The sequence below is a fragment of the Pelophylax lessonae genome (genome assembly GCF_965119305.1).
Source record: "Pelophylax lessonae genome assembly, chromosome: 5".
Lineage (NCBI taxonomy): Eukaryota > Metazoa > Chordata > Amphibia > Anura > Ranidae > Pelophylax > Pelophylax lessonae.
Window position 1 is genome coordinate 534,404,505 of NC_138772.1, and position 72,089 is coordinate 534,476,593.

Consider the following 72,089-nt stretch of genomic DNA (forward strand, 5'->3'; position numbering starts at 1 on the left):
TGTCGATGGCCAGATCACCCAAAGCAGTGTTAGGAAGAAGTTCCTGCATAATAGATGTAAGGAATGCTGCCAGGTCTGGTGGTTTAACTGTCTCAGGGATGCCTCTGATCTTGACATTATTCCTTCGGGAATGGTCCTCAAGATCAGCCACCTTTGATTTGAGCCAGACCAGATCATCATCATGTTCATTGTGAGCGTCCACCATATTATTAAAAGTGTCTGCAAATTCCCCCATCTTGTTTTCTATGGTGGAGACCCTGTCAGTTACTGCTGTGACTGCTGAGCTGCATTGTGACACTAGTTGCAGCATATCCGAATGGATAGCTGACCTCAAAGACAGCATTACATCTTTAAACATTGATGCCATCACAGGATGATCCCCAGCAGGGATGGTTGCTAGTGTGTCCTGAAACTCCAGGGTGTCATCCACAGAGATACTGCGGTGAGGGGGAGACAGTTCATGGAAGGTCTTTTGTTTAGACTTCACAGGACTGTTGGACTGTGATTCTGCAGCCGAATGCTGTGAAAGGTTCACGGGGTCAGCCAGGGAGCTCGGGGAGGATCCCCTCTGTGCCGAGCCAGAAGGCTTCTGTGACTGAGTGCTGGGTGCTCGTGGCGGGCCGGCGCCATCTTGGCCGAGCGGTCTGGTATGAGGTGAGAAGAAGTTTATCATCTTACCGGGTTTGCAGCGGTCCTTGCGCTTCGGTGGCATGTCCAGGTGATGCCCGGGAATGTCCGGTGTATAGCTGAATGGTTTTGAGTTGACCCTCCGTGTTATAATTGCTCCGGTGTGTCTGTTTAGCGAGGAGCTTCTGGCTCACGCTTCCATCAGCCTCGCTAGCCGGCTCCGCCCTATAAAATATGTTTTAAATGATTGTCTAATAAATTACATTTTATGAAAAATTACTACTGATATGTGTGTCATGTTGTGACCTTAACCACTTACCGCAAAGTGACGTAGATCTACATCGGCAGACTTTGCGGTAGTATACCGGGATGATGCCTCTAGCTAGAGGCACCATCCCGGTACCGTGGTTTACAGCCAACGGTCGGCTTTCCGTCCGAAATGACCGATGCGGCTCGGGAGCCGCTCGATCGTTACCCGGATGAGCGGGAGGGGACGTTCCCCCCCCCCTCCCGCCGCCTTCCGTGACTTTGCTCGGGGCTCCCGTCCCACCAGGAACCCCCCGAGCACGTCCGCCGGCTGTATGGAGTCCCGATCAATGCCGGAAATGGCTTTGATCGGGTCTCCGATGACGTAAACCGGAGGCGCCGTCCATGACGTCACTTCCGGGGTTACTGTGCTGCAAAAAGCGTCAAATTTAAAAAACGGCTGTATGCAAAAACGCAGTTTTCTGCATTTTGCATACAGGGAAGTGTTGTGGAGGGGTCTAGGGTCTTTTAGACCCTCGATCCCTCCATAAAGAGTACCTGTCATTACATATTGGTGTCACAAGGGATGTTTACATTGCTTGTGACAGCAATAAAAGTGATCAGATTTTTTTTTTTTAAAAAACCTGTAATAAAGTTAAAAAAATAAAATAAATAGGGGAAAAAAAAATGTAGCCGCCCCCGTCACCGTTAGCTGGCGCACAAAAAAAAACATATACGGAAGTCGATGCGAATTAAATCGCTGTTCAAACCACACATGTGAGGTATCGCCACGATCGCCAGAGCGTGGGCAATAATTTAAAAAAAAGAGCTACACTCTACCTCTAAACTGGTAACCGTTAAATAAATTTAAAACGTCGCCAATTGAGATCTCTATTGACCGTAGTTTGTCGCCATCCCACGGGGGGGGCGCAATTTTAAACCGTAACATGTTGGGTATCTATTTACTCGGTGTGACATCATCTTTCACAATATACAAAAAAAATGGGCTGACTTTACTGTTTAGTATTTTTTAAATGCAGTGAAATGTGATTTTTCAAAATTTTTCCCAAAAAAATGGCGTTTTAAAGACCGCTGCTCAAATACCGCGTGACAAAAAATATTGCAATGACCGAAATTTTATTCTCCAGAGTCTTTGCTAAAAAAATATGTATAATGTTTGGGGGTTCTAAGTAGTTTTCTAGGAAAAAATACTGGTTTTAACTTGTAAACAAAAAGTGTCCGAAATAGGGCTGGGGGTAAAGTGGTTAAAGTCCACACAGATACAGGGGTTTCATGTGAACACCTGTCCGTTGTTTTTTCTTGACTAAATAGCATGTTGACACACTCAGGAAAGCTTCTATTCTTATAATTTTAAATTAAAAAATGACAATAGCTCAGAGCAATGGTAGACTTTCCAAGGGCATGGACCCAAAGAAACATTGTCAAGCAATTCATTAATGTATAACCAGCAAAAGATGCATAAAGAAAATTTCAGTAAATGCTACTGCTTACAAAAGATATTGAAAAAAAACAAAATACAAATAATTCACATGGCAGGTTTCCAGTGAGGACCAACTTTGAAACGGGAGGTAGGAATTAATTAAAAATATTGAACCGCTGATAAAGGTTTAATTTTTTTTTTTTTTTCATTAAAAAAGTGAAAAGAAGGAAAAGACCAAAGAAAATGAGATAAACTAAGTGTAGAACACCTTTCATTCATCATGTGTGCAGCCATGTGGAGAGTACAATCAAGGATCTTCCCTATCCAGGTTGCTCATCCCTAGTTAATGTAAATCCATCACAAACCTGAGGAGTTCAAATTGATATATATATGATGAAAAATGAATAAGCAGATGTTACATTAAAGATTAAATAGGAACTTCATAAATTCCCCTGAAATTAACCAAACTGCAATCTATCTTTGATGATTTTTTATCCAGGAAAAACATACTCACAGGCCCAGCAAGTCCAGCACTGTCCTGTTCTTTCCTGGCCCTTTTCGGTTTCAGCATCTTTGCTTACTTTGTCAACAAAAGCAAATGGTTTCTTCCAGGTTTCGGTAACTGGACTCCAATGAAGCTGTGCCCGATACTGTAAATAATTATTTATCTGATGCTGTGGGGAGGACTCCTGAAACCTCCTGGGATTTGTGACTTTGGTGTCTTCGAAGCATGCAGGAGAAGGCTTTACATCATTCTCACCTAGGCAAAAATGGTGATTGAGAGTGGTTTGACCATTAATAAAAAACATTTTTTTCCTTAACCGCTTGCCGACCACCGCAAGTACATATACTGCGACGGTCAGCCCCGTGCAGGCAAAGTGACGTACCGGTACGTCACTCGCCTGTGAGCCAATAGGGGGCGCGCGCACGCCGCCGGAGGTGCGCTCCCGCCCCCACTCGCTCAATGGGATCCCCGCGCGTGTGACCGGCAGACCCGATGTCCGTCGGTCATTCGCGTTCGTGAGTTACAGAGGGAGAAAGGCAGGCGGCTAATGTAAACAAAGCCGCCTGTCATTCTCCCTTGTGCAACAGCAGAGATCATACGGTCCTGCTATGTAGGATCATAGATCTCTGCTGTTACATGAAAAGCCACATCCCTGCACAGTAAGAAACCCTAGGGACACACTTAACCCCTCCTTTTCCAATAAAGTTAACCCCTTCCCTGCCAGTGTCATTTTTACAGTAACAGTGCATATGTATAGCACTGATTACTGTAGTAATTATGTCACTGGTACCCCCAAAAGTGTCAAAAATGTCAGTCAAGGGTTCGATCTGCCCGCCGCAATGTTGCACTCCCGCCAAAAAAATCGCAGATCACCGCCATTACTCGTTAAAAAAAAAAACAATAAAAATGACAAAAATCTTTCCCTTAGTTAGTAAACGCAATAACTTTTGCGCAAACCAATCGCGCTCAAACGCTTATTGGGATTTTTTTTACCAAACATATGTAGCAGAAAACAAATTGTCCTAAAGTGTTAAAAAATTTTGATTTTTACATTTTTTGGGGGGAATTTTATATAAAAAATGTGAAAAATATTGTTATTTTTGCAAAACTGTCGCGTGTGACCGGCAGACCCGATGTCCGTCGGTCATTCGCGTTCGTGAGTTACAGAGGGAGAAAGGCAGGCGGCTAATGTAAACAAAGCCGCCTGTCATTCTCCCTTGTGCAACAGCAGAGATCATACGGTCCTGCTATGTAGGATCATAGATCTCTGCTGTTACATGAAAAGCCACATCCCTGCACAGTAAGAAACCCTAGGGACACACTTAACCCCTCCTTTTCCAATAAAGTTAACCCCTTCCCTGCCAGTGTCATTTTTACAGTAACAGTGCATATGTATAGCACTGATTACTGTAGTAATTATGTCACTGGTACCCCCAAAAGTGTCAAAAATGTCAGTCAAGGGTTCGATCTGCCCGCCGCAATGTTGCACTCCCGCCAAAAAAATCGCAGATCACCGCCATTACTCGTTAAAAAAAAAAACAATAAAAATGACAAAAATCTTTCCCTTAGTTAGTAAACGCAATAACTTTTGCGCAAACCAATCGCGCTCAAACGCTTATTGGGATTTTTTTTACCAAACATATGTAGCAGAAAACAAATTGTCCTAAAGTGTTAAAAAATTTTGATTTTTACATTTTTTGGGGGGAATTTTATATAAAAAATGTGAAAAATATTGTTATTTTTGCAAAACTGTCGCTCTTTTTTTGTTTATAGCGCATGATCAAAAAATCTCACAGGTGATCAAATACCACCAAAAGAAAGTTCTGTTTGTGGGAAAAAAAGGACATCAATTTCATTTGGGTACAGCATCGCACGACCGCGCAATTGTCCGTTAAAGTCACGCAGTGCTGAATCGCAAAATACCCCCTGGTCAGGAAGGGGGTAAAATCTTCCGGGGCTTAAGTGGTTAAACAGTGGGCTTTTTTGTGTTGTGAGGAGTGGGGATGGTATTGAGATGGTGGTAAATTAAATTATAGCGTAGTATTTATAAAAAAAAAATTAAAATAGACAAACCCTTGAAATCATTTTTATGTCTTAGGGAACCCCTGATACTTTTTTTTTTATATCTACAGCTCACAGTAGATTATTGTGGTGGTTACTAAGAAGAATGCTCCTTACGATTGTGGTCATTGAGAATAATTCTCCCTTACAGAAAGCTAAAAAGGTCATGGTTGTCAGCGATTACTTGTATGAGAGGCAGAACCTGTTCATTGCCTGAGGAATGCTTAGCAACCTCTGGAGGGTTCCACTGAACTCTGGTTGAGAATGGTTGTTCTACAGTGAAGGTTCACTTTAAAGCCTAACTTCAGCCGTTTCTTCTTTTATATTTTATAAAGTGTGGGGAAGAGTTATAATTTCCATCTGGTGACCTGACTAGTAAGATTTATTTTCACTTCCAATCTCAATGATGCACGTACAAGAAATGGTAGGCACAGCCATCACCAAAACAGGGAGATTTCCTTTCACTTCCAGTCTCCGTGACGCACGTACAAGAAATGGAAGACACAGCTGTCCCCAAAACAGAAAGACAAAGACAGCAATATGAGTAAAAGGTTTCCCACTGCTCTCAACTACTATATAGTGAAACTCTTCCTTTGCTGTCTGGTTGCAAATGCCAATAAGGCACCCCAAAGTGTCACACCATCCAGAGAAAAACAGTTGGCACCACATTGTAAATGTAACACAAGAAAGATGTTTGTATAGGGCGCTACCTGTTGGAGCAGTTGTTTCCAAAAAAGAGAAAAGGGTGCAAAACCCCTACAAAAGCTATATGTGCACAAGAGTTTCAGTGATGGGTGAAGTGCTGAGAAAGCTCGTGTAAGGAGTGGGTTGGCAACCACCCCTTTAAGAATAAAGTGCTCTGTGCGAAAAAATAAATGACTGCTCATATACTTAAAAACATGAAATAAAAAGGTGCACACAAAGTGTCATAAATAATCTAATGCCTGATGGCAGTGCCAGTGAAACACAAGTAATATACGAAAAAACAAGTTAACAATAGTGTTAATTAAAAATGTCACTAACAGGTAGATAAAATATATATAAAAAAACACCTAGTACGTGGTGTATACAACCGTAATTGGGTGATATTAAACCGTGAAATAAAATGATTGTAACAAAAGTGCCACTTGTATGTAACACTCTCACCCTGTTACCCTCTTTTGGGCCAAATATACAGACAAAGCTGCAGAGAGGGGGGTTCCTTTGCAGATGGTTCCGGGGTTCCTTCAGGCTAGAGTAAGCCGCTATGGGAGCTGCCTCCCTCCAAAAAGCGGATCTGTGGTGCTCAAGCAAAGAATAGGAGACCCCAATGGTGTAGTATATAGTAGTGATATAATAGCAAGCATAGGCAGACTCACATTTCGGACTGATCACTTCAGCTATCAAATGAATGGATGCCGGGACGCTTCCGCTTCCGCGTTCCACGGCTCCGAACCACTAAACCGGAAGTGACGTGTTGCGTACGTAGCTCCGCCCTACGTGTTTTGTCATCAGACGTCTACTGGAGCGGCCATTGTAAAGTCCAATGCTTACAAAAATGTTAATACTCCATGAAAAGCTACACAAAGCCCTGCCAGGGCCTCTTCCTCTGGGACCACTAGGCTTCATAGTAGAGATGAGGCAAGATAGGAAAAGTAAAAGATTTATAGATCTACAAATTAAACATGTGAAAGCAATGCTAACACTACATATACCCAAATGTGGTGCACCTCATAATATCTCCATAAGTACATATTTTTTTATACAATGATTATTACTACTTCTAAATGGGAAAAGTAAAGCCAAAAAGAGGCAGACAAGACAGCCTGCTAAAAAAATCCTATTTACGGACAATCCTAAAACCAATTATAAAAATATAGATAAGGTTTATATAAATCATAAACACTAAACAAAGAGAAACATATTGGGAGATGCAAGGAATGGGAAATATGAAGAAAAAGGGGAATGGAGGGAAGGTAATGAAGGAGCTGGGGGGAGAGAAAAAAGGGTAGGGGGTGTGTGTGTGTACGTGGGGGGGGGGGGGTGGTGAGCTTGTCCTGAAACAAAAAAGGCTAGATTCACACCACTGCTTGACAGTAAAACACACAAATTTGTGTGCTTTCCTGATATGCACAGAACCACACTGCCCTTTAGCAGATGTGCAGTAGTGCCATGAATTGTTAATAGCACCTCCAATCATCTGCTATATTTGGAAAAGGGTCAGGGACTTATTTTCCGTGTAACATACACCTATGGAAGATCATTGAAACAAATGGGCTGCTCTACATTTGATGCACCAAGAGGCATGGGAAACGCATAGAGACGCATGCTCATTATAATAACCTGCATGGTGTAAGCCTAGCCTTCAAGTTTTACAAGTGTTGGACCTTATGGTGCTGCCGGCTGTTTTTCTTTTTCAACAGAAACACTGTCAGATGTTCTAAACTTTCCAAAATGTATTATAAATGTGATTTTGTTTTTGTCTTTTTCCACATTAAAATACTTTCCCTTGTTTCCTGTAGAACAGAAAGTGAAGGGAAATCTTTCCAATAGGCAGGCTCCAACCCTTTCTTCTCTACAAGAGTTGGACTTGAAGCCAAACACATCTATTCACTTTTCAATTAAAAGCCAATCCAGGGGACGAAACATATTCGGGGGTGGAGGGATTACTGGGTAACATCAAGCTCCCAAGGTGCATCGGCAAGATTTTTGGCACATTCTGTTGCATTTTTTACTCTATTGTGGGGCACACATGGGTCTACATTTAGATTTTAGGTCCACTTAAACCAAGGGTATGTCCAAGCAATTTTTTTTTTGCTCAGCTTTGGATGGAATGAGGGAAGGGTTGGAAGCTCTGATGGCTATACAGGGCTTTGAGAGAGAGATTTACATGAATTTCAAGTTTGCATTAGAAGTGATGTCATCAGTGATTAAATCATTAGTCTAAAATAAGGCATGTTATAAAAACTAAAACGGTTTTATTTAAAACAAAAAAAATAATTACCTTGTTGATGTGCGGGGAAGGAAGAGCTAGGAAAGTCAAACTATAAGCAGAAGGAACTTCAGTTTAAACATATGTTGTATGTGTTCCTAATCCCTTCTGGTAGAGAGCTCTGACAGTGAATATATAACTTGTAGTGTAGCTGAATTGCATTCTAAATAAAACCTACAGACACAAGCACGTACACACACAAAAATCACTTTGCACAGCATCTGAGATTGTAGTGCCAGTCTCCTTGTATGATTCCTCATTTATCACTTTTTAAATATAAGCTATTGCTTCTTACTTAGAACTCAAGCTGTTTTGCATTTTGCAATTAGTATGAGTAAAATAAAACAAAATAACATTTTCAATGCAGTCTGTCAATAGCAATAACACATAAAAGCTGTGCTGCTGATCTGTTTAATTTATATCTTTGATCCCTGGAAAAATACTCCAATAGACCAATTGCTTATTTTGGGCTGAGGTATGACTTCTCTCAGTTTCCAACATTAATTCTGTTAGACAAAATGAGATTCTGTCCATGAAATCTTAAAATTTTTATACACTCTTATGAAAAACTTAGTTTTATTTTATTTTTAGGATTGCATTAGGAATACTCTTTTTCTCTAAAATTTACTCCTATAAAACAGATAGAATTTGGTGCAGCATATCAATAGAATTATAATATAGTGTGTCCGGCAGACATATCGTTTGGTTTTGAGGCTAAATTATTACATTTTAGTCTCATCTGACCATATCACCTTTTCAGAATCTTCAAGGTGCATTTAAGGTGGTGAGATGTTACTAAAATTTAATTATTTGGCCTCAACACCCAATGATATGTCTGGCAGAAATCCAATACAGAAAAGTGGGAAAGAAGGAAGTGGGAAATAGAGTCAGTCTCTAGAACACTGTTCAATGGAGAACAGATTGCTTCAAGTGTGCTCCAAGCCTGATGGACTAGCTAGTTCAAAGGGTAGATGAAAGTTACGTTTCCACAGTGGTAGCTTATTTTAAATAGGCAGGCTGAACCGGCATAAGTTGCTGTAGTATATTGCTGTAATATGATCAAAAATTTTTCAGAATTCCTATTACCATCAATGAAGATTAGAAAAATGAAATAGTAGTTGGAGAGAATTCCTCTATCATAACTGATACTGCCCAAAAGTCCACTATGTTCATAATCACCACCAATCGGCTGTACTGCCATACATGTACAGTAAATAAACGAGTAGCAGATCAGCTTAAAGCACTAGATAGTAGACAACCACTATGTCCATACAGACCATGAACCCTCTGGCACCGCATGACTGTCCGGATATCAGGGAAATAGATCGTCACCACTTTGTGCACTTCAGTCTATAGGTGGGTTGATTCTCCACACCTACTGGCTGTAATAGTTCCACCAGAAGCAACCTCTTAGTAATGCCCGGATGTTCCCAGATCTCCAAACCACTTCACCCTGGCTTGCATTGGCTCCCTCCTGGGACATGTTGGGCAAGGCGTCACATGATGCTGGTGGCGTCAACATGTTTCTCTTTGAGATCATGTAGCTTTGTCTGGACGTTGGGGTGGCTCACCCACTGCACCTTAAAATGGCGTCTCCGCCACGGCTAGTATCCACCCCCAATTTAAATCTTTTTAAGAAACATTCTGTTTTTGATTCTTCATTTAAACACAGAACTCTTCGTTTGCATACATAAACTCAAATAGTTTTCTGCATATACTGGGGAGTGATTATAAATAAAAAAAGAAAATATACAGCTCACCATCCAAATAACACCTTTCCTACAGTAAAGAATGGTGGTAATGTCCTGTTATTGGGGTGTTTCCCTGCAGCAGGGACTGGAGCATTTGTCAGGATAGAAGGAAAATAGATGGGGCAAAATACCATCAAATTCTTGAGGAAAATCTGCTGCCCTCTGCCAGAAAGTTGTCAATGGGAAGAAGTTTTACCTTCCAACATGATAATGACCCACAAAGCATACAGCAAAAATGACCACATAGTGGTTGAAGGATAAAAAGGTGAATGTCCTTGCATGGCCTAGTCAGAACCCAGACCTAAATACCATTGGAAATCTGTGGAATGACTTGAAGACTGCAGTCCACAAATGGATACCTTAAAAATGAACCAAACTTGAGAAGTTCTGCAAAGAAGAGTGGGTAAATATTGCAAAGTCTAGATGTGTAAAGTTAGGAGAGACATATACCAACAGACTAAAGGCTGTAGTTAAAGCAAAAGGCGGTTCAACAAAATACTGACACAAGCGGTAGATCCTTTTTCCAACTTAGCGATTCTCTTTTTGATTTTTTTGATTTTCTATTCCCACTGTATATATACATATGTTTATATATTTGATTCTGTGCATCACATTTGTGCAACTATTATAAAAGGTTTGAGTAAAAAATTATTATAAATGAATATATCTTCTTGACATATGCCTACTCTCTGCCCCACAAATAGCCTCCTATTTAAATGAATGTGATGCTGTGCTGCTAATCTGTACAATTTATGACTTGTATACCCAGAAAAATAGTCCAATCAAATATTTTGGGCTGAGATATGACCTCTTTTGGCTTCCAGCATTTAATCCCTTTAGAAAATATGAGATTCTGTGCATTAATTACTTAACATTTTTATACAGTCTCCTGAAAAAAATACAGTTTTTTTTAGGGCTGTATTAGTAATATGCTCTTGTTCCAAAAGTGACTTCTATAAAATAATATTTGTTTTTAGTACAGCACATTAGTACCATCATAATATGGTGCGTGAGAATACGTTTCATTGACTGTTTCTGGATAAAATACAACTTCTGCCCCACAAATTGCCTCCTATTTAAATGTATGTGAAGCTGTGCTGCTAACCTTTACAATTTATAACTTTTATACCCAGAAAAAACACTAATAGTCCAATCAAATATTTTGGGCTGAGATACGATCTCTTATGGCCTCTAGCATTTAATCCTATTAGAAAAGATGAGATTCTGTGCATGAAATATTTAACATTTTTATACAGTCTAGAGAAAAAAAAAATAAAGTTTCATTTTTTTTTCTTTAGGGCTTTATTAGTAATATGCTCTTGTTTCCAAAGTGACTTCTATAAAAAAAGATTCATTTTTAGTGCAGCACATTAGTACCATCGTAATATGGTGTGTGAGAATAAGTTTAATTGACTTTTTCTGGATAAAATACGACTTCTCCCTGCTTCTGAAATCTCCTTCTATTAAAAAAAATATGATTCTGTTCATTACAGTTGTGCATTTATTATAAAAGATTTAGGTAAAAGAAAAAAAAATGTAATTTAATATTTCTTTTGGACATATTCCTATTCCCTGCCCCACAAATTGCTTCCTATTTAAAAGGATGTGACTCCATGCTTTTACCAATTGTCTTTCAATGTATGTTTATAAACGGCATGCTAAGCAAATGGTTAAATCAAGCTCGCAGCTGATTTCTGATAAAAGTGATGGGACAGCTCAAAAGCCATCTAATCATTTTATGGAGCTCTCAAACTACACCGCGCACAGGGTGGCTCTGGGATTCTCCTGTTAGTTACTCCAGGAAACCTAGAACCAGTGAGAACAAGAGGAACTCCGGGGAATATACACTCCTTGATTAGGGTTGAGCGAACACCTAGATGTCCGTGTTCGACGGGTTCGGCCGAACTTTAAAAAAAAGTCCGGGTCCGTGTCCCGGACTTTTACCGAACTTTTCCCGGACACCGAACCCCATTGAAGTCAATGGGGACCCGAACTTTAAGGCACTAAAATGGCTCTAAAACACCAAAGGAAAGGGCTAGAGTGCTGCAAATGGCAGCAAAACGTAATTAAGAGCATGGCAAGTGCTCTGCAAACAAATGTGGATAGGGAAATAACTTAAAACAACAAAAAAAAACAGAAAAATAAAACAATGTTCTTCTTCATCTCTGAAGGACGAGGCCCATATGGAGTAGGAGGGAGGTTGAGGTGGTGGTGGATGTGGCGGTGACTAGACATATGCCGGTTTTCGGTAATTCGATAGCCACGGTATTGTTATTGTGGCATTTTTAAAATACCGAGTTTCTCTGTCAAGTCTGCCTGACTTGTGAATTGATACATTTCAGTGAGCTGGATGACTCATTCACTCACTCAGCTAACACCTTTCAGCATTAAGTCTCCTAACTATAAACAAAAATGATTACATTTGTATCTTTTCCTTCCCTCTGCCAGGGAGAAAGGAAGTTTAACCTCTTAAAGACTGGATCTTTTTCTGACACTTGCTGTTTGCAAGTTAAAATCAGTTTTTTTTTTGCTAGAAAAGTACTTAGAACCCCCAAACATTTTATATATTTTTTTAGCAGAGACCCTACAGAATAAAATGGCGATTGTTGTAATATTTTATGTCACACTGTATTTGCGCAGCAGTCTTTCAAACGCAATGATTAGACTTTAATGAATAAAAAAAAAAAAACGTAACAGTAAAGTTATCCCAATTTTTTTTTTTTTTGTTACACAGAGAATCGTGAGAGAATCGTGATCTTTATTCCAAGCTAAAAAATCGTGATTCTCATTTTGGCCAGAATCGTGCAGCTCTAATAAATATATATATACACACACACACGCCTAGCAGCCCACATTACATTATTATATAGCCATCAAGCAGTGTCTGGCCTACCTGGTGATGACTGGTCCTGGCGCTCTGATCCGATGGCCTGGTCTTTAAAGGGGCAAATCCTTGCGATCCAGAAGTGGTTAAACCTGCAGGAGGACCGGTGTTTTTATCTATTAATGACTTTACTATTGCTTTAGGCCTGGTTCACATGTATGCGGGTTGGTGGTTCACATGTATGCGGGTTGGCGGTTCACATGTATGCGGGTTGGCGGCCCACATTTGCACAGGCATAGCAGCCCATTGATTTGAACGGGCTGCTATGCCCTCATTTTCCGCAGAAAAAAGGTGCATGCAGCATTTTTTTTAAATTCAGTGGCCTTGAAATCCATCCTGCTTTTGCACCATGCGACTAACCTGCAGTTCCTGCTCTGGCAAGCTTTCTGCATTTTTTGTATACGTGGGCACGGCATTTAAAAATAAACAGTTTGCGTGTGCAGCAACGGCAGGTAAGTCGCATGGTGCAAAAGAAGGATGGATTTCATGGCCACTGCATTTTTTTAAATTCTGCATGCACCTTTTTTCAGCTGAAAACGCAGGCATAGCAGCTCAAGCCCATTCACATCAATGGGCTGCTATGCCTGTGCAAATGTGGGCCCCCAACCCGCATACATGTGAACCAGGCCTAAAGCAATAGTAAAGTCATTAATAGATAAAAACACCGGTCTTCCTGCAGGTTTAACCAATTAATGACTTTACTATTGCTTTAGGCCTGGTTCACATGTATGCGGGTTGGGGGCCCACATTTGCACAGGCATAGCAGCCCATTGATGTGAATGGGCTTGAGCTGCTATGCCTGCGTTTTCAGCTGAAAAAAGGTGCATGCAGAATTTAAAAAAATGCAGTGGCCATGAAATCCATCCTTCTTTTGCACCATGCGACTTACCTGCCGTTGCTGCACACGCAAACTGTTTATTTTTAAATGCCGTGCCCACGTATACAAAAAATGCAGAAAGCTTGCCAGAGCAGGAACTGCAGGTTAGTCGCATGGTGCAAAAGCAGGATGGATTTCAAGGCCACTGAATTTTAAAAAAATGCTGCATGCACCTTTTTTCTGCGGAAAATGAGGGCATAGCAGCCCATTCAAATCAATGGGCTGCTATGCCTGTGCAAATGTGAACCACCAACCCGCATACATGTGAACCAGGCCTAAAGCAATAGTAAAGTAATTTATAAACAACACCTCCTTCAGGTTTAACCACTTCTTGACCACAAGGATTTGCCCTCTTAATGACCAGGCCATCGGATCGGAGCCGAGCGCCAGAACCAGTTATCACCAGTTAGGCCAGACACTGCTTGATGACCTATTTTAGGCCTGGTTCACAGAGTCTGTACTGACTGACTATATAATAATGTGCATAAGTGAACCAAAGCCCCTAAATTCAGCAATGAAATTGAAGTGAGGTGGAAATTTAATAATTTAAATTTAATAATAGAATACCGTGATAATACCGTATACCGTGGCAAAACCTTAATCAATTAATCGCAGCATGAAAATCTGATACCGTCACAAGCCTAGCGGTGACATAGGCGTGCGCACAGGGTGTGCTGGGTGTGCCTGGGCACACCCTAATCACCTAGGGCACATAGCATTGCCAGTGAGGAGATGGGAAAGATCTCCCTGGGACCTGCTCTGCTCTATTTCTCCTTGCCTACAGGTACATGGCCCCGATACATTACTCTCCCTGCTGGCAAACACATGCATGTGTATTTCAACTTTGGGGTGCACACCTTAATGCAATAGGCTGCGCACACCTATGGGCGGTGTAGGTGGAAGCGGCGGTGGAGGAGGACCAGGGCCGGATTAACAGCATCATGGGCTTGGTGCTGAGGATTTTGAAGGGCCTTAAGGGCCGTGCCTTGCCATGCACCCAGAGGAGGAAGGGTGCAGCCATGCATGCCTAATTCAACATGGGATGCTGTCTCTGAAGCCCATAAACACATCCATGCATCGCCAACTGTCCCTCCTTGTCCGGCCTTCACGCTGTGTGGGGAGGTTCTGAGGGTGCTGCCTGGGGAAGCGAGCATAGAAGCCAGACTTCTGTGTTTACAAGTGACAGAAGAGCGGTAACAGTGAATATGGCCAACCCGGGGCCTATATAAAAGGTAGGGGCCTGGAGCTGCAGCTCCAATAGCCCCTACATTAATCTGGCCCTGAGGAGGAGGACGAGGTAGCCAACACTGCTTCTTTTCAAAAATTTTAAATGAGGGTACACCCCAAAAGAGTGAGAAAGAGCAAAAATGGAACAATGGGTGGGTAAGGTCGGTATCCATTGCTATTCTGCATAAGGTACGGAAAAGTCCCGTGGGATCCATGCCTGGTTCATTTTAATGAACGTGAGCTTGTCCACATTGTCTCTGGACAGGCGGCTGCGCTTGTCTGTTATAACGCCCCCAGCCGTGCTAAATACCCGTTCAGATAATACACTGGCTGCAGGGCACGCCAGCACCTCCAAGGCGTAAAGGGCAAGCTCAAGCCATGTGCCCAATTTGGAGACCCAGAAGTTGAAGGGGGCAGACCCGTCATTCACTACATGTAGGCGTGTGCACACATACTGCTCCACCATGTTGGTAAAATGCTGCCTCCTGCTAAGACGTTCCATCTGAGCTGCTGGTGCTGCTGTTTGTTGTGGCGTGCTGACAAAGCTTTTCCACATTTCGGCCATGCTAACCCTGCCTTCTGAGGTGCTGGCGGTGCCCTGGTTGCGTTGGCGACCTCCTCCTCCTCCTCCTCTGCCTTGTGCTTCCACTGTGGCCCCGCTGTCAGATGGGAATGCCAGCAGCATGGCGTCTACCAGCGTGCGCTTGTACTCGCGCATCTTGCGATCGCGCTCCAGTGAGTGAATTAAGGACGGTACGTTGTCCTTGTAACGGGGATCCAGCAGCGTGGCCACCCAGTAATCAGCACAAGTTAGAATGTGGGCAACTCGGCGGTCGTTGTGGAGACACTGCAGCATGTAATCGCTCATGTGTGCCAGGCTGCCCAGAGGCAACGAAAGGCTGTCCTCTGTGGGAGGTGTATCGTCCGTGTCCTCTGTATCCCCCCAGCCACGCACCAGTGATGGCCATGAGCTGGCCTGGGTGCCACCCTGCTGTGAACATGGTTCCATCTCCTCCTCCAGCTCCTCCTCCTCCTCATCCTCCTCATCCTCCAGAACTGTGCCCCTGCTGGACAATTGCGTCCCTGGCGTTTGCGTGTGCAGGAACCCACCCTCGGAGCCCCTTGCGAATGACTGCCCTGAAAGCCTTGGAAATGTTACCTCTTCATCCTCCTCCTCCTCCTCATCCTGTGCCACATCCTCTTCCATCATCGCCCGAATTGTTTTTTCAAGGAGGCATGGAAGTGGGATAGTTAAGCTGAGAACGGCGTCATTGCCACTGGCCATGTTGGTGGAGTACTCAAAACAGCGCAACAAGGCACACAGGTCTCGCATGGAGGCCCAGTTAAATTAAATAGCGGAATAGAAAATATGATCCAAAAAAAGTGTATGTATATCACACGTACACAACCACACTGGGCCCCAATTACTATTGTTTGTACCCCTAAAAGGCTAGATGAGGAGTAGGGGGAGTATGGAACAGGCAGCACCCTCAAACCTTCAGAAGTATGAGATGAACCCCAACAACTTGGAAAGGTGGATCTCTCTCACACGTACCGACACAGACTATCCCGCAATTCAATTGATCCTCAAAGGTTTTTATTGAATAGCGGAATAGGAAATATGATCAAAAAAAGTGTATGTATCTCGCACGTACACAACCACACTAGGCCCCAATTACTATTGTTTGTACCCCTAAAAGGCTAGATGAGGAGTAGGGGGGGTATGGAACAGGCAGCACCCTCAAACCTTCAGAAGTATGAGATGAACCCCAACAACTTGGAAAGGTGGATCTCTCTCACACGTACCGACACAGACTATCCCCCAATTTAACTGATCCCCAAAGGTTTTTGATTAAATAGCGGAATAGAAAATATGATCCCAAAAAAGTGTATGTATATCACACGTACACAACCACACTAGGCCCCAATTACTATTGTTTGTACCCCTAAAAGGCTAGGAGTAGGGGGAGTATGGAACAGGCAGCACCCTCAAACCTTCAGAAGTATGAGATGAACCTCAACAACTTGGAAAGGTGGATCTCTCTCACACGTACCAACACAGACTATCCCCCAATTTAACTGATCCCCAAAGGTTTTTGATTAAATAGCGGAATAGAAAATATGATCCCAAAAAAGTGTATGTATATCACACGTACACAACCACACTAGGCCCCAATTACTATTGTTTGTACCCCTAAAAGGCTAGGAGTAGGGGGAGTATGGAACAGGCAGCACCCTCAAACCTTCAGAAGTATGAGATGAACCCCAACAACTTGGAAAGGTGGATCTCTCTCACACGTACCAACACAGACTATCCCCCAATTTAACTGATCCCCAGAGGTTTTTGATTAAATAGCGGAATAGAAAATATGATCCCAAAAAAGTGTATGTATATCACACGTACACAACCACACTAGGCCCCAATTACTATTGTTTGTACCCCTAAAAGGCTAGGAGTAGGGGGAGTATGGAACAGGCAGCACCCTCAAACCTTCAGAAGTATGAGATGAACCCCAACAACTTGGAAAGGTGGATCTCTCTCACACGTACCAACACAGACTATCCCCCAATTTAACTGATCCCCAGAGGTTTTTGATTAAATAGCGGAATAGAAAATATGATCCCAAAAAAGTGTATGTATATCACACGTACACAACCACACTAGGCCCCAATTACTATTGTTTGTACCCCTAAAAGGCTAGGAGTAGGGGGAGTATGGAACAGGCAGCACCCTCAAACCTTCAGAAGTATGAGATGAACCTCAACAACTTGGAAAGGTGGATCTCTCTCACACGTACCAACACAGACTATCCCCCAATTTAACTGATCCCCAAAGGTTTTTGATTAAATAGCGGAATAGAAAATATGATCCCAAAAAAGTGTATGTATATCACACGTACACAACCACACTAGGCCCCAATTACTATTGTTTGTACCCCTAAAAGGCTAGATGAGGAGTAGGGGGAGTATGGAACAGGCAGCACCCTCAAACCTTCAGAAGTATGAGATGAACCCCAACAACTTGGAAAGGTGGATCTCTCTCACACGTACCGACACAGACTATCCCGCAATTCAATTGATCCTCAAAGGTTTTTATTGAATAGCGGAATAGGAAATATGATCAAAAAAAGTGTATGTATCTCGCACGTACACAACCACACTAGGCCCCAATTACTATTGTTTGTACCCCTAAAAGGCTAGATGAGGAGTAGGGGGGGTATGGAACAGGCAGCACCCTCAAACCTTCAGAAGTATGAGATGAACCCCAACAACTTGGAAAGGTGGATCTCTCTCACACGTACCGACACAGACTATCCCGCAATTCAATTGATCCTCAAAGGTTTTTATTGAATAGCGGAATAGGAAATATGATCAAAAAAAGTGTATGTATCTCGCACGTACACAACCACACTAGGCCCCAATTACTATTGTTTGTACCCCTAAAAGGCTAGATGAGGAGTAGGGGGGGTATGGAACAGGCAGCACCCTCAAACCTTCAGAAGTATGAGATGAACCCCAACAACTTGGAAAGGTGGATCTCTCTCACACGTACTAACACAGACTATCCCCCAATTTAACTGATCCCCAGAGGTTTTTGATTAAATAGCGGAATAGAAAATATGATCCCAAAAAAGTGTATGTATATCACACGTACACAACCACACTAGGCCCCAATTACTATTGTTTGTACCCCTAAAAGGCTAGGAGTAGGGGGAGTATGGAACAGGCAGCACCCTCAAACCTTCAGAAGTATGAGATGAACCTCAACAACTTGGAAAGGTGGATCTCTCTCACACGTACCAACACAGACTATCCCCCAATTTAACTGATCCCCAAAGGTTTTTGATTAAATAGCGGAATAGAAAATATGATCCCAAAAAAGTGTATGTATATCACACGTACACAACCACACTAGGCCCCAATTACTATTGTTTGTACCCCTAAAAGGCTAGGAGTAGGGGGAGTATGGAACAGGCAGCACCCTCAAACCTTCAGAAGTATGAGATGAACCCCAACAACTTGGAAAGGTGGATCTCTCTCACACGTACCAACACAGACTATCCCCCAATTTAACTGATCCCCAGAGGTTTTTGATTAAATAGCGGAATAGAAAATATGATCCCAAAAAAGTGTATGTATATCACACGTACACAACCACACTAGGCCCCAATTACTATTGTTTGTACCCCTAAAAGGCTAGGAGTAGGGGGAGTATGGAACAGGCAGCACCCTCAAACCTTCAGAAGTATGAGATGAACCCCAACAACTTGGAAAGGTGGATCTCTCTCACACGTACCAACACAGACTATCCCCCAATTTAACTGATCCCCAGAGGTTTTTGATTAAATAGCGGAATAGAAAATATGATCCCAAAAAAGTGTATGTATATCACACGTACACAACCACACTAGGCCCCAATTACTATTGTTTGTACCCCTAAAAGGCTAGGAGTAGGGGGAGTATGGAACAGGCAGCACCCTCAAACCTTCAGAAGTATGAGATGAACCTCAACAACTTGGAAAGGTAGATCTCTCTCACACGTACCAACACAGACTATCCCCCAATTTAACTGATCCCCAAAGGTTTTTGATTAAATAGCGGAATAGAAAATATGATCCCAAAAAAGTGTATGTATATCACACGTACACAACCACACTAGGCCCCAATTACTATTGTTTGTACCCCTAAAAGGCTAGGAGTAGGGGGAGTATGGAACAGGCAGCACCCTCAAACCTTCAGAAGTATGAGATGAACCCCAACAACTTGGAAAGGTGGATCTCTCTCACACGTACCAACACAGACTATCCCCCAATTTAACTGATCCCCAAAGGTTTTTGATTAAATAGCGGAATAGAAAATATGATCCCAAAAAAGTGTATGTATATCACACGTACACAACCACACTAGGCCCCAATTACTATTGTTTGTACCCCTAAAAGGCTAGATGAGGAGTAGGGGGAGTATGGAACAGGCAGCACCCTCAAACCTTCAGTATGAGATTGTGTTCACTGTACCCCACAAAGATTGAGTTCACTGCACCCCACAATGATTGTGTTCACTGCACCCCACAAAGATTGTGTTCACTGCACCTCACAAAGATTGTGTTCACTGTACCCCCCAAAGATTGTGTTCACTGCACCCCACAAAGATTCTGTTCACTGTACCCCACAAAGATTGTGTTCACTGCACCCCAAAAAGATTGTGTTCACTGCACCCCAAAAAGGATGTTGTTCACTGCACCCCAAAAAGGATGTTGTTCACTCCACCCCAAAAAGATTGTGTTCACTGCACCCCACAAAGATTGTGTTCACTGCACCCCAAAAAGATTGTGTTCACTGCACCCCAAAAATGATTTTGTTCACTGCACCCCAAAAAGGATTTTGTTCACTGCACCCCAAAAAGGATGTTGTTCACTCCACCCCAAAAAGATTGTGTTCACTGCACCCCAAAAAGATTGTGTTCACTGCACCCCACAAAGGATTTTGTTCACTGCACCCCAAAAAGATTGTGTTCACTGCACCCCAAAAAGGATGTTGTTCACTGCACCCCAAAAAGGATTTTGTTCACTGCACCCCAAAAAGATTGTGTTCACTGCACCCCAAAAAGGATGTTGTTCACTGCACCCCAAAAAGGATTTTGTTCACTGCACCCCAAAAAGATTGTGTTCACTGCACCCCACAAAGGATTTTGTTCACTGCACCCCACAAAGATTGTGTTCACTGCACACCAAAAAGGATTGTGTTCACTGCACCCCAAAAAGATTTTGTTCACTGCACCCCAAAAAGATTGTGTTCACTGCAGCCCAAAAAGATTGTGTTCACTGCAGCCCAAAAAGATTGTGTTCACTGCAGCCCAAAAAGATTGTGTTCACTGCAGCCCAAAAAGATTGTGTTCACTGCAGCCCAAAAAGATTGTGTTCACTGCAGCTCACACACAGAAAAATGGATGTGGATCACTGACACCTGCCTATCTCCAATCCCACACCACACAGCAATATCGATTGTAGTTTGTAGAACACAGTTTCCCTAAAATTCAGCAGACTCTGTCCCTAACAGGATTGAGAAGAGATCGTAGATCAGGATTGAGTGCAGACCCCACCCCCCACACAGCAATATCGATTGTAGTTTGTAGAAGACACTGACCCTATATAATTCAGCAGACTCTATCCCTAAAATGCCTACAACTCGCCCTGCCTAAACACTCCGACCTGTCCCTCAATTCTATCCGGACACAAATGGTTTTTTCCTGCCTATCTTTCCCTAATCAGCAGCCAGCACGTTGATGTGTGCTCTGTCCCTGAATCTAAGCAGCATAATGACGCCGCTGCGGCTGCCTCGAACTTATAAAGACTTGGTCACATGCTTCAGACGGCCAATCACAGCTACTGAGACATTTGCAGGCATGGCTGGGATGGCTTAAGGCACACCAGTTAAACGATTGTTGATTGGCTGTTGAAAGCCCGCCATGAAAAGAGCGCCAAAGCATGCAAAACCCGGAAATAAAACGACCGAACACGGATTTTTACCCGAACATACAGTAAAGTGTCCGTGTCCGTGTTCGGGTACAAAAAATCCAATTATTCGGTACGAACACGAATAATACAGTCCGTGTTCGCTCAACACTATCCTTGATCCCTCCTGTGACTAATGACCACGGAAGTGATATGTATTATATAATTTCCAGGGTCAACTGTCATTCCTCAGCTACTGTAGCTGAAGATGCAGCTATTCAGCTCTACAGCTATTCAAACATGATCTGTGTTTGACCAGCTACATTAGAGGGCAGGGGATACTTTGGAGGTCTAATGGACCACCAATGCCCCCATAAAAAGGACCTTTCCTTGCTATTACAAGCTTGTTAAGCACCTTGACATAGCAATAAAGTTAAAATATAAAAACATGTATAAAAAAATAAAGAAATCTATAATACAAATACAAATAATAAATAAAATGTTTAAAGCACCCCTTCACACACCATATAAAAAGGGCAGCACAGGGCGAGCATATGTATGTCAACACAAATTGTGCCACACAAGGTATTGTCACACATGTCGTAATAAGAGCAATCATTTTAGGACCATAATTCATGAGTGACTCTAAATTGATAACATATATTTTTTGGGTACCACAATTTTTTGCGATTTCCCTTGTGTTCGCAAATTTATGAGGACATGTTTGGTATCGATTTACTCAACGCAAACCAATATTTTATGTTTTACCAAAATTAGGTATAATATTGTGTTTGTTTGCACTACAATTCAATTTAGGGTATTTTTCCTGAAAATATATGTTTGTTAACCGCTTGCCGACTGCGCACAGTATATTTACTGCGGCAGTCGGCCCCGGCCAGGCAGAGTGACGTAGGTCTATGTCGCTCGCCTGTCACTCCTTCCAGAGCCAATAGCGGGCGGGCGCGCGCCCGCTGAGGCGCGCGCCCGCCTCGGCTCGTTCACGGAGGAGTGCGGGAGTGTGACTGGCGGACCCGATGTCCGCCGGTCACACTACGATCGCCGGTACAGCGGGAGAAAGACAGAGCGGCTTGTGTAAACAAGCCGCCTGTCAGTTCTCCCTGTGTAAAAGTGAAGATCAAACAGTTCTACTATGTAGAACTGTTGATCTTTGTTTTTACACTAGTAGACCTGTCCCTGCACAGTTAGAATCACGCCCCTAGGACACACTTAACCCCTCCCTGTCCAATACTGTTAACCCCTTCCCTGCCAGTGTCATTTTTGCAGTAACAGTGCATATATATAGCACTGATTACTGCAGTAATGTCACTGGTACCCCCAAAAGTGTCAAAAATGTCAGTCAAGGGTCCGATCTGTCCGCCGCAATGTCGCAGTACCGCAAAAAAAATCGCAGATCGCCGCCATTACTCGTTAAAAAAAAAAACACCAAAAATGACAAAAATCTTTCCCTTTGTTAGTAAACGCGATAACTTTTGCGCAAACCAATCAAAATACGCTTTTTGCGATTTTTTTTACCAAACATAGGTAGCGTAAAACAAATTGGCCGAAAATTTTAAAAAATTTAGATTTTTACATTTTTTTTGGGGGGAATTTCATATAAAAAAAAGTGAAAAATATTGTTGTTTTTGCAAAAATTACGCTCTTTTTTTGTTTATAGCGCGTGATCAAAAAATCGCACAGGTGATCAAATACCACCAAAAGAAAGCTCTGTTTGTGGGAAAAAAAGGACGTGAAATTCGTTTAGGTACAGCGTCGCACGACCGCGCGATTGTCCGTTAAAGTCACGCAGTAAAAAATCGCAAAATAACCCCAGGTCTGTTAGCAGGAAAATCCTCCGGTGGTAAAGTGGTTAAATAACTGCGCAATTATAAAAAATTATGACTAACACCAACATGGTTAATGTGTCCATTTCTTATATAGTGAAAAATGTGGTTTACCTTAATATTTCTGGCTGAAATATGCCTACTCTCTGCCTCACATAATAAAAAATGTATTTCAGTTCAGCTAACAATTTTTTTTATAAGCTGTTTTTTGGAAACAATACATTGTCATTAACCCCCTTCTTGCCCAGGCCGAATTGTCACACTTTGAATGACAATTGCGCACTCATGTACCGGTACCTGTACCTGTACCTAAATTACATTTTTATAATTTTTTTTTTAGACAGATAGAGCTTACTTTTGGTTATATTTATTCACTACTGGGTTTTTCATTTATTTCTAAACAAATAAAAAAAGACCAAACATTTTGAAAAATTATTTCTTACTCTCTGTTATGGAATTTTGCAATTAAGTAGATTTTCTTCTTTACTGATGGTCACCGATGAGGCTGCACTGAATTGCACTTATGGGCACTGATGAGGCTACAGTGATGCCCAGCAGCTCCACTAGGGGGCGCCAGTGCGAGCCCTGAAGTGTTCAGCAGTGCAGCAGTCTATAGAGACAGCTACCTCAGCAAGGAATTCTTAAGGGAGCTTACAGAGGACTTCTTTATGCAGAAAAGAAGTCACAAGTCAGTTCAGTGTTAACAGGCATCAGGCCAGCGTTAACCAGCGTTAACCGGTGTTGACCAGCATCCAGCCAGCGTCAAGTTAGCGCCAATCAGCATTTTTCAAATGTCTCTGCCAATTTGTGCATAGTTGAGCCAAAGGAGTATCCCACTAATCCCTTCTCCTACCCAAGTTACAAAATAAATACAAAAACCCAAAGATACTGGACTGGTCATTGTCTCACACTTGGAGAAACATGCACAAAGGTACTTTTGTTGCACCCAGTGAGCCACACTGCCGCAGTATATATGCGGTAAGTGGTCAGCAAGTGGGTAATATGCCCAACAACAAATTAACCTAAAAAAATTGCATGTGCAAAAATGCAAAACGCACGAACGGCAAAAAGCACTGCAGAAACGGATCAAAAGCACACTGCATAGATGTGAATCGAACCTCTAGGTTTAACATGTCTGGTATTTATTTACTCTGTGTAATCTCATCTTTTATATTTTACCAAATATATGCATTTGTGTGCGCTAAAATTAGCTTTAGTACATTTTTTTTTCACTGTCATTTTTGTGTTTCTTAAACTGTTTTGCTAACGTTGCGTAACATAATAAAATTAGTTTATCACCTTTTTATTCTCTAGGGCAGGGGTGTCAAACTCATTTTCATCACAGGCCACATCAGCATTATGGTTGCCTTCAAAGGTTATATCCGTAGGATTAGATGTTCAGAGCACCCCACACCCCCTTACACCCTTATATGAGATGTCAGGACCCCCCTCCCACTACCATCAGAAGTCAAGAGTCACCCACCTTTCCTTACATCACAATGCACCCCCTTACCTTGTGCTGCTGCCAGGAAGAAGATCAAGGTGGATGCTTACCTTGTGTCCATCACCTTATCCATCACCTTGTGATGTCCAGAGCAGTCCACGTCCACGCCACCCTTACACCCTTACATGAGATGTCAAGAGTCCCCCCACCATCAGAAGTCAAGAGTCACCCACCCTTCCTTACATCACAATGCACCTCCTTACCTTGTGCTGCTGAGAGAAAGAAGATAAAGGTGGATGGTGGATCACCTTGTGTCTATAACCTTGTCCATCAACTTGTGATGTCCAGAGCATCACATGCTTCCCTTACATTAGATGTCAAGAGTCCCCCCCACCATCAGAAGTCAAGAGTCACCCACCCTTCCTTACATCACAATGCACCCCCTTACCTTGCGCTGCTGCCAGAAAGAAGATCAAGGTGGATGCTTACAATGTGCTGCTGCCAGGAAGATGATCAAGGTGCGGGTGGATCTGGGAAGAAGTGCAGGGTCTGGATGAGAACCAGGGGAGGGCTGGAGTCAGCTTTCAGAGTCTGCTGAATGCTGACACCAGGGGAGGCAGAGGCAAGGTGAAATTGCGGCTGCACAGAGAGGTGCAGATTCTGTAGGAGGAGTTCTGCCCTCCTCTCTGCTGCAGACTGCTGAGAAGGGGGGGCAAAGATGAGCCTTTCTGCAGCTGCACAGAGGACATCAGGATCTGGAAAATGAGTTCTGTCCTCTCTGCTGCCTACTACAGAGACAAGGTGAGGGCAGAGACAAGGGGGTGCTGTAGCTGCTGGAGAGGTGTCAGGGCCACATGAAATGGCCTGGGGGGACGCATTTGGCCCATGGGCCTTGTGTTTGACACATGTGCTCTAGGGTGTCTGCTTTATAAAAATATATAATGTTTTGGGGGATGTATGTAATTTTTAGTCCTAAAATAATTTTTTAACCGGTTGCCGACCACACGCCGCCTATTTACTGCAGCAGTGTGGCTCTCCCAGGCAAACCGACGTAAGGCTACTTCGGTCACTTGGAGGCAACCAGGGGGCGAGTGCGTGCTGCCGGTGGCACCCTCCCGCCCCTGCTCGTCAGCGGGGAAGCTGATGCAGCGGGCAGGCAGCTCCGATTGCTGCCTGACACTCGCGATCGTTCCCAGCTGAGAGAGAAGAACGGTCAGCTGTTGTAAACCAGAATGGTCAGTTGTTGAAGAACGGTCAGTTGTTGTTCCTCTCTCTGGAAAGATCACAGAGCCCCTGTGATCCTTCTATATAGGATCACATGTCTCTATGGTCATTTCAGAAATCACGCTCCCCACAGTTAGAATCGGCCCCCTAGGCTCTCATTTAACCCCTTGATCACCTATACTGTTTACCCCTTCCCTGCCAGTGTCATTATTACAGTAACAGTGCATATTTTTAGCACTGATTACTGTAGTAATGTCACCGGTCCCCCCAAAAGCATCAAAAATGTCAGTCAGGGGTCCGATCTGTCCGCCGCAATGACGCAGTCCGAAAAAATCGCAGATCGCCGCCGTTACTAGTAAAAAAAAAAAAAACAATAAAAATAGCATAAATATTTCCCGTAGTTACTAGGTGCAATAACTTTTTGCGCAAACCAATTAAAATATCGCTTATTGTGATTTTTTTTACCAAAAATATGTAGCAGAAAACAAATTGGCCTAAAATGTTAAAAAATTTAGATTTGTAATTTTTTTTTTTGGGGGGGGGGGGGGTGTTATATAGCAGAATGTGAAAAATATTTTTTTTCTTTTTTCAGAATTGTCTCTATTTTTTTGTTTATAGCGCAAAAAATAAAAATTGCAGAGGTGATCAAATACCACCAAAAGAAAGCTCTATTTATGGAAAAAAAAGGACGTCAATTTTGTTTGGGTACAGGATCTCACAACCGCGCAATTGTCCGTTAAACTAATGCAGTGCTGAATCATAAAATAGGGCCTCGTCAGGAAGGGGGCAAATTCTTCCGGTCTTAAAGTGGTTAAAAAATGCAAAAAGCAAAAAATCGCTGTTAATTCGTGGCAAAAACACACTACATGCTTTTCTGCACCTTCTCCATTGAAGTCTATTGAACCAAAAAAACACTGTTTTGCATTTTAAAAAGTCGCTGACCCTTTGCAAAAGGCAGCACCTGAAAAAAAGCATAAAATGTTAAAAAATTTTGATTTTTACATTTTTCTTTTTGGGAATTTTATATAAAAAAAATGTGAAAAATATTGTTTTCAAAATTGACTCTCTTTTTTTGTTTATAGCGAAAAAAATGGGATTTTATTTTACCAAACATATGTAGCAGAATACAAATTGGCCTAAAATGATGAAAAAAAATAGATTTTAAAATTTTTAGTTATATAGCAGAAAGTAAAAAATATTGCTTTTTTTTTTTTTGTCGCTATTTTTTTTATTTTGATTTTTACATTTTTCTTTTTTGGGAATTTCATATAAAAAAAATGTGAAAAATATTGTTTTCAAAATTGACGCTCTTTTTTTTGTTTATAGTGCAAAAATTGGGATTTTATTTTACCAAACATATGTAGCAGAATACAAATTGGCCTAAAATGATGAAAAAAAATAGATTTAAAAATTTTTAGTTATATAGCAGAAAGTAAAAAATATTGCTTTTTTTTGTCGCTATTTTTTTGTTTATAGCCCAAAAAATAAAAATCGCACAGATGATCAAATACCATCAAAAGAAAGCTCTATTTGTGGGGGAAAAAAGGACGTCAATTTCATTTGGGTACAGCGTTGCACGACCGTGCAATTGTCCATTAAAGTCACGCAGTGCCAAATCGCAAAACAGGCCCTTGTCTTTGAGCAGCCAAATCCTCCGGGGCTTAAGTGGTTAAAGTGGTTAAACGTGTGCAAGAAATGCAAAAAAATGTTTAAAGAATATACATAAAAGCCGACTGGTTTATGCGCCCCCCCAACAGTGTTGATGATTCATCCTAACTTGTGGAACTGCCGCTTTGCTAGTCAACTTGTTGTACATGTGAAGAAAACGATTAAAACCTGTGAGATTTAAAAGGAAAAAAAAAAAAAATAATAATTTACCGAATATTGTCATTACAGGTATTAACCCCATACAGTTACCAGAATACAATATTTTTCGCTACAGTGTGCCTATAATGATGCTTTTTTTAATGCTCAGGTATTCTCGCTACACTTAGAGATTCATTCAGAAATGTAAAACAGCCCTGAAGGACAGATCTTTGCTTAGAACAATTAAAACTTAGGACATTGCAGAAACAGCTGGTCTTCTGCTGTGGAAGCTTAATAGATCTTGGCTACCCGCAGCTGTCCAAGGTCCTGAAAATGCAAAACCCTCACTGAAACAAGACAGGCCAGCTGATGATTTATATAGCGTGCTACGTGGATCACATAAACAGCATCTGAATAACCACATAAGTTGTGCAGTACATTCATTTAGGGAGCTAATTGGATTGATTTTGTGACCAAAATCGAAAATGATTTATACCGAAGGTTACATACCAACTGTAATAACACTACACTAAATGATCAGACAAATACATTATTTATGGCACCTAAAAATTATTTATTTTCTATGAATAAAAATGGGTCAGACAAAAATACAGGCATGCAATCTTCACCTTTCAAATTTGACATTTGTCTGAAAATTGCTTTTCTTTTTTTTTTTTTAAGACATGGGGAGTCTTCGAGTTTAAAAACACATCTATGCCTCAGTTCATATTATTTTTTTTTTTTTGTGATAGAACATCAAGAAATGTCTTTGCCATTGTTCCCTTTGGAAATAAAAGAGGCAAGAGGAAAAAAGATTTCTTAAGAGAAAAAAAAAATCAATAGTGAAGAACGTCGATAGTTCAATTTGGCTGCACTTGTTATATTGTTACAGATATAAAAATAATAAAGCCCTTTTTATCTTTGCATATTTCTTTCAGGTTTTTGTCCTCTTTATCTAAAATGAAGTTCATTGATCACACTTTACGAAGCTTGATAAAAACTGAAGTATTTTAGTTTTTTTTTATAGGTGTTGGAGAGTTCAGCCACTTCAAGGTTGCACATTTCTCTCAGAGGTTTTGCTGGTGTGGTCTTTGAGCTTGAGTTCCTGGTTTTTCACACTTGCTGCAGTCATTCTGAGGAATTCATTTTTTTTATGATGGTGAATGCAGGTAGGAGCAAGCCAAGATGGAAACACCCAAACATCTAAGGAGAACAAGAGCAGGACTTATATTAGGAAGATCTGGTGGTAAATTGATATAGGGGAATCATTAGGGGAATCTGCTTACTAGACTTTATCTTTTATTGAAATATTACTTTGAATGCATTAAAACGTATTTGCCAACCGAAGAAAAAAAAAAAAAAAGAATAGGCCTTTGCACATATAGTCACGAAAAAAAATAATAAAGTGCATTTAAATTATAGTGCATAAATAATTATCTGAAAACAGCATAAAAATCATCTATATATATATATATATATATATATATATATATATATATATATATATATATATATATATATATATATATATATATATACATATATATATATGCATATATATATATATATATATATATATATATATATATATATATATATATATATATATATATATATATATGCATATATATATATATATATATATATATATATATATATATGTATATATAGATATATATATCTATATATATCTATATCTATCTATCTATCTATATATATATATATATATATATATATATATAGATATATAAATAGATATATAAATATATATATATATATATATATATATATATATATATATATATATATATATATATATATATATATATATATATACATATATATATTTATATATATATATATATATATATATATATATACAAAATAATTTTTTTTAACATTACATTTTTATTGGATTTGAGTAGCAACTCGGGTACAATAACAGGAGTTTTACAGAGAAATTAGAAACATAATACTCAAATAGTTCCATATACGCAGTTAACAACTTAAAAAAAAATAGACATTTCTATAGGATGTAAAGTATGCATATAACATACAAAAATTTCAGTAGCCCAGAAATGGTGGTATCCCCTTACCCCCTTTAACCACTTTACCACCGGAGGATTTTGCTGTCTTACGTCCAGGCCACTTTTTGCGATTCGGCACTGTGCGAATTTAACTGACAATTGCGCGGTCGTGCAACGCCGTACCCAAGCGAAATTTACGTCCTTTTTTTCCCATAAACAGAGCTTTCTTTTGGTGGTATTTGATCACCTGTGCAATTTTTACTTTTTGAGCTATAAACAAAAAAAAGCGTACATTTTGAAAAAATAACAATATTTTTCACATTTTTTATATGAAATCCCCCCCCAAAAAAATGTAAAAATCAAAATGTTTTAACATTTTTGGCCAATTTGTTTTCTGCTACATATGTTTGGTAAAAAAAAATCACAATAAGCGTATTTTGATTGGTTTGCGCAAAAGTTATTGCGTTTACTAACTAAGGGAAAGATTTCTGTCGTTTTTGGTGGTTTTTTTTTTTAACGAGTAATGACGGCGATCTGCGATTTTTTTTGCGGGACTGCGACATTGCAGCGAACAGATCGGACCCTTGACTGACATTTTTGACACTTTTGGGGGTACCGGTGACATTACTACAGTAATCAGTGCTATAAATATGCACTGTTACTGTAAAAATGACACTGGCAGGGAAGGGGTTAATTTTAATGGAGAGGGAGGGGTTAATGTATGCCTGGTGCTTACTGACATGTGTGGGGGGAGGTGACTGAGTGACACAGGGACAGATCGCATGTTCAGCTATGCTGAACCCTGCAATCTGACCCTGCCTGTCACTTAGGAGATCCGCCCGCTTTGTTTACACAAGCGGGCGGATCTCCAAACTCGATTCCCCGACGATCGAGGAAGAGCAGCGCCGCCCACAAGGGGAGGAGTCCAGCGACGTAGGTCTATGTCGCTGGACGATAACTAACCACTTTGCCGCAGTAGAGCTCGAGTGAGCGGTCAGCAAGTGGTTAAGTACTTTCTAGTGGATACAATGACAGCTCTAGCCACTCTGATGTCCCAGACTGTAATAAGATCACCGATTTAGTGCACACTTAATTCTAAATCATTAAAAAGTCATAAAAAATAGTCCATCAAGAGACCATAAGAGCAAACATGCAGGAAATGGATTGGCAAACTCATCCACAGAGTAGTAATAGTGAGTTTAGAGGGAACACTGTGTCTCTCTCCACCAATGTGCCGGGAATAGTGTAGATGAATTGGAGATTCCCCATGATCCCCATGACTACCCACTCTCGTGGATTAGGCATAAATAGCATATCACCATCAATACACCTCGTCCAGTACGGATCAGCACTTGTCCAGCAGTGGTTCCAAAATCTTTGAAATTCCTACAGTTCACCTCGAGGAGGAATTTCTTAACACTATCAAGAGGGTTTCTCCGGCACTCTCCTCAAACTCTCTTCCAGGAGCCGCCTTTTAGCAGTTAACAACTTACATGACAATGTAAGAATTACCAATATCTAGCTGGAACAATGTGAAGTAGGGGTTGAGGAGCAGAAAGGAAAGGTTTTGAATTTGTGTTGTTTTACTCTTCGTCTCTTTGGAAAATTTTCCATGGGTCCCAAGTATTTTTTTATTTGGTGAGCGAGTTGGACTGCAATGCAGAATAAAGTTCAAGATCTTTCGTGAGATGGAGTTGGAGTATCACATCAGAGAGGTTGGGGACTAAGGAGTGCCCCCACGTACGCAATATTAGTAGTCTAGCTGCAAACAGGATATACATAACCAGAGTTCTGAAGTGGGGTGGAAAGTTGTCAATTCCAATACTCAGGTACTCAGGACAGCTGGGGGGGGGGGAGTGTTAGGATACCTGTCACTTCAGAAATCATTGTAAATACTCTTTTCCAGAAAGGAAGAATGTGCGGACAGTTCCACAGAATGTGGGTTAGAGATCCAGTTTGGGAGCATCCTCGCCGACAGCTATCATTGTCTAGGTTAGCGAATTTGAACATTTGCATTGGGGTTAAGTACCATCTATGATGGAGCTTTTGGGACATTTCCCAGTAGTTAATACTTGTGTCCATTGGAGGTCGGAGAACAAAACTTTGAGGTCTCGTTCCCAACGTTTATGAGCTGCAGTTTTAACAAATGCTCCTTTAGCCTGCAGGAGATTATAGAAGGGCGTAATGCCTTTTGTTTGTAGAGAGGTCGAGAACCAGAAGTTCCATGCCTTTCTTGGCACCCTAAATTGTGGGATGGGGTTTTTCGAGAGGTAGGAAGTGATTTGTCTATAGGTGAACATACCTTGAGAAGGGAAGGGCTTCGTCATTTTGGACTAGTAGTGACATATGCTTATTTCTCAAGGGAAACCAGTGCTTGAGGGACAGGTCAGTTATTAGGAATTTTCAGATTTCTAGTGGAGTTGGGATGTAAGTGTCTAAGGTCTCCGTGGGTATATTCTGGAGGAACAACTTTCATGCCGACAAAGCTATTGTTGGGTGATTTATGTTTGGCGTTTCAGTTGCCAATGAATGAGCTAGAAGGAGGGTGCTAAGGTCTACTAAAGGGATGTGGGCTTTTTCTATAATTCTCCATTGTTTATTGAAAGTGGGGGAGAACCAATGTCTAATCTGGTCAAGTACCACAGCTAAATAATAATTCTTTATCTCAGGGAAGCCTATTCCCCCGACTCGTTTGCTTCTGATAATGGTGGCATATGGGCAGCATGGCTTCTTATTTAGCCAGACAAAGGAGTTCAGAATTCATTTACGGGAGGTAAAGAAAGAGATTGGAACTGAGATGGGTAGGGATCTATATAGGTATAAGAGCTTCGGGAGTGTTATCATTTTAAACGCAGTTGTCCTACCTCCCCAGCAGAGGTATTTCTTGCTAAATTTTTGTAGGTCTTGTTTGCAGGTGTTGATAAAGGGGGCATAGTTGACAGAATATAATTGAGAGGTGGAGGAGGATAGATTTATACATGAGGTAAGGCATGGCAGATCAAACCCACTGAAAGGGATACTTAGTTTGATTATCAGTGCCCTGATTACAGAAAGTTAAAAAACAGTTCCCACAGTGCCTACCATCGGTGCCCACAGTGCCCACCTTCAGTGCCCATAGTGCTGCCAGTCAGTGCCCATCAGTTCCTGCTCATCTGTGCTGCCCATCAGTGTCCATCAGTGCTGCTCGTCAGTGCCCATGAGTGCAGCCCATCAGTGCCACCTCTCAGTGCCTGTCATTGCCACCTTTCAGTTCCCATCAGTGCTGCCTATCAGTGTTCATCAGTGCCACCTATCAGTGCCCATCAGTGCGGCATATTAGTACCTTCTCATCAGTGCCCATAAGTGCCACCTCATCAGTGCCCATCAGTGCAACCTATCAGTGCCCATCAGTGCCACCTCATCAGCGCACATTAGTGAAGGAGACAAATTACTTCTTTTCAAAATTTACTGACAGAAAATAAGAAAAACATATTTTTTTTCAGAAACCTCTGTCTTTATCTTTTTTTTTTTGTAAGAAATAAAAAACCCAGCTGTGATTAAATACCACCAAAAGAAAGCTCTATTTGTGTGAAAAAAATGCTAAACATTTCATATGGGTACAGTGTAGCATGACCGCGCAATTGTCATTCAAAATGTGACATCGCTGAAAGCTGAAAATTGGCTTGAGCAGGAAGGGGGTGAAAGTGCACTGTATTGAAGTGGTTAAAGGAGGTCTATATGCACTTTGCAGTATTATAAGTGGCTCAGTGGCTTTCATCAGCTCACAGTGTGGTGTCAAACCTATAGGAGGCAAGAGGAAAGAACCATAGTGCAAATCGCTAATAAAAAATATTTATTTCCTTATAAAAATCCACTCACATTTCAGAAGTAAAAAATTGCCATTTCACAATACAAAGGTTCAGCCTGAACCTTTGAGAAAGCCCATTGGGCGCTACATGTGAGGTCTCCAGTGACGTTATCAGGCTGGGACTAGGTGGAGCTGTGTATGCCGAGGATTGCATTGTGAAATGCTCGATTTTTACTTCTGAATTGTGAGTGGATTTTTATATGGAAATAAAATACTTTTTATTAGCGATTTGCACTACGGTTCTTTCCTCTTTCCTCCTATGTGATTGACACCAAGCAGAGAGCTGCTGAGAGCCACAGATTTGGAGTGTACAGGCATTGGGAGAGGTGCCACTTATAACACAGCAAAGAGCATATAGTTACATAGTTAGTCAGCTTGAAAAAAGAGTCCATCTGGCTCAACCAATAAAAAAAACAAAAAAAAAACAAAACAAAAAAAAAAAAAACAATAATGAAAACCCAACCATACAATCCCATATACACAATCCTATACCCGCAGTTGATCCAGAGGAAGGTGAAACAAAACCCCAGCAAAGCATGATCCAATTTGCTACAACAGGGGAAAAAAATTCCTTCCCGATCCCCTGAGAGGCAATCGAATATTCCCTGGATCAACTTTCCCTATAAATATTAGTACCCACTTATATTAAGTACACCCAGGAAATAATCCAGGCCTTTTTTAAAGCAATCTAGTGAGCTGGCCAGAACCACCTCTGGAGGGAGTCTATTCCACATTTTCACAGCTCTTACTGTGAAGAAACCTTTCCGTATTTGGAGACGAAATCTGTTTTCTTCTGGACGTAAAGAGTGCTCCCTTGTCCTCTGTGTTAAACCTTAAAGTGAACAACTCAACACCAAGTTTACTATATGAACCCCTTATGTATTTATACATGTTGATCATATCCCTCCTCCTTTATTATAGATCTCCTTTATTAGTGAGGTCCATCCTAGCAGGTGAGAAGACACCCATAGGAGGGGTGAAGGATACTTTGGTGATCAGAGAAAATCACTGAAGAGTTTCTGGTGTATGGGACTGCATTGTTTTCACGGACATTGAATCATTTATTGATGGACTGTAAATATATTTAAAAGAAAGATGGACTCGCATAAATGTATTATACAGAGATTATTTTTACACTGCTTTCAGATATTTATTTATGCACTATACAGTAATGTGAATGCACTTTATTGAAGGAGAGCGCTGCACTTTTTGTGACTATACTGTATATGTATTGACTTTTGTACAGGTGGTTGGATGCATAGTGGTGCTAGCTGCTTCCTATAGTATACAGAGTTGAGCAATAGTTGGTTTTTTTCGCATTTATAGGCTATTGCACTGTTCTTTGGAAGGATCACTTTTGTAAAAAAAAAAAAAAATAGCAAATAGAAAAAATGTGTAGCATATATAATTGCTACAGAAACTATGGTGTTATTAAAAATTACCTTTCCAATCTTCAGCCACTGTAATTTTAGTAAACTGCAATGCAACCTGGATGCATTTTATACACCGTTGGTATCAGGAGCCGGGTCTGAACCTGCAACCTCTATTGCAGGGGTCAGTAACTTTTTGCCTGAGAGAGCCGTAAACACTACATATTTTCAAATGTAGTTCCGTGAGAGCCATACACTATATTTCAGGGGCCAGGAACCTTTATTTAATATTCATATTCATGGGTCACAGTTATACAGTGAGTAGATGGAGTCCTGTGAAAGTACCTGGAGTCCGGTCGGGAAGAGAGCAGAGCAGGCAGGTATGCAATGAGGCCGGAGTGGTGAAGCGCCTGCAGGACTGCGAGTGATGGAGGTGAGTATAGGCCCTGAGAAAATGGCGGCTGGCCGCTGAAGGCCTCAGAAGTGGATGTGAGAGGCAGCTCCCGAGGGTCCCCCGGTGTCAGAGGGGAAGGAGATCGTGTCTGTCGGGGCACAGGGAGAGGATGGCAGGTCTCCTTACCGGGTGGTGATTGCCAAGGCCCTCAGATGCACAGCACATGAGCCGGCGGTGGTACTGCAAGTAGGCTGCTGGGTCCGTAGCGCGGCAATCTGGTCACCCAGAGACGAACTGAGGGTAGCGGTGGGGTAGCCCACAAAGTGTACCGTCGATGGGTGCAGAAATCTCCTTGGCACCGGGCACAGCTATGCGGATGGCACTGGATTGAGTGTTAGACACGGCAGAGCTCTGGGACTACACGTCCAGCTCACGTCCGGACACGCCCCCCTTTATTAAAGATTTGTCTGCGAGCCAGATGCAGCCATCAAAAGAGCCACGTCTGGCTCGCGAGCCATAGGTTCCCGACCCCTGCTCTATTGTATCTTGCAATGTCTCTTCTTGTGTTTTAACACACAGCAAAACACATCTCCACCATTAGGAGCTCTAGTGAATACCAGGAAGTACTTAGACCCCCACACCCCGAGTGAGCCCACATCATCCATCAGGGAACACAGGGTGGACCACAGGGTGGTCCATAATGACGTCATAGGTGTGCTCGCCAAGCGTTTCGGAGCATGCCATATGCGCAATTTTTAATCATGACATGTTGAGTATCTATTTACTCAGTGTAACATTATCTTTCACATTAAAGAAAAAAATTGGGATAACTTTAGTGTTTTCTTTTTTTATTAAATTTTTTTTATTTTTTCCAAATAAATTGCACTTGTAAGTCCACTGGGCATAACAAATAATGCAACAATCTCCATTTTATTCTCTAGGGTCTCTGCTAAAAAAAAAATATATGTAATGTTTGGGGGTTCTAAGTAATTTTCTAGCAAAAAAACAATGATTTTAACTTGTAAACAACACGTGTTAGAAAAAGGCCCGGTCCAGAAGTGGTAAAGACTTTGGTCAGGTGGCAGTCCTTTCTTCTGGTCTGTAGTCTGGGAGGGTCCTTCTTGCAGAGCCCATGTTGCTTCCTGGAATAGGTGGATACTTTGCACGTGCTGATGAAGGTGTCTGTTACAGGGATCCTCAGGGTATATCACCGTATGCCAGCTTGGCACAATGTAAGTATGTGATATCTGATGGGTCTCTGTGGAAGCGGTAAAACACTGTAGTAGCCTGAGCTTTAAATAACACGAGTCCTGCATGCACAGTGGGGATGTGTCACTCAGATTTGGAAATCACAAAAATTACATTTGCTTCACTGAGGTTTGTTATTTTACAAATGAGTGGAGCGATCATAGCTAAATTGATTTTAATTGGAAATATTGCTTAATAGCTCAATTTCATCTAACTACTAATTAGGTGAAATCTTTAAAAAGTGTATGTTTTTAGGAGTACTTTTTTTTTTTTTTTTTATTTAATTTCTTAGTTTACAAGTTTCTTTTATTTTTTTATTATATACAGCAGTATTGTTTATTTAATTTAGTGTTCTTTGTGGGTTTTTATTTTTGGTGTGTATTTAATTATTATTTTTCAATTAACGTTTTTAGAAGATTGTAAGCTCTAACGAGCAGGGCCGTCCAATTCCTCCTGTATTGAATTGTACTGTAACTGTATTGTCTTCCCTCATATTGTAAAGCGCTGCGCAAACTGCTGGCGCTATTTAAATACTTTATAATAATAATAATTTTATTATATAAAAAATAAAATATCAAGGAGCTGCTTTTTTTGTCAGTCATCGACAGCCTGGATACACAGAAAGTTTGCATGACACTGGAAATTCAACCTGCAAGAAGACCGGTGCTGCTGGACTAAGCAGAGTGTCTATGGGGGACAACACCAGATAGGAGGGAAGCATTGCACTGAAAGGTACAATTCAACAGTGCATCACTAGAGGAACCACCAGCAGGAAGAAGGATGCCTCGATTCCCCTAATAGATCTTTAGTTAGGCCTAATTTAGGGTACTTGGCCCAGTTCTGGGGACCTCACTTACAAAAAGATATTGATAAGATAGAATTAACCCAGAGACGGGCAATGCAAATGGTGAAAGGGCTGAAGAATAAAACATATCAGAAGAGATGGCAGGAACTTAATATGTACAGTCTGAAAGAAAAAAAGAGAAAGGGGGACATGCCTGAAACCTTTAAATACATTGGGGGGGGGGGGTACAAAAAGTTTCAGGAAGACAGTGTTTTCAATATAAAGTTTAGGTCAAGAGCATGGGAGCAGGAGAAAGGTCCAAAACTAATCTTAAAGCAGTTCCTGTCCCCAAATTAGATTTATTTATTTAAAGATTCCACTTTTAATTAAATCTTTAGATAGTGTTATTAATGTAGTCCTTTTTTATTTATGTTTAAATTGAATAAAAGTACCTGGATATCGGAAGCTGGCAGGATCCATCTCCACTGTGGGAATCTGAAGCCTTCCTGTATCTCTTTCCAGGATTAGGTGCAGCTTTCCAAACAGGAAATAATGCGATGATAGGCATCCCTATACTATGCCGATCGCATAGTACTGGGCATGCTCGAGATTTCGCGCTGCATTCACCGGCCCCTCTCCTTCTCGAACCAGGAAGCAGGGCATTCATTAACACAGCGGCTTCAGGGGAACCCGGATAAAGATGGCGGCGCTCAGGAGACTTTTTATAAAGTAAGATTTTCTAATTTCCAATTGATTATTATACTGTAAAAAACAGGATTAGTTGATGTATGAAGGGGGGGGGGGGGTGACAGTTTGGGAGGTATTGATAAAAAAAAAACCCATTCTGTGGCCGGAACTCCGCTTTAAAATCAAAGAAGGTAGCATACATTATACCCACAAACATAGGATATGTACAAGCATGTAGGAAATGGGAACGGCTCGCTTCCAGGACACTTCACTACTGCTGGATAGCGTGAAGGTGTCCTCACAATCTTATATGGATACCCTTGGTCCTGAGGAGGGCAGCAAGACCGCTTCATTTGTGCCAAAAACCACCAAGATCATTTACCTTTCCACACATCACTCGAGCGCAGGAGAGATACTGTTTTTTGGAGTTCATTCACACTGTGGGCAGACACCCATACAGTTTAGGACTGCCAGCCACCTGGGTCGATGAATCCACCAAAAGTAGGTCCCTAAGAGAATTATTTTTTCAAAAAACACATGCAGAGCCACATTAACTGGGCAAATGGATGGGTGCCTCTAGCCTCCATAATACATAAGACGATGGTATAATTTTACCTTTCCTGCAGGATCAAAATTCCAACAATATGCTACCCTACCAATATAAGCAGTTTGGCAGAAAAAATAACATAGACTTGTTTTCTGGGATACCAGCATGAATCCTTGCAGAAAATCTGTTGCATGTGAAATGAAATCACAGTGTTGTAGAACAGATGGAACAAAGTGCTTTGTGCCTCAGGGAACTTTCTAGCTCCTAGTGAATTCAAATGTTGAATTTTCAGAAATATTGGCTCAGACAACAGCCTAGTTGCTGCAGAGGTGTTGGATCCACTTTAAGAAAGAGTCAAGCTGAGCCACTGAGCAGTGAAAGGTCAAGAAGCGCACTTCCAGGTAACCAAGATTGCCATTCGACCTCTCAATATACCCATGTCAACTTCTCTGCAGTTGTGGAAAAAGAACTACAGGAGTCCTAATTAGTGGTGATAACTTGACTCAGTAATGAAGATTTTACACTTGCTTAAAGCTTTGACCTGTTCTAAGGTCAGTTCAGCTGCTGTTTCTATGATTTGCTCTCTGACACCTCCTCAGGCAAAGATACCTGGTAGCCCCATGGTAGAAGAGCTCCATGTCCTTGGGAAAATATCGCTCTACTGGAGCACTTCTAGAATTTCTTTTTTTAATATTCAATATTTGCATTTCAGCTTTTTTTAAATTATATTAACATTAAATTTTTTTGCAAAGAAATGTTATAATTTGTCCTTGAATGAATCTGGATACCCTAGGTATACACATCAGAAATAATTTATTAAAAAAGCAAGTGATAAACATATGGCAAAGTGAATGTTTCCTTTGAAAAGTGTCTGGTAACTTTAATAAGTGAAGCATTGTAATGAAGGTGAACCTGTGTTCACTTGAATATGCAATAATGTGGGAGGGAAATAAAAAAAAAAAATAAAAAAAAACACATAAAATAAAATTTTTGATTGATTGGTTAATAAAAGTGGACATACAGTAGGTTCACCTTTACAGAGTGAATGCTCATGTAGGTAACTGAACAATCTCTATACTTTTAGTAAAATCGTATTATAGTAAACAATAAGAAGAAACGTTATTGGGTAAACCTGCTTTGGTAAAGACTAAGTTTAGTTATAAAAAAAAGAATCAGTACAAGGGACTGTACTTATATTTAATGCAATCTGTCCCTTGTGGTTCTGGCGAATCCCTTAGTTAAAGTAGAAAATCCTCTAACCCCCCTCCGCCTACTCCTGCATCCATAATCTTCTAGTGCTGCAGGGGTTAGCACTAGGGTTGAGCGGACACCTAGATGTCCGTGTTCGACGGGTTCGGCCGAACTTTAAAAAAAAGTCCGGGTCCGTGTCCCGTACTTTTACCGAACTTTTCCCGGACACCGAACCCCATTGAAGTCAATGGGGACCCGAACTTTAAGGCACTAAAATGGCTCTAAAACACCAAAGGAAAGGGCTAGAGTGCTGCAAATGGCAGCAAAACGTAATTAAGAGCATGGCAAGTGCTCTGCAAACAAATGTGGATAGGGAAATAACTTAAAACAACAAAAAAAACCAGAAAAATAAAACAATGTTCTTCTTCATCTCTGAAGGACGAGGCCCATATGGAGTAGGAGGGAGGTTGAGGTGGTGGTGGATGTGGCGGTGACATAGGCATGCGCACAGGGTGTGCCGGGTGTGCCTGGGCACACCCTAATCACCTAGGGCACATAGCATTGCCAGTGAGGAGATGGGAAAGATCTCCCTCGGACCTGCTCTGCTCTATTTCTCTTTGCCTACAGGTACATGGCCCGATACATTACTCTCCCTGCTGGCAAACACATGCATGTGTATTTCAACTTTGGGGTGCACACCTTAATGCAATAGGCTGCGCACACCTATGGGCGGTGTAGGTGGAAGCGGCGGTGGAGGAGGACCAGGGCCGGATTAAGAGCATCATGGGCTTGGTGCTGAGGATTTTGAAGGGCCTTAAGGGCCGTGCCTTGCCATGCACCCAGAGGAGGAAGGGTGCAGCCATGCATGCCTAATTCAACATGGGATGCTGTCTCTGAAGCCCATAAACACATCCATGCATCGGCAACTGTCCCTCCTTGTCCGGCCTTCGCGCTGTGTGGGGAGGTTCTGAGGGTGCTGCCTGGGGAAGCGAGCATAGAAGCCAGACTTCTGTGTTTACAAGTGACAGAAGAGCGGTAACAGTGAATATGGCCAACCCGGGGCCTATATAAAAGGTAGGGGCCTGGAGCTGCAGCTCCAATAGCCCCTACGTTAATCTGGCCCTGAGGAGGAGGACGAGGTAGCCAACACTGCTTCTTTTCACAAATTTTAAATGAGGGTACACCCCAAAAGAGTGAGAAAGAGCAAAAATGGAACAATGGGTGGGTAAGATCGGTATCCATTGCTATTCTGCATAAGGTACGGAAAAGTCCCGTGGGATCCATGCCTGGTTCATTTTAATGAACGTGAGCTTGTCCACATTGTCTCTGGACAGGCGGCTGCGCTTGTCTGTTATAACGCCCCCAGCCGTGCTAAATACCCGTTCAGATAATACACTGGCTGCAGGGCACGCCAGCACCTCCAAGGCGTAAAAGGCAAGCTCAGGCCATGTGCCCAATTTGGAGACCCAGAAGTTGAAGGGGGCAGACCCCTCATTCACTACATGTAGGCGTGTGCACACATACTGCTCCACCATGTTGGTAAAATGCTGCCTCCTGCTAAGACGTTCCATCTGAGCTGCTGGTGCTGCTGTTTGTTGTGGCGTGCTGACAAAGCTTTTCCACATTTCGGCCATGCTAACCCTGCCTTCTGAGGTGCTGGCGGTGCCCTGGTTGCGTCGGCGACCTCCTCCTCCTCCTCCTCTGCCTTGTGCTTCCACTGCGGCCCCGCTGTCAGATGGGAATGCCAGCAGCATGGCGTCTACCAGCGTGCGCTTGTACTCGCGCATCTTGCGATCGCGCTCCAGTGAGTGAATTAAGGACGGTACGTTGTCCTTGTAACGGGGATCCAGCAGAGTGGCCACCCAGTAATCAGCACAAGTTAGAATGTGGGCAACTCGGCGGTCGTTGTGGAGACACTGCAGCATGTAATCGCTCATGTGTGCCAGGCTGCCCAGAGGCAACGAAAGGCTGTCCTCTGTGGGAGGTGTATCGTCCGTGTCCTCTGTATCCCCCCAGCCACGCACCAGTGATGGCCATGAGCTGGCCTGGGTGCCACCCTGCTGTGAACATGGTTCCATCTCCTCCTCCAGCTCCTCCAGCTCCTCCTCATGCTCCTCATCCTCCAGAACTGTGCCCCTGCTGGACAATTGTGTCCCTGGCGTTTGTCTGTGCAGGAACCCACCCTCGGAGCCCCTTGCGAATGACTGCCCTGAAAGTCTTGGAAATGTTACCTCTTCATCCTCCTCCTCCTCCTCATCCTGTGCCACATCCTCTTCCATCATCGCCCGAATTGTTTTTTCAAGGAGGCATAGAAGTGGGATAGTTAAGCTGAGAACGGCGTCATTGCCACTGGCCATGTTGGTGGAGTACTCAAAACAGCGCAACAAGGCACACAGGTCTCGCATGGAGGCCCAGTTATTGGTGGTGAAGTGGTGCTGTTCCGCAGAGCGACTCACGCGTGCGTGCTGCAGCTGAAACTCCACTATGGCCTGCTGCTGCTCGCACAGTCTTTCCAGCATGTGCAAGGTGGAGTTCCACCTTGTGGGCACGTCACATATGAGGCGGTGAGCGGGAAGGCCGAAGTTACGCTGCAGCGCTGCCAGGCGAGCAGCAGCAGGGTGAGAACGCCGAAAGTGCGCACAAACGGCCCGCACTTTCTGCAGCAGCTCTGACATATCGGGGTAGTTTTTAAGGAACCTCTGCACCACCAAATTCAGCACATGCGCCAGGCAAGGGATTTGCGTCAAACCGGCTAGGCCCAGAGCTGCTATGAGATTTCGCCCGTTATCGCACACCACCAGGCCGGGCTTGAGGCTCGCTGGCAGCAACCACTCATTTGTCTGCTGTTCCATGCTCCTCCACAACTCCTGCGCGGTGTGTGGTGGTTTGTCCCCCAAACAGGCAAGTTGTAAAACTGCCTGCTGTCGTTTACCCCTGGCCGTGCTGAAGTTGGTGGTGAAGGTGTTACGCTGTCCGGATGAGGAGGCGGTAGAGGATGAGGAAGCGGAGTAGGAGGAGTTAGGAACAGGAGGCAAACTGAAGCGCCCTGCAATCCTCGGTGGTGGAAGGACATGCGCCAAATTGCTATCCGCCTCAGGCCCATCTGCCACTGCATTTACCCAGTGTGCCGTTAGGGAGATATAACGCCCCTGACCGTGCTTACTGGTCCACGTATCGGTAGTTAGGTGGACCTTGGCACAGATGGCGTTGCGCAGTGCACACCTGATTTTTTCCCCCACTTGGTTGTGCAGGGAAGGGATGGCTTGCCTGGAAAAGTAGTGGCGGCTGGGCACGACGTACTGTGGGACAGCCACCGACATAAGGTTTTTAAAACTGTGCGTCTCCACCAGACGGAATGACAGCATTTCAAAGGCCAATAATTTTGAAATGCTGGCATTCAGGGCCAGGGATCGCGGGTGGGTAGGGGGGTACTTCCTCTTCCTCTCAAGTGTTTGGGAGATGGAAAGCTGAACGCTTCCACGGGACATTGTGGAGATGGTTGTTGGTGACCCAGGTGGTGGTGTTGCTGACAGATCGTCTGTTTGCGGGGTGGCAGGTGCCGGTATCACTACAGATGTGGCTGGAGCGGCCGAGACTGCAGCAGAAGAGGAAGCAGGATGAGCCAGAGACGTTTCTTGGTTTTGAAGGTGTGTACTCCACTGCAGCTCGTGCTTTGCACTTAGATGCCTGATCATGCAGGTTGTGCTCAGGTTGAGAAGGTTTATGCCTCGCTTCAAGCTCTGATTGCACAGGGTGCAAACCACTCGTGTCCTGTCATCAGCACATTTTCTAAAGAACTTCCACGCTAGAGAACTCCTTTGAGCTGACTTTGGTGCGCTCGTTCCCTTGCTGCGTTGGGCAGTAGCGGGCGTAGTGTCTAGGGCACGACCGCTCCGCTTCTGCACCCTGCTCCCTCTTCTGCTGTGCTGGTGGTTCTGTGCGACCACCGCCTCTTCCTCCAAACTACTCAGGTCACCTGCATGACGTTCATTCCATGTGGGGTCGAGGACCTCATCGTCCTCCACATCATCTTCCACCCAGTCTTCACCCCTGCCCTCCTTGTCGGTCTCCACAATGCTGAACGCCGCAGCAGTTGGCACCTGCGTTTCGTCATCATCGGAGACGTGCTGCGATGATCCTTGCATGTACTCATCTTGAGAAATAAGTGGTTGGGCATCGCTGCACTCAATCTCTTCCACTTCTGGGGCAGGGCTAGGTGGATGGCCCTGGGAAACCCTGCTGACAGAATCATCAAAAAGAAGAAGAGACGGCTGTATGGCTTGGGGTTTAGACTGCTTGCCTGATTTGCAATGGGGTGAGGTGAAAGACGGTTGGACATCGGCTGCAGGTGCCAACTGTGACCTTTCTGCAGTAGACTGGGTGGGAGACAATGTGAAGGAACTGGAGGCACTGTCAGCAGCAAACCAATCTACTATCGCCTCCACTTGTTCTGGCCTCATCACTTCTAGGGGCGTATGATGCCCTACCAAATACTGATGCAGGTTCTGTCGCCTACTCACACTTGAGGAAGGTGTTTCACTTGACGTGTAGCTGGCACAGATCGACCACGTCCTCTCCTTGCAACAGGAGCTCTACCAGCAGCACCACGACCCAGGCCACGGCCCTTATTTGACGGTCTCCTCATATTTCTGTAATTTAAGATCTTGCCCTAGAAAGGTTTTTATTGAATAGCGGAATAGGAAATATGATCCAAAAAAGTGTATGTATCTCGCACGTACAAAACCACACTAGGCCCCAATTACTATTGTTTCTACCCCTAAAAAGATGGATGAGGAGTAGGAGGAGTATGGAACAGACAGCACCCTCAAATCTTCAGAAGTATGAGATGAACCTCAAAAACTTGGAAAGGTGGATCTCACACGTACCGACACAGACTATCCCGCAATTCAATTGATCCTCAAAGGTTTTTATTGAATAGCGGAATAGGAAATATGATCAAAAAGAAAGTGTATGTATCTCACACGTACACCACCACACTAGGCCCCAATTACTATTGTTTGTACCCCTAAAAGGATGGTTGAGCAGTAGGAGGAGGAGTATGGAACAGGCAGCACCCTCAAATCTTCAGAAGTATGAGATGAACCCCAAAAACTTGGAAAGGTGGATCTCACACGTACCGACACAGACTATCACGCAATTTAATTGATCCCCAAAGGTTTTAATTGAATAGCGGAATAGAAAATATGATCAAAAAGAAAGTGTATGTATCTCACACGTACACCACCACACTAGGCCCCAATTACTATTGTTTGTACCCCTAAAAGGATGGTTGAGCAGTAGGAGGAGGAGTATGGAACAGGCAGCACCCTCAAATCTTCAGAAGTATGAGATGAACCCCAAAAACTTGGAAAGGTGGATCTCACACGTACCGACACAGACTATCACGCAATTTAATTGATCCCCAAAGGTTTTAATTGAATAGCGGAATAGAAAATATGATCAAAAAGAAAGTGTATGTATCTCACACGTACACCACCACACTAGGCCCCAATTACTATTGTTTGTACCCCTAAAAGGATGGTTGAGCAGTAGGAGGAGGAGTATGGAACAGGCAGCACCCTCAAATCTTCAGAAGTATGAGATGAACCCCAAAAACTTGGAAAGGTGGATCTCACACGTACCGACACAGACTATCACGCAATTTAATTGATCCCCAAAGGATTTAATTGAATAGCGGAATAGAAAATATGATCAAAAAGAAAGTGTATGTATCTCACACGTACACCACCACACTAGGCCCCAATTACTATTGTTTGTACCCCTAAAAGGATGGTTTAGCAGTAGGAGGAGGAGTATGGAACAGGCAGCACCCTCAAATCTTCAGAAGTATGAGATGAACCCCAAAAACTTGGAAAGGTGGATCTCACACGTACCGACACAGACTATCACGCAATTTAATTGATCCCCAAAGGTTTTAATTGAATAGCGGAATAGAAAATATGATCAAAAAGAAAGTGTATGTATCTCACACGTACACCACCACACTAGGCCCCAATTACTATTGTTTGTACCCCTAAAAGGATGGTTGAGCAGTAGGAGGAGGAGTATGGAACAGGCAGCACCCTCAAATCTTCAGAAGTATGAGATGAACCCCAAAAACTTGGAAAGGTGGATCTCACACGTACCGACACAGACTATCACGCAATTTAATTGATCCCCAAAGGTTTTAATTGAATAGCGGAATAGAAAATATGATCAAAAAGAAAGTGTATGTATCTCACACGTACACCACCACACTAGGCCCCAATTACTATTGTTTGTACCCCTAAAAGGATGGTTGAGCAGTAGGAGGAGGAGTATGGAACAGGCAGCACCCTCAAATCTTCAGAAGTATGAGATGAACCCCAAAAACTTGGAAAGGTGGATCTCACACGTACCGACACAGACTATCACGCAATTTAATTGATCCCCAAAGGTTTTAATTGAATAGCGGAATAGAAAATATGATCAAAAAGAAAGTGTATGTATCTCACACGTACACCACCACACTAGGCCCCAATTACTATTGTTTGTACCCCTAAAAGGATGGTTGAGCAGTAGGAGGAGGAGTATGGAACAGGCAGCACCCTCAAATCTTCAGAAGTATGAGATGAACCCCAAAAACTTGGAAAGGTGGATCTCACACGTACCGACACAGACTATCACGCAATTTAATTGATACCCAAAGGATTTAATTGAATAGCGGAATAGAAAATATGATCAAAAAGAAAGTGTATGTATCTCACACGTACACCACCACACTAGGCCCCAATTACTATTGTTTGCACCCCTAAAAGGATGGTTGAGCAGTAGGAGGAGGAGTATGGAACAGGCAGCACCCCCAAATCTTCAGAAGTATGAGATGAACCCCAAAAACTTGGAAAGGTGGATCTCACACGTACCGACACAGACTATCACGCAATTTAATTGATCCCCAAAGGTTTTAATTGAATAGCGGAATAGAAAATATGATCAAAAAGAAAGTGTATGTATCTCACACGTACACCACCACACTAGGCCCCAATTACTATTGTTTGTACCCCTAAAAGGATGGTTGAGCAGTAGGAGGAGGAGTATGGAACAGGCAGCACCCTCAAATCTTCAGAAGTATGAGATTGTGTTCACTGTACCCCACAAAGATTGTGTTCACTGCACCCCACAAAGATTGTGTTCACTGCACCTCAAAAAGGATTTTGTTCACTGCACCCCACAAAGATTGTGTTCACTGCACCCTAAAAGGATTTTGTTCACTGCACCCCAAAAAGATTGTGTTCACTGTACCCCCCAAAGATTGTGTTCACTGCACCCTACAAAGATTCTGTTCCCTGTACCACACAAAGATTGTGTTCACTGCACCCCACAAAGGATTTTGTTCACTGCACCCCAAAAAGATTGTGTTCACTGCACCCCAAAAAGGATGTTGTTCACTGCACCCCAAAAAGGATTTTGTTTACTGCACCCCAAAAAGATTGTGTTCACTGCACCCCACAAAGATTGTGTTCACTGCACCCCACAAAGGATTTTGTTCACTGCACCCCAAAAAGATTGTGTTCACTGTACCCCCCAAAGATTGTGTTCACTGCACCCCACAAAGGATTTTGTTCACTGCACCCCAAAAAGATTGTGTTCACTGTACCCCCCAAAGATTGTGTTCACTGCACCCCACAAAGATTCTGTTCACTGTACCACACAAAGATTGTGTTCACTGCACCCCACAAAGGATTGTGTTCACTGCACCCCAAAAAGATTGTGTTCACTGCACCCCAAAAAGGATGTTGTTCACTGCACCCCAAAAAGGATTTTGTTCACTGCACCCCAAAAAGATTGTGTTCACTGCACCCCACAAAGATTGTGTTCACTGCACCCCACAAAGGATTTTGTTCACTGCACCCCAAAAAGATTGTGTTCACTGTACCCCCCAAAGATTGTGTTCACTGCACCCCACAAAGATTCTGTTCACTGTACCACACAAAGATTGTGTTCACTGCACCCCACAAAGGATTGTGTTCACTGCACCCCAAAAAGATTGTGTTCACTGCACCCCAAAAAGGATGTTGTTCACTGCACCCCAAAAAGGATTTTGTTCACTGCACCCCAAAAAGATTGTGTTCACTGCAGCCCAAAAAGATTGTGTTCACTGCAGCCCAAAAAGATTGTGTTCACTGCAGCTCACACACAGAAAAATGGATGTGGATCACTGACACCTGCCTATCTCCTATCCCACACCACACAGCAATATCGATTGTAGTTTGTAGAACACAGTTTCCCTAAAATTCAGCAGCAGCAGCCTCTCCCTAACAGGATTGAGAAGAGATCGTAGATCAGGATTGAGTGCAGAGTCCCCACCCCCCACACAGCAATATCGATTGTACTTTGTAGAAGACACTGACCCTATAATTCAGCAGACTCTATCCCTAAAATGCCTACAACTCGCCCTGCCTAAACACTCCGACCTGTCCCTCAATTCTATCCGGACACAAATGGTTTTTTCCTGCCTGTCTTTCCCTAATCAGCAGCCAGCACGTTGATGTGTGCTCTGTCCCTGATCTAAGCAGCAGAATGAAGACGCTGCGGCTGCCTGGAACTTATAAAGACTTGGTCACATGCTTCAGACGGCCAATCACAGCTACTGAGACATTTGCAGGCATGGCTGTGATGGCTTAAGGCACACCAGTTAAACGATTGTTGATTGGCTGTTGAAAGCCCGCCATGAAAAGAGCGCCAAAGCATGCAAAACCCGGAAATAAAACGACCGAACACAGATTTTTACCCGAACATACAGTAAAGTGTCCGTGTCCGTGTTCGGGTACAAAAAATCCAATTATTCGGTACGAACACGAATAATACAGTCCGTGTTCGCTCAACACTAGGGTTGAGCTGACACCTAGATGTCCGTGTTCGACGGGTTCGGCCGAACTTTAAAAAAAAGTCCGGGTCCGTGTCCCGGACTTTTACCGAACTTTTCCCGGACACCGAACCCCATTGAAGTCAATGGGGACCCGAACTTTAAGGCACTAAAATGGCTCTAAAACACCAAAGGAAAGGGCTAGAGTGCTGCAAATGGCAGCAAAACGTAATTAAGAGCATGGCAAGTGCTCTGCAAACAAATGTGGATAGGGAAATAACTTAAAACAACAAAAAAAAACAGAAAAATAAAACAATGTTCTTCTTCATCTCTGAAGGACGAGGCCCATATGGAGTAGGAGGGAGGTTGAGGTGGTGGTGGATGTGGCGGTGACATAGGCGTGCGCACAGGGTGTGCTGGGTGTGCCTGGGCACACCCTAATCACCTAGGGCACATAGCATTGCCAGTGAGGAGATGGGAAAGATCTCCCTGGGACCTGCTCTGCTCTATTTCTCCTTGCCTACAGGTACATGGCCCCGATACATTACTCTCCCTGCTGGCAAACACATGCATGTGTATTTCAACTTTGGGGTGCACACCTTAATGCAATAGGCTGCGCACACCTATGGGCGGTGTAGGTGGAAGCGGCGGTGGAGGAGGACCAGGGCCGGATTAACAGCATCATGGGCTTGGTGCTGAGGATTTTGAAGGGCCTTAGGGCCGTGCCTTGCCATGCACCCAGAGGAGGAAGGGTGCAGCCATGCATGCCTAATTCAACATGGGATGCTGTCTCTGAAGCCCATAAACACATCCATGCATCGCCAACTGTCCCTCCTTGTCCGGCCTTCACGCTGTGTGGGGAGGTTCTGAGGGTGCTGCCTGGGGAAGCGAGCATAGAAGCCAGACTTCTGTGTTTACAAGTGACAGAAGAGCGGTAACAGTGAATATGGCCAACCCGGGGCCTATATAAAAGGTAGGGGCCTGGAGCTGCAGCTCCAATAGACCCTACATTAATCTGGCCCTGAGGAGGAGGACGAGGTAGCCAACACTGCTTCTTTTCACAAATTTTAAATGAGGGTACACCCCAAAAGAGTGAGAAAGAGCAAAAATGGAACAATGGGTGGGTAAGGTCGGTATCCATTGCTATTCTGCATAAGGTACGGAAAAGTCCCGTGGGATCCATGCCTGGTTCATTTTAATGAACGTGAGCTTGTCCACATTGTCTCTGGACAGGCGGCTGCGCTTGTCTGTTATAACGCCCCCAGCCGTGCTAAATACCCGTTCAGATAATACACTGGCTGCAGGGCACGCCAGCACCTCCAAGGCGTAAAGGGCAAGCTCAGGCCATGTGCCCAATTTGGAGACCCAGAAGTTGAAGGGGGCAGACCCGTCATTCACTACATGTAGGCGTGTGCACACATACTGCTCCACCATGTTGGTAAAATGCTGCCTCCTGCTAAGACGTTCCATCTGAGCTGCTGGTGCTGCTGTTTGTTGTGGCGTGCTGACAAAGCTTTTCCACATTTCGGCCATGCTAACCCTGCCTTCTGAGGTGCTGGCGGTGCCCTGGTTGCGTTGGCGACCTCCTCCTCCTCCTCCTCTGCCTTGTGCTTCCACTGTGGCCCCGCTGTCAGATGGGAATGCCAGCAGCATGGCGTCTACCAGCGTGCGCTTGTACTCGCGCATCTTGCGATCGCGCTCCAGTGAGTGAATTAAGGACGGTACGTTGTCCTTGTAACGGGGATCCAGCAGCGTGGCCACCCAGTAATCAGCACAAGTTAGAATGTGGGCAACTCGGCGGTCGTTGTGGAGACACTGCAGCATGTAATCGCTCATGTGTGCCAGGCTGCCCAGAGGCAACGAAAGGCTGTCCTCTGTGGGAGGTGTATGGTCCGTGTCCTCTGTATCCCCCCAGCCACGCACCAGTGATGGCCATGAGCTGGCCTGGGTGCCACCCTGCTGTGAACATGGTTCCATCTCCTCCTCCAGCTCCTCCTCCTCCTCATCCTCCTCATCCTCCAGAACTGTGCCCCTGCTGGACAATTGCGTCCCTGGCGTTTGCGTGTGCAGGAACCCACCCTCGGAGCCCCTTGCGAATGACTGCCCTGAAAGCCTTGGAAATGTTACCTCTTCATCCTCCTCCTCCTCCTCATCCTGTGCCACATCCTCTTCCATCATCGCCCGAATTGTTTTTTCAAGGAGGCATAGAAGTGGGATAGTTAAGCTGAGAACGGCGTCATTGCCACTGGCCATGTTGGTGGAGTACTCAAAACAGCGCAACAAGGCACACAGGTCTCGCATGGAGGCCCAGTTATTGGTGGTGAAGTGGTGCTGTTCCGCAGAGCGACTCACGCGTGCGTGCTGCAGCTGAAACTCCACTATGGCCTGCTGCTGCTCGCACAGTCTTTCCAGCATGTGCAAGGTGGAGTTCCACCTTGTGGGCACGTCACATATGAGGCGGTGAGCGGGAAGGCCGAAGTTACGCTGCAGCGCTGCCAGGCGAGCAGCAGCAGGGTGAGAACGCCGAAAGTGCGCACAAACGGCCCGCACTTTCTGCAGCAGCTCTGACATATCGGGGTAGTTTTTAAGGAACCTCTGCACCACCAAATTCAGCACATGCGCCAGGCAAGGGATGTGCGTCAAACCGGCTAGGCCCAGAGCTGCTATGAGATTTCGCCCGTTATCGCACACCACCAGGCCGGGCTTGAGGCTCGCTGGCAGCAACCACTCATTTGTCTGCTGTTCCATGCTCCTCCACAACTCCTGCGCGGTGTGTGGTTTGTCCCCCAAACAGGCAAGTTGTAAAACTGCCTGCTGTCGTTTACCCCTGGCCGTGCTGAAGTTGGTGGTGAAGGTGTTACGCTGTCCGGATGAGGAGGCGGTAGAGGATGAGGAAGCGGAGTAGGAGGAGTTAGGAACAGGAGGCAAACTGAAGCGCCCTGCAATCCTCGGTGGTGGAAGGACATGCGCCAAATTGCTATCCGCCTCAGGCCCATCCGCCACTGCATTTACCCAGTGTGCCGTTAGGGAGATATAACGCCCCTGACCGTGCTTACTGGTCCACGTATCCGTAGTTAGGTGGACCTTGGCACAGATGGCGTTGCGCAGTGCACACCTGATTTTTTCCCCCACTTGGTTGTGCAGGGAAGGGATGGCTTGCCTGGAAAAGTAGTGGCGGCTGGGCACGACGTACTGTGGGACAGCCACCGACATAAGGTTTTTAAAACTGTGCGTCTCCACCAGACGGAATGACAGCATTTCAAAGGCCAATAATTTTGAAATGCTGGCATTCAGGGCCAGGGATCGCGGGTGGGTAGGGGGGTACTTCCTCTTCCTCTCAAGTGTTTGGGAGATGGAAAGCTGAACGCTTCCACGGGACATTGTGGAGATGGTTGTTGGTGACCCAGGTGGTGGTGTTGCTGACAGATCGTCTGTTTGCGGGGTGGCAGGTGCCGGTATCACTACAGATGTGGCTGGAGCGGCCGAGACTGCAGCAGAAGAGGAAGCAGGATGAGCCAGAGACGTTTCTTGGTTTTGAAGGTGTGTACTCCACTGCAGCTCGTGCTTTGCACTTAGATGCCTGATCATGCAGGTTGTGCTCAGGTTGAGAAGGTTCATGCCTCGCTTCAAGCTCTGATTGCACAGGGTGCAAACCACTCGTGTCCTGTCATCAGCACATTTTCTAAAGAACTTCCACGCTAGAGAACTCCTTTGAGCTGACTTTGGTGCGCTCGTTCCCTTGCTGCGTTGGGCAGTAGCGGGCGTAGTGTCTAGGGCACGGCCGCTCCGCTTCTGCACCCTGCTCCCTCTTCTGCTGTGCTGGTGGCTCTGTGCGACCACCGCCTCTTCCTCCAAACTACTCAGTTCACCTGCATGACGTTCATTCCATGTGGGGTCGAGGACCTCATCGTCCTCCACATCATCTTCCACCCAGTCTTCACCCCTGCCCTCCTTGTCGGTCTCCACAATGCTGAACGCCGCAGCAGTTGGCACCTGCGTTTCGTCATCATCGGAGACGTGCTGCGATGATCCTTGCATGTACTCATCTTGAGGAATAAGTGGTTGGGCATCGCTGCACTCAATCTCTTCCACTTCTGGGGCAGGGCTAGGTGGATGGCCCTGGGAAACCCTGCTGACAGAGTCCTCAAAAAGAATAAGAGACTGCTGTATGTCTTGGGGCTCAGACTGCTGGCCTGATTTGCAAGGGGGTGAGGTGAAAGACGGTTGGACATTGGCTGCAGGTGCCAACTCTGACCTTTCTGCAGTAGACTGGGTGGGAGACAATGTGAAGGAACTGGAGGCACTGTCAGCAGCAAACCAATCTACTATCGCCTCAACTTGTTCTGGCCTCATCACTTCTAGGGGCGTTTGATGCCCTACCAAATACTGATGCAGGTTCTGTCGCCTACTCACACTTGAGGAAGGTGTTTCACTTGTGCGTGTAGCTGGCACAGATCGACCATGTCCTCTCCTTGCAACAGGAGCTCTACCAGCAGCACCACGACCCAGGCCACGGCCCTTATTTGACGGTCTCCTCATATTTCTGTAATTTAAGATCTTGCCCTAGAAAGGTTTTTATTGAATAGCGGAATAGGAAATATGATCCAAAAAAGTGTATGTATCTCGCACGTACACAACCACACTAGGCCCCAATTACTATTGTTTGTACCCCTAAAAGGCTAGATGAGGAGTAGGGGGAGTATGGAACAGGCAGCACCCTCAAACCTTCAGAAGTATGAGATGAACCCCAACAACTTGGAAAGGTGGATCTCTCTCACACGTACCGACACAGACTATCCCGCAATTCAATTGATCCTCAAAGGTTTTTATTGAATAGCGGAATAGGAAATATGATCAAAAAAAGTGTATGTATCTCGCACGTACACAACCACACTAGGCCCCAATTACTATTGTTTGTACCCCTAAAAGGCTAGATGAGGAGTAGGGGGGGTATGGAACAGGCAGCACCCTCAAACCTTCAGAAGTATGAGATGAACCCCAACAACTTGGAAAGGTGGATCTCTCTCACACGTACCGACACAGACTATCCCGCAATTCAATTGATCCTCAAAGGTTTTTATTGAATAGCGGAATAGGAAATATGATCAAAAAAAGTGTATGTATCTCGCACGTACACAACCACACTAGGCCCCAATTACTATTGTTTGTACCCCTAAAAGGCTAGATGAGGAGTAGGGGGGGTATGGAACAGGCAGCACCCTCAAACCTTCAGAAGTATGAGATGAACCCCAACAACTTGGAAAGGTGGATCTCTCTCACACGTACCGACACAGACTATCCCGCAATTCAATTGATCCTCAAAGGTTTTTATTGAATAGCGGAATAGGAAATATGATCAAAAAAAGTGTATGTATCTCGCACGTACACAACCACACTAGGCCCCAATTACTATTGTTTGTACCCCTAAAAGGCTAGATGAGGAGTAGGGGGGGTATGGAACAGGCAGCACCCTCAAACCTTCAGAAGTATGAGATGAACCCCAACAACTTGGAAAGGTGGATCTCTCTCACACGTACCGACACAGACTATCCCGCAATTCAATTGATCCTCAAAGGTTTTTATTGAATAGCGGAATAGGAAATATGATCAAAAAAAGTGTATGTATCTCGCACGTACACAACCACACTAGGCCCCAATTACTATTGTTTGTACCCCTAAAAGGCTAGATGAGGAGTAGGGGGAGTATGGAACAGGCAGCACCCTCAAACCTTCAGAAGTATGAGATGAACCCCAACAACTTGGAAAGGTGGATCTCTCTCACACGTACCGACACAGACTATCCCGCAATTCAATTGATCCTCAAAGGTTTTTATTGAATAGCGGAATAGGAAATATGATCAAAAAAAGTGTATGTATCTCGCACGTACACAACCACACTAGGCCCCAATTACTATTGTTTGTACCCCTAAAAGGCTAGATGAGGAGTAGGGGGGGTATGGAACAGGCAGCACCCTCAAACCTTCAGAAGTATGAGATGAACCCCAACAACTTGGAAAGGTGGATCTCTCTCACACGTACCGACACAGACTATCCCGCAATTCAATTGATCCTCAAAGGTTTTTATTGAATAGCGGAATAGGAAATATGATCAAAAAAAGTGTATGTATCTCGCACGTACACAACCACACTAGGCCCCAATTACTATTGTTTGTACCCCTAAAAGGCTAGATGAGGAGTAGGGGGGGTATGGAACAGGCAGCACCCTCAAACCTTCAGAAGTATGAGATGAACCCCAACAACTTGGAAAGGTGGATCTCTCTCACACGTACCGACACAGACTATCCCGCAATTCAATTGATCCTCAAAGGTTTTTATTGAATAGCGGAATAGGAAATATGATCAAAAAAAGTGTATGTATCTCGCACGTACACAACCACACTAGGCCCCAATTACTATTGTTTGTACCCCTAAAAGGCTAGATGAGGAGTAGGGGGGGTATGGAACAGGCAGCACCCTCAAACCTTCAGAAGTATGAGATGAACCCCAACAACTTGGAAAGGTGGATCTCTCTCACACGTACCGACACAGACTATCCCGCAATTCAATTGATCCTCAAAGGTTTTTATTGAATAGCGGAATAGGAAATATGATCAAAAAAAGTGTATGTATCTCGCACGTACACAACCACACTAGGCCCCAATTACTATTGTTTGTACCCCTAAAAGGCTAGATGAGGAGTAGGGGGGGTATGGAACAGGCAGCACCCTCAAACCTTCAGAAGTATGAGATGAACCCCAACAACTTGGAAAGGTGGATCTCTCTCACACGTACCGACACAGACTATCCCGCAATTCAATTGATCCTCAAAGGTTTTTATTGAATAGCGGAATAGGAAATATGATCAAAAAAAGTGTATGTATCTCGCACGTACACAACCACACTAGGCCCCAATTACTATTGTTTGTACCCCTAAAAGGCTAGATGAGGAGTAGGGGGGGTATGGAACAGGCAGCACCCTCAAACCTTCAGAAGTATGAGATGAACCCCAACAACTTGGAAAGGTGGATCTCTCTCACACGTACCGACACAGACTATCCCGCAATTCAATTGATCCTCAAAGGTTTTTATTGAATAGCGGAATAGGAAATATGATCAAAAAAAGTGTATGTATCTCGCACGTACACAACCACACTAGGCCCCAATTACTATTGTTTGTACCCCTAAAAGGCTAGATGAGGAGTAGGGGGGGTATGGAACAGGCAGCACCCTCAAACCTTCAGAAGTATGAGATGAACCCCAACAACTTGGAAAGGTGGATCTCTCTCACACGTACCGACACAGACTATCCCGCAATTCAATTGATCCTCAAAGGTTTTTATTGAATAGCGGAATAGGAAATATGATCAAAAAAAGTGTATGTATCTCGCACGTACACAACCACACTAGGCCCCAATTACTATTGTTTGTACCCCTAAAAGGCTAGATGAGGAGTAGGGGGGGTATGGAACAGGCAGCACCCTCAAACCTTCAGAAGTATGAGATGAACCCCAACAACTTGGAAAGGTGGATCTCTCTCACACGTACCGACACAGACTATCCCGCAATTCAATTGATCCTCAAAGGTTTTTATTGAATAGCGGAATAGGAAATATGATCAAAAAAAGTGTATGTATCTCGCACGTACACAACCACACTAGGCCCCAATTACTATTGTTTGTACCCCTAAAAGGCTAGATGAGGAGTAGGGGGGGTATGGAACAGGCAGCACCCTCAAACCTTCAGAAGTATGAGATGAACCCCAACAACTTGGAAAGGTGGATCTCTCTCACACGTACCGACACAGACTATCCCGCAATTCAATTGATCCTCAAAGGTTTTTATTGAATAGCGGAATAGGAAATATGATCAAAAAAAGTGTATGTATCTCGCACGTACACAACCACACTAGGCCCCAATTACTATTGTTTGTACCCCTAAAAGGCTAGATGAGGAGTAGGGGGGGTATGGAACAGGCAGCACCCTCAAACCTTCAGAAGTATGAGATGAACCCCAACAACTTGGAAAGGTGGATCTCTCTCACACGTACCGACACAGACTATCCCGCAATTCAATTGATCCTCAAAGGTTTTTATTGAATAGCGGAATAGGAAATATGATCAAAAAAAGTGTATGTATCTCGCACGTACACAACCACACTAGGCCCCAATTACTATTGTTTGTACCCCTAAAAGGCTAGATGAGGAGTAGGGGGGGTATGGAACAGGCAGCACCCTCAAACCTTCAGAAGTATGAGATGAACCCCAACAACTTGGAAAGGTGGATCTCTCTCACACGTACCGACACAGACTATCCCGCAATTCAATTGATCCTCAAAGGTTTTTATTGAATAGCGGAATAGGAAATATGATCAAAAAAAGTGTATGTATCTCGCACGTACACAACCACACTAGGCCCCAATTACTATTGTTTGTACCCCTAAAAGGCTAGATGAGGAGTAGGGGGGGTATGGAACAGGCAGCACCCTCAAACCTTCAGAAGTATGAGATGAACCCCAACAACTTGGAAAGGTGGATCTTTCTCACACGTACCGACACAGACTATCCCGCAATTCAATTGATCCTCAAAGGTTTTTATTGAATAGCGGAATAGGAAATATGATCAAAAAAAGTGTATGTATATCACACGTACACAACCACACTAGGCCCCAATTACTATTGTTTGTACCCCTAAAAGGCTAGGAGTAGGGGGAGTATGGAACAGGCAGCACCCTCAAACCTTCAGAAGTATGAGATGAACCCCAACAACTTGGAAAGGTGGATCTCTCTCACACGTACCAACACAGACTATCCCCCAATTTAACTGATCCCCAAAGGTTTTTGATTAAATAGCGGAATAGAAAATATGATCCCAAAAAAGTGTATGTATATCACACGTACACAACCACACTAGGCCCCAATTACTATTGTTTGTACCCCTAAAAGGCTAGGAGTAGGGGGAGTATGGAACAGGCAGCACCCTCAAACCTTCAGAAGTATGAGATGAACCCCAACAACTTGGAAAGGTGGATCTCTCTCACACGTACCAACACAGACTATCCCCCAATTTAACTGATCCCCAGAGGTTTTTGATTAAATAGCGGAATAGAAAATATGATCCCAAAAAAGTGTATGTATATCACACGTACACAACCACACTAGGCCCCAATTACTATTGTTTGTACCCCTAAAAGGCTAGGAGTAGGGGGAGTATGGAACAGGCAGCACCCTCAAACCTTCAGAAGTATGAGATGAACCCCAACAACTTGGAAAGGTGGATCTCTCTCACACGTACCAACACAGACTATCCCCCAATTTAACTGATCCCCAGAGGTTTTTGATTAAATAGCGGAATAGAAAATATGATCCCAAAAAAGTGTATGTATATCACACGTACACAACCACACTAGGCCCCAATTACTATTGTTTGTACCCCTAAAAGGCTAGGAGTAGGGGGAGTATGGAACAGGCAGCACCCTCAAACCTTCAGAAGTATGAGATGAACCCCAACAACTTGGAAAGGTGGATCTCTCTCACACGTACCAACACAGACTATCCCCCAATTTAACTGATCCCCAAAGGTTTTTGATTAAATAGCGGAATAGAAAATATGATCCCAAAAAAGTGTATGTATATCACACGTACACAACCACACTAGGCCCCAATTACTATTGTTTGTACCCCTAAAAGGCTAGGAGTAGGGGGAGTATGGAACAGGCAGCACCCTCAAACCTTCAGAAGTATGAGATGAACCCCAACAACTTGGAAAGGTGGATCTCTCTCACACGTACCAACACAGACTATCCCCCAATTTAACTGATCCCCAAAGGTTTTTGATTAAATAGCGGAATAGAAAATATGATCCCAAAAAAGTGTATGTATATCACACGTACACAACCACACTAGGCCCCAATTACTATTGTTTGTACCCCTAAAAGGCTAGGAGTAGGGGGAGTATGGAACAGGCAGCACCCTCAAACCTTCAGAAGTATGAGATGAACCCCAACAACTTGGAAAGGTGGATCTCTCTCACACGTACCAACACAGACTATCCCCCAATTTAACTGATCCCCAAAGGTTTTTGATTAAATAGCGGAATAGAAAATATGATCCCAAAAAAGTGTATGTATATCACACGTACACAACCACACTAGGCCCCAATTACTATTGTTTGTACCCCTAAAAGGCTAGGAGTAGGGGGAGTATGGAACAGGCAGCACCCTCAAACCTTCAGAAGTATGAGATGAACCCCAACAACTTGGAAAGGTGGATCTCTCTCACACGTACCAACACAGACTATCCCCCAATTTAACTGATCCCCAAAGGTTTTTGATTAAATAGCGGAATAGAAAATATGATCCCAAAAAAGTGTATGTATATCACACGTACACAACCACACTAGGCCCCAATTACTATTGTTTGTACCCCTAAAAGGCTAGGAGTAGGGGGAGTATGGAACAGGCAGCACCCTCAAACCTTCAGAAGTATGAGATGAACCCCAACAACTTGGAAAGGTGGATCTCTCTCACACGTACCAACACAGACTATCCCCCAATTTAACTGATCCCCAAAGGTTTTTGATTAAATAGCGGAATAGAAAATATGATCCCAAAAAAGTGTATGTATATCACACGTACACAACCACACTAGGCCCCAATTACTATTGTTTGTACCCCTAAAAGGCTAGGAGTAGGGGGAGTATGGAACAGGCAGCACCCTCAAACCTTCAGAAGTATGAGATGAACCCCAACAACTTGGAAAGGTGGATCTCTCTCACACGTACCAACACAGACTATCCCCCAATTTAACTGATCCCCAAAGGTTTTTGATTAAATAGCGGAATAGAAAATATGATCCCAAAAAAGTGTATGTATATCACACGTACACAACCACACTAGGCCCCAATTACTATTGTTTGTACCCCTAAAAGGCTAGGAGTAGGGGGAGTATGGAACAGGCAGCACCCTCAAACCTTCAGAAGTATGAGATGAACCCCAACAACTTGGAAAGGTGGATCTCTCTCACACGTACCAACACAGACTATCCCCCAATTTAACTGATCCCCAAAGGTTTTTGATTAAATAGCGGAATAGAAAATATGATCCCAAAAAAGTGTATGTATATCACACGTACACAACCACACTAGGCCCCAATTACTATTGTTTGTACCCCTAAAAGGCTAGATGAGGAGTAGGGGGAGTATGGAACAGGCAGCACCCTCAAACCTTCAGTATGAGATTGTGTTCACTGTACCCCACAAAGATTGAGTTCACTGCACCCCACAATGATTGTGTTCACTGCACCCCACAAAGATTGTGTTCACTGCACCTCACAAAGATTGTGTTCACTGTACCCCCCAAAGATTGTGTTCACTGCACCCCACAAAGATTCTGTTCACTGTACCCCACAAAGATTGTGTTCACTGCACCCCAAAAAGATTGTGTTCACTGCACCCCAAAAAGGATGTTGTTCACTGCACCCCAAAAAGGATGTTGTTCACTCCACCCCAAAAAGATTGTGTTCACTGCACCCCACAAAGATTGTGTTCACTGCACCCCAAAAAGATTGTGTTCACTGCACCCCAAAAATGATTTTGTTCACTGCACCCCAAAAAGGATTTTGTTCACTGCACCCCAAAAAGGATGTTGTTCACTCCACCCCAAAAAGATTGTGTTCACTGCACCCCAAAAAGATTGTGTTCACTGCACCCCACAAAGGATTTTGTTCACTGCACCCCAAAAAGATTGTGTTCACTGCACCCCAAAAAGGATGTTGTTCACTGCACCCCAAAAAGGATTTTGTTCACTGCACCCCAAAAAGATTGTGTTCACTGCACCCCACAAAGGATTTTGTTCACTGCACCCCACAAAGATTGTGTTCACTGCACACCAAAAAGGATTGTGTTCACTGCACCCCAAAAAGATTTTGTTCACTGCACCCCAAAAAGATTGTGTTCACTGCAGCCCAAAAAGATTGTGTTCACTGCAGCCCAAAAAGATTGTGTTCACTGCAGCCCAAAAAGATTGTGTTCACTGCAGCCCAAAAAGATTGTGTTCACTGCAGCTCACACACAGAAAAATGGATGTGGATCACTGACACCTGCCTATCTCCAATCCCACACCACACAGCAATATCGATTGTAGTTTGTAGAACACAGTTTCCCTAAAATTCAGCAGACTCTGTCCCTAACAGGATTGAGAAGAGATCGTAGATCAGGATTGAGTGCAGATTCACCCCACCCCCCACACAGCAATATCGATTGTAGTTTGTAGAACACAGTTTCCCTAAAATTCAGCAGACTCTGTCCCTAACAGGATTGAGAAGAGATCGTAGATCAGGATTGAGTGCAGATTCACCCCACCCCCCACACAGCAATATCGATTGTAGTTTGTAGAACACAGTTTCCCTAAAATTCAGCAGACTCTGTCCCTAACAGGATTAAGAAGAGATCGTAGATCAGGATTGAGTGCAGATTCACCCCACCCCCCACACAGCAATATCGATTGTAGTTTGTAGAAGACACTGACCCTATATAATTCAGCAGACTCTATCCCTAAAATGCCTACAACTCGCCCTGCCTAAACACTCCGACCTGTCCCTCAATTCTATCCGGACACAAATGGTTTTTTCCTGCCTATCTTTCCCTAATCAGCAGCCAGCACGTTGATGTGTGCTCTGTCCCTGAATCTAAGCAGCATAATGACGCCGCTGCGGCTGCCTCGAACTTATAAAGACTTGGTCACATGCTTCAGACGGCCAATCACAGCTACTGAGACATTTGCAGGCATGGCTGGGATGGCTTAAGGCACACCAGTTAAACGATTGTTGATTGGCTGTTGAAAGCCCGCCATGAAAAGAGCGCCAAAGCATGCAAAACCCGGAAATAAAACGACCGAACACGGATTTTTACCCGAACATACAGTAAAGTGTCCGTGTCCGTGTTCGGGTACAAAAAATCCAATTATTCGGTACGAACACGAATAATACAGTCCGTGTTCGCTCAACACTACTCAACACTAGTTAGCACCACATACTGGACTTATTGGCACTCATCAAGAGTGATGCCTATATCCACCATTCACACTCCCTTCCTCCATTCATTGAAGCCGTACTATAGCTTCCATCCATCCATGGTGGTGAACAAGCACAACTTTGTGTGAAACACGTCTACCTTTTTGTATCCTGTATTGACTGTCCGTTGGTTTAATAAAGAAGCATCATTATATCTGTTGGAGTGCGGCCATTTTCATTAGTATTTTCTAGCTTCCATCAATGAAAAGGGATCTATGGATAGAGGAGGTGGACCTTTTATTCATCCTACCGTACTTCATTCTTTCTTTATGGTCTCACTGCAAGTAGGAGTGTAGCCACCCAGTCTTGCTTGCTCCCAAGATGGATTTTGGAATATGCAGTATGCATACAGCAGTGAACATATTATTTTTATTATATAGAATTTATATAGCGCCGACAGTTTACGCAGCGCTTTACAACTTGAGGGTAGACAGTACAAATACAATACACTTTAATACAGTAGGAATCAGAGGGCCCTGCTCGTTAGAGATTACAATCTGTTCATTCCAAACAAACAGAAGTTAGGGGGAAAAAGAGCTCAAAGTGGATGTTGCATTGTGGAATAAAAACAAGGTAAAAGATAATTTATAAAAAATAGATTGCAGAGCTATTAAATATTGACTGTGTATGGATTATTCTTGGAGAAATAGGATATTGTTTAGTGTCACTTTAACCGTGTCTGTAAAGGTTTAATTTTTAAGGGCTGGGCTTCTCCATTGTATATTAATGAGAATTGGACTCAGCCAATCCCCTGCCCTTCTACTGGGATAGATCATACTAAACTAGTTGAGAAATTATTGCAGTCAGCCATGACACCCTCTTCTCCAAAACATCTAAAAGGTAAGAAATATATATTTTTTTTCAGTTATGATGTGTGAATGGGAGCACATAGCAAACACACAGAGGGGTATGCACACATTAGACTGCAAAAGTGGAAATAGAGTTTAAAGTGAATCCATTAGGAAACATGGGGGCTACCGCTATGGAGCACCTCCTGAAAATAGTTGTTGGCTGGCTCCACAAATAGTTTTCTGACCTTTTCACTGACCTGGAACAATTAGACAGGTCAAAAAAGTCAGAAAAATGTCTTATTTACATACTTGTTTTTGGTAAGTGAAGCAAAAATGTTGATATGATATTACTAAAGAATGAAAAACCAGTTTCACTTCTGCATGCAAACCAATCAGTTTCCAGGTTTTATTGCCAAAGCTTAAATGGACAAGCTGAGGTTTTGATTCAGAAGTGAACCTGAAGTTGTACTCTTCAGCTTTAGTAAATAAACCCATTAGTATTTTCAAAAGTCGAGGCCTGCAATATCAAGTTCTATGTTTCTGTCATAATGGTTTTCTAAATTGAAAACCCTACCCAAAAGACCCCAACAAAAAACTGTAATAATGGCTTATTATATTTCTAGGGCACTCCATAAGCAGCATAACACCCCACTCTGTTCTAGTTCACCAGGGAGTTTTGGGTGTTCCCATTCACCTTTGTGTGTTCCTCTCCCTCCTGATCCTCTCTCCACAATTAAAAATAATTACAATCCCAGCAGGGATGGTGGGAGCCTCTCACAATGGGCACATAGGCTCATAATGGGAGCAACAGGCATTCAGACCCTGGAATTCAGTACAGAGATCTTACCAATGGAGTTCCCAAGAAATAGAAGGTGGTTTAACTCTCTAGTATCCACCAAATGCTAAAATATTATTTTTGGATGGACTGACCATTTAAGAATTAAACCAGAAAAAAAGAACACCCTTATAAACTTGTGAACTGTTCTCCCTCATTCTATAAAGAGTTCAAGTATTCCGTAGGGATGAACAAATATGCATGCCATTGATTAGCCTAGAGTTTGACAAATTCTGCATAGTTATATAGTTTCATGTATTTTGCTGTCTTTTGCTACCATGTGGCTAATGGAGTCTTGCTTCTGCCCTTGGGAGATAAGTGGATCACTTCTCAATTGTCTCCAGAACAAAAGACTGTGTAGAACCAGTTTTGGGCAGACAAGCCATGTGTACAGCCAGGCCAAAGAGACTTTTACTAACTTTTGAATCCCTGGTCTGATTCGTGCCATTTTTTAATATGTTGTTCCCCTGAATGGATTGATTGTGAATATATATTTCTATAAAGATTGGATGTATATTTCTAAAGTTACAGCATGTGGGTAGACTGCATTTTTCCTGTCTGTGATAATTATGTTAACCATTGTGTGCCATAATTACATCACAGACAGAGGGGAGGATTTTATGTGGATTGTAAACTTTGTGTTATTGGTTAATGGGTATTTGTTGTGGGTGTCTCCGTTGCATGGGAGCAGGGCATAAAATAAATTGTAGTTTTGAATGCCTGTTGTTGCTTCCAGTAAAGTTGTTTTCCAGCATTCAGCTTTGGCTCATGTGTGGAATTATTCAGCGATACCAGCGATTTCTTATTTGGCGAATTGGGGATTCTTCAACTATTGGGGATTAAGGAATTACAAGGCGGTGAGATACAGTGATACTGTCACATTTACTGAATGCCATTGAAGTTTATGAATCCTTACATAGTTACATAGTAGGTGAGGTTGAATAAAGACAATAGTCCATCCAGTTCAACCTGTGTAGGTGTGTGTGACTGTAATCATCTAAAATAGCCTTTAATCTCCTGATCCTTGAGATGAAAGTCTAAGAGTCTTTTGAAAGTCACCATACTACCCGCAGAAACCACCTCTTGTGGTAGACAATTCCACAATCTTGTAGCCCTAACAGTAAAGAACCCCCCACGTTGCCTGAGGTTAAAACGCTTCTCCTCTAATCGCATTGTATGTCCTCGAGTCCTCATGCAATTCCTTCGAATGAACAGCTTTTTTTCTAAGCTGAGATCCCCATTAAGATATTTATAAATTGCTATCATGTCCCCTCTCAGACGTCTCTTCTCCAGGGAGAATAAATCGAGCAATTGCAGCCGCTCTTCATAGTTAAGGTCCTCCAACCCCCTAATCAGTTTAGTTGCCCTTCTCTGGACTTTCTCCAGCTCCAACACATCCCTCCTGAGGACTGGTGACCAGAACTGGACAGAATACTCCAGATGCGGTCGGACCAGAGTTTTATAAAGTGGAAGGATTATAGTCTTATCTCTGGAATACATCCCTTTCTTTATGCATGCTAATATTCTGTTGGCTTTGGAAGCTGCCGCTTGACATTGCATGCTGTTGCCTAATCTATCATCAACCAAGACTCCCAGATCTTTCTCCATTTTTGATTCCCCCAAGGGTTCCCCTCCTAACGTGTATTGTGTTTTTATGTTTTTAGTCCCCAAGTGCAAAACCTTACACTTCTCCACGTTAAACCTCATTTGCCATGTCGTTGCCCACTCCGTAATTTTGTCCAGGTCATTCTGTAGGATATCTGCTTCATGCTGTGTAGTTATTGCCCTGGCCAATTTTGTGTCATCTGCAAAAACTGATAACGAACTACTGATCCTGTCCTCAATGCTGTTTATGAATAAATTGAACAAGGTTGGTCCCAAGACTGAGCCTTGGGGGACCCCGCTTACCACCTCAGACCAGTCTGAGTATGCGCTGTTTATTACCACCCTTTAGACACGGCCTTTTAGCCAGTTCCGTATCCAAGAGCAAACCCTGCTGTCGATACCTGCAGACCTTATTTTATAAATTAAGCGCTTGTGGGGAACTGTATCAAACGCCTTAGCGAAATCCAAGTACACCACATCCACTGGTCTGCCCCTATCTAGCTCACAGCTCACCTCCTCGTAGAATGCTAAGAGATTGGTTTGACAAGAACGCCCATTTGTAAACCCGTGCTGGTTACTACTGATGATGTTGTTGTCTTTAGCATATTCTACGATATAGTCCCTTATCATCCCCTCCAAAAGTTTACAAATTGTTGATGTCAAGCTGACAGGCCTATAATTTCCCGGGATATGCCTCTGGCCCTTTTTGAATATCGGAATCACGTTAGCCTTCCTCCAATCCCCTGGTACATCTCCTGTCCTAATACTGTCAGCAAAGATCAGGAACAGTGGTCTAGATATAACCATACTGAGTTCCTTGAGCACTCTCGGATGTACGCCATCCGGGCCTGGTGATTTGTTTGTGTTAAGTTTATCCAGTCTTTCCCTGATTTCACCCTCTGTTAGCCATAGAGGCAAGTCCTGTGTATTACTACTAACCAAACAGTCGTGGTCAGTGTACCCCTCCTTTTCCTGCGTAAAGACTGACGAGAAAAAAGCATTCAGCACGGTTGCTTTTTCAGTGCCCTCTGTAACCATCCTCCCATCATCGTTAATTATGTGTGCGATATGCTCTGCCCTAGTTTTTTTGCTGTTGATATATTTAAAGAATTTCTTTGGGTTTTTTTTTACTATCCTCCGCTATTTATCTCTCAAAGTTGATTTTAGCCATCTTGATTTCGTGTTTACACTTCTTATTTGCCTCCTTGTATTGCTGGAAGGCCGATACTGTGCCCTCTGATTTATATTTCTTGAAGGTCAATTTTTTTTCCCCTAATAAGTTTTTTAACGCTACGGTTTAGCCAGCCAGGTTTGGCTCTGTCTCTTCTAAATTTATTCCCCATAGGAATGCACTGCAAGATGCCTTTGCTTAATATGTTCCTAAAGCATTCCCATTTTTCCTCTGTGGTCAGGGATCCCAGGGTTTGGTCCCAGTTTACCCTTTCCATCAATGAGTACAATTTTGGAAAGTTTGCCCGTCTGAAGTTTAGGGTTCTTATGTTCCCCACTTGCCTTTTTATATTGTTATTTATACTAAATGTGATCATCCTGTGATCGCTAGAGCCCAGGTTGTCCTGGACTCCTACCTCCGAGATTATGTCTGGGTCATTAGTGATCAATAGATCCAGAATTTCGTTTTCTCTGGTAGGGGAATCCACCAATTGTGACATGTAGTTATCCTGTAAGGTTTCCGTGAATAGACGGGCCTTATGTGAGTGTGCAGTCCCCTCTTCCCAGTCAATGTCGGGATAATTGAAGTCCCCCAATACGATGACTGATCCCAGTTTTGCCACTTTACCCATTGGTGCTAAAAATTCCTGCTCTACCTCCTCCCCTTGGTTAGGTGGCCTATAGCAAACCCCCACAATTACTTTCCCCTTTTCTCCTTTCTTATCGAGTTCAACCCACACAGATTCTAAATCCATACTCATCCCATCCGTAATGTCCCTCCTTTCTAGCACCTTTATATTGTTCTTGACATAGAGACATTCCCCTCCCCCTCTTTTTCCTACCCTGTCCTTCCGGTACACCGAATACCCTTGGATATTGGCCAGCCAGTCATGTGAGGGGTCGAACCAAGTTTCTGTTATTCCCACAAGGTCTATGTCCTCCTCATGTACTAACATTTCCAATTCTTCCATTTTATTAGCTAGGCTCCTGGCATTAGCATATACCCCTCTTAGTTTTACGGAAGTTAAACGTGATTGGCGGTTATGTTTATTTCTGTTTGGTCTGCGGTTTTCCCGCACAGACCTGCCAATTGACGTTGTCGACCTACTGTCGCTGCTGACCCTACAACTGCCTTCAGTCCTCTGCTCCCTCCTGACTGATTCTACTTCTGAGCCCTCCCCCCCGTCTCCTAGTTTAAAAGCCCCTCCAACTTGGTGGCCATCTTTCTCCCCAAAAGAGCTGTACCGTCCCCATTAAGGTGCAGCCCATCCTTACTAAAGAGCCGGTAGCCGACTGAGAAGTCAGCCCAGCTCTCCAGGAACCCAATCCTGCTAGTAAAAACTGGCCTTTGGCAGTAAATACTTTTCCAGCAAATGAGCAAACTACTGTCAAAAAAGAGCATGTGAATCTGGGCACTTCCATGGGGGATATGTACCAATGCTAACTAAAAATAATTACCAGCAAAGTTCATGCTTCCTGCTGATTGCACAGCTATAGCTGTGACTCATCAGGGGATGCCTTTTCTGTGACTTGCTGGCAGGGGACAACCTTTTCTACTTAGATTATGGCTGCTTTCTAAAGAAAATGTACTTTAAGACTTTGAACGCCATTTGGTTTCATGCACAATATATTTAGCTAAACTGAAAATTTGGTTGGGCTTCATCTTACTTACACAAAACATGTTACATAGTTACATAATTTGTCAGGTTGAAAAAAAAAAACACAAATTCTTCCAGTTCAACCAATAAAACAGCCTTTCTCAACCTTTTTACCCCAGAGGATGCTTAGGTCTTGAGAAACCTAATGCTTATTTGTTTGGGAAACCCCCTGTTAAAACCAACTATTTAGGAGTAAGTGGAAATAATTCCCCTTACATTGTTGGTCAGTGAGAAGAATGAGCGACTTGGATTGGTGGATAGTGGGAAGAATGCTTTTTTACATTGGAGGTCAGTGGGAAGAATGCTCCATACAGTGGTGATCAGTAGGAGGAATGGTCCTTACATTGATGGTTAGTGGGAAGAATGCTCCTTACATTGGTGATTGGTAGGAGGAATGCTCCTGATGATCTGTGAGAGAAATTATCTTTACTTTGATTGTCAGTGGGAGGAATGAGCCCCTTACATTGGTAGTAAGGGGGGAGAATACCCTTTACATTGATATACAGTGGGAGGAATACTCCTTACTTTGGTGGTTAGTGGGAAGAATGCCCCCTAAATTGATGGTCAGTGGAGCAATGCTCCTTAGATGGGTGATCTGTAGGAAGAATGCAACTTACATAGGTGATCAGTACGAGGAATGCTCCTTACATTGGGGATCCATGGGAGAAATTCTCTTTACATTGGTGGTGTCAGAAATATTATGAAGAAATAGACATATTTTCATACATTTTATGTGGAGGTTTAAGACTGAATAAGCCCCAAAACAAGGTTAAACTCAGGACATTCACTTAAGTCTTCAAACAGAACATCCTGTGTTTTTATCACCATGTTGGAGGTTAGTAAACTGTCTGTTTGCTGAACTGGGGACAAAAGCCAAGGATAACTATATTCTATGGTCACTAACTACATTGTATTTGAAGAGCCTTGAATGATAATACTTTGAAAACACAGCCAACTCAATTCCCTTTTTTTAGGTGTGAATCCCACCTTCAAACAACGTCCAACAGAAAACCTTGGGGGAATGTTTACCTACGACTAGGGATGAGCTTCGAGTTGAATGTAAAGCCTAGTACACACACGCAACGATTATCGGCCAACCAATTGTCCGTCTTTTGTCCAGAGTGGTGTTTTGTTGGTTGGAATGTGCCTAGACTGCACACGAATTTTCTCGCCTGACAAAATTCTACTTCAGAAGTGATGTCATGTGTTGGTTTGCTTTCTTTGTGTTCTTTCTTCTCTGAGCATGCCCAGTCTTGCTCATAAGATTTTTCCCTGTCGAAATCTGTACTGACTGCACGGATGTGTTTTGACGGTGGACAAAAATTTTATAGTCTGCATACCAGATTTTTTTCGGCCGAAAAGTCGGAGTCAGTTGTCGGAAGCAAGCCAAAAATCGGCGGATCGGTCGTCGGATGAAAATTCCCTGCCGATTTTTGACGCGTGTGTACGAGGCTTAAGTTTGACTGTTTGCTCGTTTGTCAAATGACAGTGGGCTTCTTCACAGAAACTTTGAGTTCCTGCATTATCATGGACTCTGCCCTCTGATTAGAATAAATCACTTGCTAGCCAGGGGATTTGAACTCCCAGCCATCTTAATTGCAAGCCTGGTATTCTACCACCTACGCCACTGTTAAGCCTGCTTAGGCTGAACACACTCTTCCTAAATTGTATCTCATCCACTGTGTGTAGGGTCAGATAGAAGTTAGTTAGCTAGGCAGGGAGTGTTTGTGCATCCTAAGCGTGCTTGACAGTGGCGGAGCTGTTGGGATGCCAGATTTGCAATTGTGAGGTTGTGGGTTCGAATCCCCTGGCCAGCGGTGATTTATAAGTGGAATTCTATAGTTAATAATATGTTGCTGGCAGGGAGAGAGATTTTAGATTTTTACAGTTTGTTGATATCAGATAGTGCACTGTATACCACAAAGTTTTATATATATGACCGTGGGCATAGGGCGGTATCTTCATTCCTCCATCCTGGCACAGAGGGATTGGATCCTCAAACTCCTCTCCTTTGCCATGACGCATAATTATTTTTGGTTTGGAGGTTCTTATTACCTCCAAACCAAGGGTGTCGCCATGGGCGCCAAGTTCGCACCCAGCATGGCAAACTTGTTCATGGCAAAGTGGGAGGAGGATTTTGTTCTGAAAGATCAGAGAGATGAGTTAATATTGTCGAAAAGATACATCGATGATGTCATCCTAATTTGGAATGGCACCATCGAATCTCTATCTGTTTTTTTTGAGGAATTGAATGATAATATCTTTGGATTCCGGTTGCAACATGAAGCGAGCGATTCCAACATTCACTTCCTGGATCTTAACATCTCTCTCAGGAATAATGCATTAGTGACAACTACATACTTTAAGGCCACGGACTGCAACGGCTTAATTGGCACTGATAGTTTTCATCACCCCTCGTTGCTAAAGTCAGTGCCAAAGAGCCAGTTCATCAGAGTTCGAAGGATGACCCTTTTGGATGACTATTTACAGCAGTCTCAGACTTTGAAGATTAAGTTTCTGGATAAAGGGTACTCCGATTCAGAATTGGACCAGGTGATTCAAGAAGTGGCCAGTATTGATAGAACCTGCAGAATTGCAGGATTCTATAAGGGATACAGAAGCCAACACAGGGTTTGCAACATCTTTTGTGACCTCATACACTCAACAGTTCCGAGACATTAAAATAATTTTTTCTCGGCATTGGAAAGTGTTGAGGAACGATAGGGTTTTGGCCCTGGCGATTTGGGAATATCCTACTGTGGTCTATAGAGGGGCACCCCCCCATAGACTTAGGGTAGCGCCCAATATTGTGGACCAACCTTTAAGAAACACTCATCTCTTCCCGGAAATTAAAGGTTTTTTCCCTTGTAGGAGATGTGTGGTCTGTACGGCGAACGCTATTAAAGATAGGAAGGTTACTCCTTTTTGTTCCAAGACGACACATAAGAGCTACCCCATAGACAAATTCATTACATGTTCCACACGAAATGTGGTCTACATGTTGGAATGCCCATGTGGGTATCAATATGTGGGCAGGACCACCAGAGCTATGCGGGTTAGGGTGAACGAGCATCTTGGCAACATTCATCGTGGCTTCCCAAAGCATAGCGTCTCCAGGCATTACCCAGAATGTACTCATAAAAAATCAGCTGCCACCAAAATCATTGCCATTGATAGGTTTACTGCTCACTGGAGGGGTAGCAATGTGAGGAGAGAGATCTCACGATTGGAGACCCGATGGATATTTGACCTCAAGTGCTATACCCCTCATGGTCTTAACGTGGACTGGGACATCAACTGTTTTATAAACAACAGTTGATGGTTAAGTTGACGTCCCACTCCACCTGGGATATATTTTTATTCTATAGTGCCTGAGATGGATTTAGATCAAGGATCCTCTTTTTAGGTTTTTCATATAGGTTTTATTACTTTTGGACATTTTAATAATTTATTTATTCAGAAGGGTTTATCTTAAATGTTCATTAATGTGCTTTTTATGCTAATGATTTTAAATATTAATTAATGTGCTTTTTATGCTAATGATTATAGAATATTACGTCATTTATTTGGGGTTTGTTTCTTTTACTACAGTGTGATATGTAATTCAGCTTTGCATTTGCCTGTAATTCACATGTAACATTGGAGGCGTTTTTTATATATTTTCATATATGTTTTTGTGCCTAAAGTGTGCTATATGAGTCTAATAATGCTTCACTATCTTTTAAGGAGATTAGAGTGATATTATAACATTTCTATGGTGGAAGAAGTGGCAGCATGCTTAGTGACTGATACTCCTTTAAAGTTAGGGCACGGCATGCAGTGGGCGATTTGTCTTCTGTTTTGCCCTTCTCTGAGGTGATTGAGTAGATGTGCTTCCGCCCAAAGTAGAGAGGAGACATTGTTGGAAGTGGCAGCAGAGGAGGCTGCTAAGTTCGGCTGATCACCCATTACTGTGGCTATCCTGGATCTCTAAAGTGGATGTGTTTTACATTTGGCTCGTTTGCTTAGTCACGAGAGTGGCTGGGCCATTGGAGTCGGTGAGTTTGTATTGCTTCTCCCCCCCCCCCCCCTTTGAGCACGGTGGTGGCGGTTTATGGTGATCCGGTACTACATCTACACATGCTAGCAATCATCCCAGGAGTGTGTAACAATTGTGGACTATTGAAACTACTTCTGCTGTCTTGGTGGAACTTGTATTGACTGCACTCAGACTGTATTGTTTATTAGCAGTTATGATTGCAGATTGATAGATGGTGAGGGGTTACCACCATCCTTGTGCTACTGGAATATTTTTTTGCTTTTATGCTATTCACATTTATTCCGCTCTACATGCCTGAATCATACAGCTGACATGTGAATGTTTTACCTTTGTTTGTATTTAATAAAATGTACATACTTCACTGTGTGAGCCTCACTTGTTTCTTTGGAGGAACATCTATATCCAGCATTTGGGGTCTCTGAACTTGTACTGCTCTACATAAATACTCAGTGGTGGATTGGGTGCTGATCTTCGAGTGGACCCTTCCCTGGTGATCGTTTTTATGCCTCATGCTCGGTGGACCTTCCGTAACAGGGGGTCTAAAGCTCTGGTAAGGAGATTACCTTATTTATGCACGTGGTGATCGTCAGGATAGTGTCTTTACTCACGGTGTTGGAATTTACTTATA